This window comes from Amaranthus tricolor, chromosome 7 (assembly GCF_026212465.1).
Source record: "Amaranthus tricolor cultivar Red isolate AtriRed21 chromosome 7, ASM2621246v1, whole genome shotgun sequence".
NCBI classification, from domain to species: Eukaryota; Viridiplantae; Streptophyta; class Magnoliopsida; order Caryophyllales; family Amaranthaceae; genus Amaranthus; species Amaranthus tricolor.
The window spans coordinates 12,604,656-12,676,744 of NC_080053.1; the positions used below are offsets into that span (position 1 = coordinate 12,604,656).

General features: G+C 32.0%; 5 protein-coding genes across 5 annotated transcripts; 3 read left to right on the forward strand and 2 right to left on the reverse strand.

The window, feature by feature from the left end:
• Positions 1–2,497: 2,497 nt before the first annotated feature.
• Positions 2,498–14,620, forward strand: LOC130818770 (UNC93-like protein 3). Its single transcript, XM_057684970.1, has 10 exons — positions 2,498–2,842; positions 2,917–3,080; positions 5,809–5,872; positions 5,994–6,107; positions 6,217–6,261; positions 10,011–10,270; positions 10,373–10,463; positions 11,024–11,136; positions 11,215–11,338; positions 14,281–14,620. The coding sequence occupies exons 1-10, from the start codon at positions 2,675–2,677 to the stop codon at positions 14,470–14,472; spliced, it is 1,335 nt and encodes a 444-aa protein (XP_057540953.1). The 5' UTR covers positions 2,498–2,674; the 3' UTR covers positions 14,473–14,620.
• A 206-nt stretch (positions 14,621–14,826) lies between these two features.
• LOC130818771 (short-chain dehydrogenase TIC 32 B, chloroplastic) lies at positions 14,827–24,554 on the reverse strand. Its single transcript, XM_057684971.1, has 8 exons — positions 24,110–24,554; positions 17,937–18,168; positions 17,474–17,553; positions 16,802–16,955; positions 16,315–16,393; positions 15,845–15,929; positions 15,690–15,739; positions 14,827–15,193 (listed from the first exon to the last, which is right to left on the reverse strand). The coding sequence occupies exons 1-8, from the start codon at positions 24,228–24,230 to the stop codon at positions 15,008–15,010; spliced, it is 987 nt and encodes a 328-aa protein (XP_057540954.1). The 5' UTR covers positions 24,231–24,554; the 3' UTR covers positions 14,827–15,007.
• A 10,502-nt stretch (positions 24,555–35,056) lies between these two features.
• Positions 35,057–37,150, forward strand: LOC130818503 (uncharacterized). Its single transcript, XM_057684675.1, has 4 exons — positions 35,057–35,173; positions 36,184–36,265; positions 36,469–36,693; positions 36,777–37,150. The coding sequence occupies exons 1-4, from the start codon at positions 35,057–35,059 to the stop codon at positions 37,148–37,150; spliced, it is 798 nt and encodes a 265-aa protein (XP_057540658.1).
• Positions 37,151–42,766: 5,616 nt separating this feature from the next.
• On the forward strand, positions 42,767–49,608 carry LOC130818773 (ADP-ribosylation factor GTPase-activating protein AGD7-like). The gene is made up of 3 exons (XM_057684973.1): positions 42,767–43,955; positions 44,039–44,116; positions 48,798–49,608. Exons 1-3 carry the CDS (start codon positions 43,155–43,157, stop codon positions 49,299–49,301), a joined length of 1,383 nt encoding a protein of 460 aa, XP_057540956.1. The 5' UTR covers positions 42,767–43,154; the 3' UTR covers positions 49,302–49,608.
• Positions 49,609–49,763: 155 nt separating this feature from the next.
• On the reverse strand, positions 49,764–57,883 carry LOC130818772 (cation/H(+) antiporter 20). Its single transcript, XM_057684972.1, has 6 exons — positions 57,627–57,883; positions 56,338–56,797; positions 54,915–55,292; positions 54,278–54,462; positions 50,453–51,400; positions 49,764–50,363 (listed from the first exon to the last, which is right to left on the reverse strand). Exons 1-6 carry the CDS (start codon positions 57,810–57,812, stop codon positions 50,004–50,006), a joined length of 2,517 nt encoding a protein of 838 aa, XP_057540955.1. The 5' UTR covers positions 57,813–57,883; the 3' UTR covers positions 49,764–50,003.
• Between the last annotated feature and the right edge of the window lie 14,206 nt (positions 57,884–72,089).

Here is a 72,089-nt window from a genome sequence, read left to right on the forward strand (position 1 = left end):
ATTGGGGGGTCAAAATTTCGGATATCGGTTGTGGCGACGGAAAGGCGAGGGCAAAAAATCGTCGCCAAATGGAAAAGCAAATTAGCGACGAATTAGCGACGGGAAATATGGTCGCCAATCCGTCGCTAAAAGCTTTTATTTTTTAAAATTTTTTTTTAAATGTTTAGCGACGGGAAGTATGGTCGCCAAGTGGTCGCCAATTGGTCGCTAAAGTAATTTTTTTTTTTTAAAGCTCATTTATTTTTTTCAGATTGGGGGGTCCACTGCCCCCCCTTGACCCTAGCTGGGTCCGCCACTGGCTCATCGGACATATCCCTCAGTCCGATGATGGACTCCACCGGTCTCTTCCTAATACGGCAATCCAGAATCGGAGGCGTACGCTCGGAGCCGTCATAAATAAGTTTAGCTATGTGCCTGCCATAGCTAGGGATCAGTCGCGTATCTGTCGGCCCCCCGGGCTGGGGTGATGTCACTAACCAGTCCGTGTTAGTGGACTGTGAGGGCCTGCCCCGTGGCGGCTCATTATCGACAAAACTTCCTCCTGCACGCTCAGATGCGGCGGAAGAACTCGGGCCGCCACGGGCAAATCTGCCGTCGAGGCCACGAACTATAGTCCAGTCCAATGGGGCAGGCTCAGGAGCTTGGAACTGAACATCATCAGCATCATTATCATCATCACTATAAACCCCCCAACTACTCTGGAGGCTATCAGCCTGGTCATCAAAATGAGTACGCACTTGGTTCAGCGTACTCGACCTTTGGGCCACACTGTGTCTGGCCGCCTCTTCCTGCCTAGCCCTCCTAGCAGAACCCGTGACCCCCCCTCTCATGTGGGTCCCCTCTGAGTAAGGTAGGCCTAGAACTATTACCTCTCAACAATTGCCTAAAAAAACCCTTTCCTTTTCCTTGATTACCAGCCATTTTCTACAATTTTTTACGGTTTCATTCAATATTATAAATAATAATATTTCTAAAAACATAATAATCATAAATAAAATATGGAAAAAAATAACATAAAAAACAAAATAATTAATTAATAATACAAACATAAACAATTATATAACAACAAAAAATTAAATTATTATTAAATATCACAATAACAGTAATAACATAAAAAAAATTATATTTATAATAATAATCACCTTTTTTTAAAAAAAAACAAAAAAATTATTAATAATAATCACCTTTTTTTTTCCAAAATTAAGTACAATATTAACATTTTATTAAAAAAAATATATAAAATTATTAATAATAATCATGTTTTTTTTTTATATTTCAAAATTTAAAATTATTATTCCTAAATAAACGGAAAAAAAAACAAATTTAAAATAAATAAATAAATAAATTATTTACAATATTAACATTTTATTAAAAAAAATATATAAATTTATTAATAAAAATCAGGTTTTTTTTTTAAATTTCAAACTTTAAATATATTTTTCCTAATAAGGAAAAAATAAAATAAAAAATATATATATATATATATATATATATATATATATATATATATATATATATATATATATATATATATATATATATATATATATATATATATATATATATATATATATATATATATATATATATATATATATATATATATATATATATATATATATATATATATATATATATATATATAATAATCAGTTTTTTTTTTTAAATTTCAATTTTTAAATTTATTACTCCAAAATATAGAAAAAATAAAAAAAAAAAAATGAGTCGCCCAAATCCGGGCGGCTGGTTTAGGCGACTGAACCGGGGTTCAGCCGCCCGGATCTGGGCGACTCATTTTCTTTTTTTTTTTTTTTTTCCGTGAAATATAAATAACATATATATACACTTACTAAAATAAAAATAAATAAACATTACAACATACAAATTTAAACTAATAATTTATAAAACAAAACATAAACATATATTTAATAATAAATAAAAATAACAATAACAATAATAATAATAAAATTAATAATAACAACATTAATATATATTTAATAATACAAAATTAACAATCACAATAATAATAATAAAATTAATAATAATAACATTAACATATATTTAATATTAACAAAAATAACAATACAATAATAATAATAATTAAATTAATAATAATAAAATTAACAAAATACATACGGAAAAAAAAAAATAAAATAAAATAAAAAAAATTGGAGTCGCCCAGATCTGGGCGACTCCTATTTTTTTTTTTTTTTTTAAATTTAATTACAAATAACTTACCTCGATTGATAAATTCCGGATTGAACTTAATTTTTGCTCCCAAATTTTGCTTTTGTATGTTGGTTTTTTGTTGTGGTGAGAGTTTTTTTAGTGTGAGTGTGGTTTATATAGAAAATTTTAGCTTTAATGGCATAATTGTAATTTTTTAAAATACCAAGGGCAATATGGTAATTTACTAGGGGTGGCGAAAAAATGAAAAGGGTGGCGAATTATAAGAATTGGGATCGACAATTGCTGAACATTCCAAGATATTTGTAATTTTTAAATGGTTTGTTCGTTACCAAAAACAATCATCTGAAGACTGAAGCTATCATAGCTATGTCAGTTGTCAATGTTGTTGGCAATTCGCAAAGCTTGTAAATTTTGAACTCAAGCATAGTGTTGCTTGATTAGCTTAAATTCTAGGTCTCGTCGATTTGCCGATTGGAAAATTGAAATGGGGATTTCAGATTCTCTTGAGGAAACCTCGCCTTTGGTTGATCTTAATGTTTCGTCTGATCGCGCAAAAAGTCAAACGAGAGATGTTCATATATTGAGCTTAGCTTTCTTGCTTGTTTTTTCTGCTTATGGCGCTGTTCAAAATTTGGAAAGTACGGTCAATGATGTAAGTATCCATTTTACAAATTTGGATACTAATTTTGTCGGGCAATTTCTAACAAATAATGTAAATTTATACAGGAAGGTGATCTGGGAACTATATCACTGGGGATTTTGTATGTATCGTTCATGGTATTTTCATTTTTTGCATCGTTGGTTGTCCGGAAATTAGGGTCAAAGTATTCTCTGCTACTCGGAACTACTGGCTATTGGTTGTTTACAGCTGCAAATTTGAAGCCTAATTGGTAATTTTCAATCAGCAATTTAATCAAGTTTGAATTATGTTTTTTTTTTGTCTTCTTTTCAATCTGTCTTATAATAACTAGTATGGAGTACATGTGATAGGATTCATGTGCACGACAACGGAGCCTGATGTATGGTTCTAGGGTCTTTTGGGATTATGGCTTTGCCATTATTGTTAACATGTATGGTTTTGTGATGAATACTGTTTTTTGTTGTACGCAATACATTTGTTACATTCTGTTTATTTGCTCATCAGTTTGAGCATTTGGCATGTTCAAAACAGACTTGATCTGAATGAATTCAAATTTACATGACCTTTTAACCAATCCCGACTTGACCCGAGTTCAAAATGACTTCAAATTTATATAAAAACCAATATGGACACAACACAACACCTTGTCCGAAATCGACTCGATGACCTGAATGAACACTCCTAGTTGGACAATTGAGAAGGTGATCGAAATTTGTTTTATAAGTGAGGCATGCACTGTCTATTGTATTCTCAAGGAGTCTGGGCCCTATGGTCTCATATTCGTGCTGACCTTTTTTAGCTGGTTTTTGACCATTAGGGTGCTTTGGTAACTGGCTATATTAACATAAGTAAAGCATAACTAAATGAGCTCCTTGTTCGTTGAATGGTTAATGGAAATCCTTGGTATGTGAAAGTAAGCATATTGTGGCTGATTTTTAATACAAGAATTGACGGGCTTTTCCATGAATGAAATCCTCATTGTTTATCAATGAAAACTAGTAAATTATTTACTCTATAATCATATAATATAAGAACACCTTAAAACAATATTAACTTCCATTCATAAAAAAAAATCACTACTAAATTAGACTTTTAGTCAATCCTAATCGATTTTTTTTTCTAGTTAATGGAATATTAAACGTTGAATGGTTAATCTGGTAACAAGAAAAAATTTCCAATGTTTAAATCTTTTAGCCTTTTATTCAACCGCTCAAGATCAACAATTCCATGAGCTTGGGCTTCTGTTCCTAACATAAAACATCCCTAGTCAATTCTTCCGTTCGATTCTCAGAAAAAGAGCTCGTGGGTTAATGAATCATACCCTGATGATATATTCCATAAAGAGTTCTTCTATCTCACTAATGTGTTGAATAGAAGAAATATAACATTAAGAATAAAATAGATAGAATTGAACAAAGAGAAAATATAGAATTGATCAGATCCAGATTAGTAAATTATCAAATTACCACCCTTCTTTTCGTAGGAGCTAAAATACTATGATGGCTTCGTTGCTTTATATACTATTTCATCTCCAGTTAAGCAATCCCAAAGTTTCGTTTTGGTTCAAAAATAAGAAATAATTTTTATATTGATATTAGAATTATTAATTAAAGTAAAAAAGTACGTGATAGCAATAACTTAATGCTAATCACACGACGATGAATCAACCAAGAGCATAGTATAAATTATAATCAATTTCAATACAACAACAACAACAATGCCAAAGTCTTGATTTCAAAAGATAGGGGTCGGCTAAGTGAACCAATTCAATCAATTTCTATGAGCTATTAATATAATATTTCACATTGATTTTTGTTTAAATTGCAACTTTTAGATAAAATTTATGTTTTTTTTTAATTGAATTCTACAAAAATAAATTTGAGGGTGGCAAAATTGGGCGTGGTATCCTCAGACGTCAAGGGCATGGATATTAGGGAGTACAACTTACTAGTGCAACGGTTTGTTCTTAGGAAATGAGAATGAAGATTTTATATTTAGATTTTTTGTTGTGAAAAGAAGAACTTATTAATATCCGACAAAGAGAATGTAATTAAACACATCCATCAAGCTTAGACGGTAATGGGTGGTGCGCGTCAAAACCTAGTGATTTGGGGTTTAATTCCCTTTAGAGGTAAAACTTCTACTTTGAAAAAAAAAAAAAACGACATGCCCTCACTTGCGAGCACATGAGGGCATGTGGATCTGCTGAGCATATGTCCTAAGTCCTTCCAAAAGTGGGGTTTGTGTTAGCAACATGTTGTGCGACCATTCTATCTTGTATGTACTTTTTAGTATAATTAAGAACATATACATGGTTTACGTGCTATTAATTGACTTAAGTCCCATAAACATAATTCTGACTGCATTTCACCGAGGTAGTTTTTTTAGGTGCAGTGTGTGTCTTAGTGTCAGGTTCGACAACCATTCTGTCAAGTAGTTACCTTTTTGTATAATTAAGAACATATACACCTTTATGCAGGGCAAATCTAGAATAAAATCAAATGATGTCGATAATATTTTAAAATATACATTCATCAATGTTTTGAAATTGCAAAACGTTTTAAAATGAGAACACCAACGAGTATCCTTAGGGCTTTGAAGAACAACTTCTTGATTTGCTTTATTTCCGATCAAAAGCTCACTTTCATATATTGTTTTTGGAATATTTGTCTTCTCACTTCTGAAAAGACTAAAATGTTGATTAAAATGCAAAAAATGGTTAAGTATTCTTTCCATATTTTAAATTAAATTGCTTGATAAGGTTTGAATCCAAGTCAATGCTGTAATATAGCAAAGCTTATACCCACTTAACCCGGCACACATATTAGTATCTTTAGGTATATAATTTTATACATAAGTTGAAAAATATCAGTTAACATCGTTGACTAGGATTGGGTTCGCGTTTTTTCTTTGTGCTGTTAAATCTTATCCAAATAATTCAACTTGTTGGATAAACTTTTCAATGATTACCTCGGCAGGTACACAATGATTCCCGCCTCTGTTTATATGGGATTTTGTGCTTCGATAATATGGGTTGGGCAGGTATCATTCATGTCCTACAGTTTTTTGTTTCTCAATGTTTTTTTGTCTTTGAACTGTTTATTTGACTGATTGATAACTGAAACTTTCAGATTATTCTCTGATATTATTCTTGGGCTTCTAGGGAACATATTTAACTTCCACCGCACGAAGTCATGCCAGAGATTGCAACATACATGAAGGAACTGTAATTGGTAACTTTAATGGAGAGTTTTGGGGGATATATGCAACTCATCAGGTGGTTGTTGCTTTCTTCTTGAATGAGATTGTCAATATCTATTCTATTATTAAAGTTTTTTAGAAAATTGATGATTTTCTTGTTATTATTATGTTTGCTTATTTTTCAGATCATTGGAAATCTTTTGGCACTCTTTCTCTTGAAAGATGGTAAAGTAAGTATTACTTCTAGTAATTTTTATGATATCGTGCATTTTATCTTATCACTGTGTATATTACTCCTTCTGCTCCTCTAAATTCGCGCCATTACTACTTTTGGATATAACCTCACTTATAATACTAAAACCTTATAATTTGTTTCTATTTCTTGCATTATTACCTGTAATTAGCCTATTAAAGGACATGACTCCAGCTAGAATACCCCACTGAGATACTCACTCATTCACATTTCTTGAATCTTGTGCCATTCCATGAGGAGCAATCTCACAAGGACAAAGGTGTATTTCGTATGAAAAATTAAAGACTCCATATTGCAACCCCTTCTAGAAAGGAATATGTTCTCTCTATGGTCTTCTTTCATCTTTCTCAGTTTTCTTAAACTATCTTCTTTCTTCATATTAACTGTATCGTCGTTCGTTATTTTTGGGGGTCTACTTCTTGGACTTCCTTCTTCTTTCTTTATCTTTTTGGGTCTTCTTTTTCAATTCCCTTTTTTATGTCTTCTCTCTGCATCTTTTTGGGTCTTCTTCAACTCCCTTTCTTTCTTGTCTTTCTTGAATACTTTCTTTTTTTTTTTTCCGACTTCTACCTCTCTTTAACTTCCTGTCTTCTACCTTCAAATATTCCTTCTTTCTTTTTCGAATCCCTTCTTTTATTGTTTTTATTGTTTTTTCTTTATTAATTTTGAATGAAAATATTATTTTTATTCTTTTTCTTCTAAAAAATTTCCGTTCCTATTTTATATTTATTTGTACTAAATAATAGCAATTAGGCTTGAATATTTCTCTTTGTCAATCATTCTTTTAAATCAATATTTAAAAATAATTTCTTATGACATTTTGCGTTGTGTAAGTGGCTTATCGCAATGATAACAATTTTTTTTATCTTTCATACAATTATAATAAAATAATTATGTTACTTTAAGTATCAAATCTGTTTTAAATTTATTTTAAAGATTTTGAGGAACAAAGTTCGCAACACCCTTGGAAGATCCAACAAATTTTAAATTAAAGTTACACTTGCTTGTGTTTATTGATAGAAATTTCAATTTAAAACCATTAATATTTCTTTATTACTTAATAAGTTATCTTTTTATTCTTTTCTTAATTGACAATATATATAGAATATGTACCAGTTATTTATTAATCATAATTGGGCATAAACATGCAAAATCTTTAATAAAGATTAATCAAACATATATTAATTAGTTATTTATTAATCATAATTAGGCATAATCTAGTTTGTCAAACACCTCTTTCTCGCAAACTATTGCTTTTGTTTTGGTTTTAAAACCCATATACTTGGCTAAGTATTCTTCATTCATGCATTTTCCTAATGCAAGATAACATCTTTTGTTTTCCTTGATAACTCTCTTGACCTCCTCAATGACCCTCACATCAATGAAAATATGTTTTCGTCATAGGTATTAAAGTGTGAAAAATGAATGCCTAGATGTATGGATTCAAGACCAAAGTACTCCAACAACTTTCAAGAGGATCAATAGCCTTGTAATTTGAAATTAGGACTAAATATAGTCTCTTTCACTCTAGAACAAGGTTAAAGTTATTTGATGATGTATGAGAAGGTTATTTAAGGGGAAGAATGCTTGTTTTAATAAAAAATGTAACTTGACGAGTAACAAGTTAGAAGGGCCTTTGTGAGTGGATTATCATCTAGTCCTTTTCATGGGTGCATCATGCACCTACTTTCTTCTTTGCACCTTCAAAAATATATTGGACTTCTAATTTGTTAGGCCTGTTGTGATTGTACAAATATTCACCTATTAGTGTTTTTTCTCGACAAAGATATATTGTTCTTTGGTTTCGCATTATAATGGATTATAGTGCACTGCGTACTTTATTTGAAGTTGTAGATGATTTCTGGGAAACAATCTCTTTGTGTTTACAAGGGTAAGCTTGTGTACATCTAGAGCCCAAAACCCGCTCAAGTAGGATCTACTTAATGACATGGGGTAATGGAATAGTGTTGTTGGAGATTTACTAATTTAATTTTAAGGCTATTGTCAATCACTGGCAAAAGCCCTTCATAAAACAAATAGTTTTTTTGGGTATCAGTATCGTTTATATAAGGCTTTTAAAATATTAAATCCCCTGTTTTGTAATGTTTCGTAAGGCTGAAGCTGAATAGACATGCTAAAGTATAGATGTAGACATATCGCTGATGTTTGCTTTTGTCTTTGTGATTGTGAGATATGAGCTTGTGTTTTTGTCTTTTCTTGCAGCATCTGGTATGAAATTATGATATGAAATTAACCTTACTCATTTCCTCTTCCATGCCTAGTTCAAATGTAGCAAACGCATCACCACATTTCCACCACATTGTAAAAGTTTTTGAGGCTAACCACAAAACCTTCCACATTGACCATTAAAGTGGTTTAGCCGACCGTTACTGCAACTGCAATTGTTATTGCAATGGAAACCACATTTGAGATTTTGCAGTGGGATATGAGCATTTCTAGGTCTCCTTTCTTAGGCTTCGGATAATTAAGGAGAGAAATTTGGCAAGATTTTTGTTTCGTTGTCTGCTCTTTGGATTTTGTGGTTTAAGAAATTAATTAAATTGTTTGAGTTAAGGATCCAGAAAGATTATATGGGATCTTGCATGCTGTATCCCTCAATTCCTTGGTTTTTCTTTAGTTGTTTGTACGGAAATGTCTTTTTTGTGTTGAATAGTTCGAGTCTCTTTCCCCAATAACTTTGACAAAATATTTTTCTTTCTTTTTTTTGAAGTGGGAGATTCTTATGCCAGATTTAGCATTTAGCTGGTTTCATAGCTCCATCCTATTATGTTGTGTAGAAAGATATTTGAATGGAATATGCTGCTCAATATCAGGAAGTTGGGTGTTATGCTTTAGCAAGAAGATAAGTAACTCTGGTTCAAAATTGATTTAGGGAATTCAGCTCCCTGACAATGTCAAAGAAGAAAATAATATTCTGTTCTGCGGAGATCGTACAATTTGCAGGATAGGCAACCTATTTGGAAGTTTCTCAATATTTAACTCTTTTACTGTCAAAGTTCTTGATAGTAGTGATTGCCTTCTAATTTTGTAAGCCTTTTCTTTTTATGGATGAAAATTTTCTTTATGTGTGAGTGTGTGTTGAACCAATCCTTACAGCAGCAGATTTGTAGTACAGAGATAAGAAGAGAAAAGGGAAGAATAGAGACAGACAGAAAGAGAAGAGAGGGGAGAGAGAAAAGAGAAAGAGAAGAGTACAGAAATAGAGAGAATGAGGAGGGAATGTTTGTATATTATTTTTCAGTGCCCAAACCAATTATTACATCACAGTATATATATAGCTAAACAAGCCTAATAAACTTGCTGCTACAAGTTGGTTACTAAAGATTCTTTTCTAGACAATTCCCTATTCCTCAACCGAATTTCAGTTATGGCTAATGCCAGCTCATTTGTTCCTTCTATGATAAATGATTGTATTTCTGCCCTTCAGCCGCGACAGAGTATGCCATGTATGGAAACTTTTAAGGTGTTATCATATGTCCCTATCCATTACAAATTTTAGTAGCCATGTTATTGATAATTTAGCTTCCGAGAGGTTGATTATAACTAAACTATTGTTCTGTTACTATTGATACCCAGACTCAGTCAGTGGGCTGCATCTGATTTTGAATTGTTGTTACTTCTCCAAAATATTAGTAATTCGTATCTTTTTCGCTTATAGACTATGGAAAATTTTTATGGATTTCTAATATTTATATTTTTTTTCAGGAGGGGGATTCGGCTGGCAGCAGTGGTGCTACTGTTCTCTTCTTTGTGTTCCTTTGCATTTTGACCATTGGTTGCATATTAATGTGCTTTTTGCATAAAAGAGATGGCAGAGTTGAAGACCAGCCTAAAGAGGCTTCCATCAGCTGCTTCTCTTATGCAGTCTCTCTGGCAAGATCAGTTGTGACGCCTTTGCTTGATGTTCGCATTTTGTTGATTATTCCCCTTTTTGCATATTCTGGATTACAACAAGCATTTGTCTGGTAAGGACAATGCAATTGTGATATATCGGCATTCAAAAATACTTCAGTTTAGGAAAATATAAGGATAGTAATTGTTTGTATGTTAACAATTGGAATTTTCAGGTCGGAGTTCACAAAGAAAATTGTAAAGCCAGCGATGGGAGAGTCTGGTATTGGTGGTTCGATGGCAATCTATGGGGCCGCAGATGCTATTGTAAGTTTTTTCATTCTTCATCGACTATATGTTTTGACTGCAACATTTGTCATATCTTGTGTACAATTTTGATACATGGAAAAGACCCTTTGTAGTTTAGCAGCAATCTTTTTCTCTGTTCTGTTTACTTTCCATGTTATAAGTGTCATAGTTAATTTCCAGAAATCACAGAGCTTTTTGGAATGTCATGTGTAACACATGAAGCACGAAACCTTGAACCTTGTTCTTTCTCTGCTGGTGCCCTTGTATTGTTTGGGTGTGTTGCCATAAACATGCAAGCAAGAAATTGAAACTCATCCTCATTTAGAACATTTGAATGGTTTGAGCAATTTATAATCTTGTAGAACTTGCTGAATGTGTAAATATGGTATTCAACTGCTTAACATTTCCTACTGCATATGTATTGGGAGCTTGTATCTAGATATTTATTGATTAATATCTATTGTTAAAGTTTATGCGCACAACTACAACCTGGAGAATGCTTTCTTAGAAAAAGGTAACTATTTGTAGTAGATCACTGAACCGCCAGTAAAAGTTTATTCCCTTCAATAAATCTACAGTGTTCTCTGGTTGCTGGTCGACTCACTTCCAGTGTCTCATCAGTTACGTGGATTATTGTGGGTGGATCTTCAGCTCATGCCATTATACTACTATGGATTCTGCTTACATACAGGTAATTGTCCAACTTGCATGGATATCCTTCTGGAAATCTAATCTGATTATTGAAATTCTGTTATATACTGTAATGAAGCACGGCTAGTGGAGTTCTTGGAACGGTCTATCCGCTCTTAATGGCTGCAGCACTGGGAATCGGTGACGGAGTGTTGATGACGCAGATCAACGCTTTATTGGGGATGCTATTCAAACATGACATGGTATGTTTTGATTTCTTTTATTGAATTATGATTTCTGATGCAATTGGAATTATACGGCTCTGTCTAGCTTATCTGGTAATTGCTTTGCTTAATTTAGACGAGTGTAAACAATAATATCTCAGGATCTTATCCACTACACGCTGCAATATTAGGTTCGAAATAAGGAACTATATCCTGCTGTGCTGCCTAATTACAATATGCGAGTTTGTATTGTTAGATTGTTCCAAAACTATCAATTGCGCTTGCCAAATTGCATATTAGAATCACAATCACTGTGGGATAGCAAACTAGGTGACACTTCTCTCTATTGTGTTTCACAAGTTTGAGCGCAACCAAATGATGTGGTGGGTTCATTAGTGATCTTTTGGTCACTCTTTGATGTAGTTTTTCATCTGTTGAGACCTGCTGTTGTGACTTGAGCATTACGTTTTTCCATCTTGAAACAAGATAATGGTTGATGTAGCATAATTATAAGTAATGCTATATGCACTATTGTGGTTGATGCTGTTAAAGCTTGGCTGAAACACAACTCCAAGTGGGCTTGACTTAATCTTGAGCTGAATCAGCAAAAGGAGCCTTGAACGAGTACCCATTGGTAAAAAAAGAACAATGTTAGGAAAATTAATGGTAAACTAATTCTTTAAAGCACCAACACCAAATAATTACTGCTGTTGAACACCTAACTTTTACACAAACAATTATAGAGATTAATGGTAATATTGAAGACTTTGTGGCTACTTAGGCCAAACTTGATATAAGATAGAGGCGTTGCGGAAAACTTTCCTAAATTAATATTTCCCCCACAATGCTGATTTAAGATCAATTAAGGATGAATAAATAAATATAAGGGAAATTCCACATGATAGCATCCAGTTTTCATGAAATGCCAATGGTACCACTTTTTTAAGAAAATTCCACATGGTAGCATCCAGTTTATGCACAAACTAATTGCCATAGCATTTTCCGTTAAGTTCTTGTTAAATTCCGTTTAATTCATCATTTTGTAAGTTTTTTCCACATGGTAGCATCCAATTTTTGTTTAATTCACAATTTTAACTTTAAATTCACCAATTTAATATTTAAATAATCCCAACATTTTGAATGAAAACAAAATTATTACAACATTGATGGGCGTTAATGAATAAAACGGTGAATTAAACATTAAATTGGTGAATTTAAAGTTAAAATTGTAAATTAAATAAAAACTGGATGCTACCATGTTGAAAAAACTTACAAAATGATGAATTAAACGGAATTTAACAAGAACTTAACAGAAAATGCTACGACAATTAGTTTGTGCATAAACTGGATGCTACCATGTGGAATTTTCTTAAAAAAGTGCTATCACTGGCATTTCATAAAAGCTGGATGCTACCATGTGGAATTTCCCTAAAAATATTTGAGATATAACTATCTACAAAAGAATAACAAAACACTTGTATTTTTTGTAGTTAAACAATATGAACAATGATAAGATAATACAAAATTTAGTTCATAAAAGGAGTAGCTAATTATTTTTCTAGGTTTTTAGCTACCAATGTGCCCATCACCCTCTATTTTCAGAAGTGAAGCCTCAGGATATCTCATGAAGTCCAAAGTTCAAAGCATGTGTTGCTTACATGAGCCCACACATTATTTCATCATCAAACAAATGCATTCAAAAAGAATATTTGCGTACGTAAGCCTAGATTGCTTGAGTGAGCATTTAGTATCCACAACTTTGGAAAAGTTTTGCAAAACATGACCGACTTGGTCCAAAGAATTCGCTTTGTTGTACTAATCTCTTGGTCGAGCGTGTAGGACAGGTATGGATTTTCTGAATATTACATAACAAACGTTCGCAAACAACTCAATCAAGTGCTCGGTTTATTAAGCTCACTCGATCGAGCACAAGACTTGTCTGTTTTTGCATTCTAAACTTTATTTTGTTTGCTTGTTTTGATGAAGCACTTGCATATACAAATTATCATTCTATTATGATATTTGGCATAAGCTTGGTTGGTCGTTTTGTTTGCCAATGTAAAATATGTACAAATCCATATCTATCCATGTTCAGTAACGAGATGGTCTTTTTTTTTATTTATATTTTTTTTTGTTTGGCATAAGCTTGGTTGGTTTGTCCAGGTGGGAGTATTAGTTGTTTTGTTAGCCGTTAAAACTTGTTTGAGCCACCTTTAATGAGTGTTGGTTGTGTATTAGAGAAAATTGTGTCAATAAGACAAAATTCAATGAAAAAGTTACTCATAGTAGCTTTTTGGATTTGCCTTAAGAGACATGTCAAATATTCTTTTAGCTGTTTAACCAACCGAAGTGCCAAAATCCAAAAGTCAAAAGTCAAAAGTTAATTTAAAAGTCATTTGTTAAACACACTCATAATTATAAAAAGCTCACAGACTAACTGATGAACTCTTGGTCAAAATCATGATAAGCTATCTAGTTTACAATTTTATTTATCATCCCTATTTTCAAGACTATATGATCTGTATTTGACTAGCAATGTAGAAAGCCTTTACATTGGGATTTTTAAAAGAAACTGCTATAATCGGCATTTGGATTTACGAAAGGGCAAAATAATTGTCACATTAGGGAAGACTTGAGGAATAAGTTAGTTTTAAGTGGTAGTTTTCTTATAAAATAGAGGAATTAGGGAGTCATTATCATCAACAATCTTGTTAAGCAAATTGTAGGAGAGTTTAATACTCGTTTTAGGAGATCTCAAGCTTCTCGAATTGCTTAATCTATCTTTTGTTATTTTGTAATCGTTCTTTAATCTTCAATTTGATAGTATAATTCATCTTTTGTCATTTTATTCTTACAATTCTCAATTTACTGTTTTCTTGAAATTATCAGTTCATAGCAGAAACATGGACATATAGTCTACTAATTGTATGTTCCATGTACAAATTTGATGCTAAACACAGCTCTATTTGAATTGATTGCAGGAAGGAGCATTTGCACAGTTGAAGGTTTGGCAGAGCCTTTCAATTGCAGTTATCTTCTTCTTGACACCTTATATATCACTGCATCTCATGGCTGCCATTATGCTTACTGCACTGTGTCTCGCGTTGGCTTCTTTTTTTATCCTCACCCTCAAAGTCGTAAAAGCGTCTTCTTCTCATCTTTCCGAAGCCTAAGCTTTCCTTCTTTAGCTAAGTTTTTCTCAAATTACAAGATGATGTATTTTGCCTTACTATTTTTATTTGTTCCATTTCATAGTTGTTTTGTAAATACAATACCATCAATCTAATGATTCTCAATGGATTTTAATATTGTTGTCTTTAATACTTCAAGTTGGTGTAATTAAGAACATCTTTTGAGAAAGGGTGAGATTACCCTAATATACTACTAGACTAGATGTATTTGATGTGAGTTTAACTCACCGAATGTATCCAACCTGACATGACATTAAATCGTACCTAATGATCACCGAAGATTGGATATCTAAATCGAAGGATACCCAAAATTTTGATCAATCTAATAAAGCACAATTAAAGTGAAATTTAAAGGCTTGTAATTAACAATAATAGTAAAAAAAAAGTAACATGGGACATAAAACATATGTCATTGTCACAATTACAGTCACAATCACCATAACAGACGGTTACGGTCACAGTAATACGGTAATATAGAAGTAAGTTTTAAACTCGATGTTCATGTAAAAGTAGAATTCTATCCAGTGTGTTTAAGGTCGGAAGCTGAGTTGATCAAATCCTCGCTGAAATCCCAAAGTTTTTTGGACAAGTCTTTGTCTTTAGCAAGATAATAAGGTTCTAACTCGTTGCAGTCCACATAATACTTGCCTGTTACTCCTTTTAAGCTTGGATGCAGGGCCACATAGCATGTTGTTGCTGCTCCCTGCAACTCAATTACCAATAATCAATTTCTAGTTATATTTAACGTCTATTTTTTTGAGAGACCATCACTCAGCTAGACGAATTCAAAACAAGAAGCTCATATTCTCATAATTGATATTACTTGGAATATCTAATCCATGTATGATATGCGTTTCACTATAAAACCGTCTCATATAACGATTTGTGTATATTTAAACATGGACAAGGGTCGTGTGTTAGATAGGTATTACCCACATCGATGAATTAAAGATGGTGTGCATACTTTATAATTCAGTAGAGTCCCTTTTATCCATTGTCACATGATTTTGGGATGGTATCTTCTTCGCTTATGAAGTGTGTATATTTCGTATTTATCTAATTATATGCTGATATTGACAATAAGTCCAGCTCAATTTAACACCGTGACATCTTGCCTATCCGGCAGGTGATGAGGTGCCCATGTTTACTAGTAATGTTCAATAAATTAAGCAAGCTAATATTTGATACAAAGTACAAACCTGTGGGACGGTTTTCCACAAAAAGAAGCCAGTGAGAAGGTTGAAAAAACCTGTACCAATTTCTTACATAATTAGTCCATTTTATTCATGTTTGGTGGATTAAATCAATAATAATAACAGTGTAGGTAGAGTTTAGAGGCATGAAGAAAGCATACGCATTAAAAAGTATGAATGTTTCATGAGATTTGTCATGATTAATCCTGGGTGTAAAGAATTCACGGTTATATTGGCACCCTCTTCCTGCAAAATCAATTGAATCAACTTAAGTTGGTTCATTACTTATAACCATTTGCATGGATATAAATGTTGTAACGGTCGCGATCTCGGTAACATAACAGAGATATGGTAATGCGAGTTATGCCGTTATCGTAATGCCTTAAATATCGATCAAATTATAAGATATTTCTCGATACAGTCAAAAATACAGTTTATTTACACCTTTACAATGCTGGAAACATCAATTGTTTCAAGGACGGCTAATGCGATGCGGCCTATGGCATGGATTAGAAGAGTTGGTGTGATATAATTCAAAAATATTAATGAATCGATCTGGTTGCGAATAAAAGAAAACAAATTATGTTACACTGACCGAGAAAATATTAAAGACCGAAAGTAGTAAGTATACCTTGAGTTGAGCAGCCAAGTGATTTGCATGGAGTACGTTTGCCAACTTAGATTGTCCATAAGCTCTTTTGTCAGAATAACTGATCATAGTATCAAAACAACATACAACCATGCACAAATCTAAGAACTAACAAGAGATTAAGTTGCAATTAAATGAAAGAAAAATTACCGTGAATAATATAACTTTTTGTTAATTTTCCCATAATAATACCAATTATTGATTAATCATGAATAATACCAACTTAGGGGTATTTTCCTAGAATAATATCAACTTTAGTTTATTAACTAATTTATTTTAAATTTTTTTGTCTTATAATTACCTATAGTTTAATTTTTAACATGTTATGGATTTTCTAGGAAAACACCTCTTTAAGTTGGTATTATACATGGTTAATTAAAAGTTAGTATTATTGTATAGAAATAAGCGAAAGATTGTATTATTCATGATAATTTTTTCAAATAATAAATTGCAAATTAAAGATACAAACCCAGATTTATCGTTGATATTATTGAATCTGATTCCTCCTGAATAAGTGTGAAGATGTGCGATTGACGATAAATTTACTATTCTTCCTTCAATCCCTGTTGTTTTTGCTGTTTGCTTCATTTTGTCAAGCAGCAACTTTGTTAATAGAAAGTGCCCTGTTTTTGTTTCACTTTTAGATGTTAAATATAGTAAATATAGTGGAACACCATTAACTTTCAAAGATCCTTTGTTAAAATTAAGCCTAAAAATATATTATATTAATTCTTTTTGATAGTAATTAATAATTATAGTGCTATTTGTTAGAGTATATAACATGTCAACTATTAGTAGCCAGCGTGATAAGAGGTTATGGTTCGAATCTTAACCACCACTCAAATTTAAGTGGAATATTTCGCACTAGATATGAGGAGATTTTGTGTCACATTCATACTTCTATCTCGAAGGGCTCTCGTGTGAGAAAGCGTGTTAGAGTATAAAACATATCCTGAAATCTTAACCACCAACTTAAGCTTTTGTTTGAGTTGGTTACTTGCACACTATTTCTTCTGATGTTGTGCATAATGTCTCGTTTACACCACAATATTTCTATTTCGAGTATATTAACTCTAAATTTTGATAAAGTCCATGTGCAAGTTTAATATGAAACAATGTTAAAATAAAAGTAAAAACTGACCAAGATGATTAGTAGCAAATTGTAACTCAATCCCATCCTCAGAAAGCTGGAATGGACAGAACATAATGCCAGCATTGTTTCTGCACAATTTATACACATAAATATAATCATCAAAATCTTATAATTATTATTATTTTAAAAAATGTAAATTTAATTTTAAAAATCCCATCTTTTTCTCGTTGTCTTGTAAAAATCCCACCTTTCGATTATTTTTTAAAAATCTGACCTTTATACTGCGTTTTTTTTTAAATCCGACCTTTTGGTTCTTAATTTGTTTACAGCTAAATTTTGCAAGTAACCTAATGAGGTCAATACTTTAAAAAAAAACGCAATATAAAAGTCGAATTTTTAAAAAATAAACGAAAAATAAGATTTTTATAAGACAATGAGCAACAGGTGTAATTTTTAAAATTAAATTTTCCATTTTAATAAATAAAAAAAATAAAAATAAAAAGGGGCATACATTAAAATATTGAGAGGTAGGTTGAGAGCAAGGAAATTATGGGCAAATTCTGTGACAGATTTGATTGAGGAGAGATCAAGCTTGAGAACATCCACTCGACCTGATTTGATTTCGTCCAAAATGCGTTGTTTTGCTTCATTTGCGGCGTTTATATTCCTGGCAGCAATTATTACATGTGCATTTCGAAGTGCCAACACCCTCGCTGTTTCCCATCCTATTCCACTCGCACCTCCTTCAATTTTTTTATTATCATTTCACCAACTGATTTTATTAACTCGTTTATTAACTATAAGTAACTTGTTCAAACACAACTTATTCATGAGAACTAATTAATTTACTAAAGACTAGCATTGACTGGTTTGATCACCCAACTCTCTGTTTATATCAAAGTAAGCTAATAAGTTATATTTTCAAACACCCCATCATATATTACTAACATAGTAACATTTCAAATCACTATCATGGGTATTTGGGTAGAAAAATTAAAGACACTACTTTTCATTAAAATTAAAGAAACAAGACCTGATTTTCAAGCAAGAGCCCTATTTACTTTTTTATATTTAGAAAATTAAGCCTTTTTGTCAACCATTAATGTTAAAATAGAGATCAAAATTTATTGTTAGTAGCTTTGCAATCCATAAACAACATTATTACATGAAAACACATCACCAACTAAGCTAGCTATATTGTCTGATGAACTATAAGGAATTTATTCAATATAAGAGATATTTGTTTTCTAGCGATCCTAGACGATCAGACACCTTAAATAGATCTAGAACCGCCTTTGAAATATTCTGAATTTCTAAAATAAAGGTGTTGGTGATAAACAAAAATTCTTAATCAATCACCGTGATTTGTAAATCATCATAAAAAGACAAAAAGAATAATAATAAAATGAACAAAATAAAAAAAGATAAATTAAAACAATAAAATTCTCACCCTATCATAATTTACCACATAAAGATGATTTATTAACCTCATTAATAGTCGTTATTTACTAAGACTTTTTCTGTCATAAAAATATAAGTTTGGTATTAAAATTTTTGATGTGATCATCGTACAAATTAACTCCCAACTCTCAAGTCATTTCAGGTAACCTCAAGTCAATTTAACATCAAAAATAATAAAAATACGAAAAGATATACATTAAATAAAAATAAATAAAGGAAAATAAATAAAATAGTAGAAATCATGACAGCTCCTCATATTAAAATTTATGATAATAAAGACTAATAATAAGCATAAAAGGAAGGGATCAATGCAGTTGGATCTCTGTAGTTGTAGTTATTATACTCACCTAATTTCCACTTTAGCAATTCCGTGAAAATGGGATCATTCAAGTATTACAATCATATTTATAAATATTTAGTGATTTTTTAATTTATTTGTTTGACCAGATGTAAGTGTTGGCTTTCTTTTTTTTTTTTTGTGTTTTAAAGCTAATTAAGTATTGTTATTGACTTTTTATTAGAGAAAAAATAAATTAATAAATCAAGTCATAAGTCAATTAAAAAATTAATTACCTAAAAGCTAATTTTCAAACACTTCCTATATATTTTCAGCTAAAAATGAAATTTAGAAAAGAAATAGTATTAAAAAAATTGATTTTATAAGTCTCAAATAATTTTAGAAATAAGTACTCCTTTCCTTTTTATTCCTTATTAGATACCATTAGAGATGAGTAAAATATATAAGAAAAATATATTTTTTATAGATTAAAGTGTAATTACAATAATGTCATTAGATTTTATTTAATGTGTATAAAGTTTATTACATAAAATAAAAATAAATTACGTTGAGAATTAAAATGTAAGTTAATTTCTATAGTTTATAAAATATACGTGGTATTATGGTGGAATGTGTTTTTGAATTCTATTGGTAATTAAAATAAAATTATTTTAATAAAAAATATTGTAAAATTACCTAGAACAATAATCACATATATTGATTAACTATGAATAATTCCAACTTTGAGGGGTATTATCCTAAAGTAAACCTGATAATCGGATTACTTGCTTATAACAAGTTTTCTTTTTTTAAAGAAAAGAAAAATTAAAATAAAATGTCGAAAAAATGTTAAAAAAATATTTTAAAAAATTATGATTTTCTTATTATTCATAATTTTTTATGTAAATTTTCAAAATTTTTCTCTAATTTTAAATTAATTTTCAGTTTACTATTTTGGTGAATTACCTACTATAGCAGGTCATCGGGCTATCCAAGTTACTCTAAGAAAATTTCACCCTAAATTTGAGATTATTCATGGTTAATCAATAGGTGAGATTATTAATGGTACTCCTGAGTTTTGACACTTTATTAATGGTACTCTTAAGTTTTTTTTATTATCAATGGTACTCTCATATTATTATTGAGTGTTTTACAAGTGTAGCCTCATTTAACTTTTTTCGTCCAAAATCGTCTAAAACCGTTAACTTTCTTTTATGTTTTAAATTGAAAAATAAATGAAAAAGAAAAAAAGTTAATGGTTTTTGACGTTTTTGGGCGGAAAAGTGAAAAAAAGTTACGGTTGTAAAACACTCAATAATACGAGGGTACAATTAATAATAAAAAAAACTTAAAAATACTATTAATAAAGTGTCAAAACTCAAGGATACTATTGATCATTTTCCTAAAATTTACAAATGAGAAATATAAGAAAAGCCAAAGAGAACGGAGAGTAATATATATGTATTTGTTGTGATTTTTAGATATACTTTTATACTTTTATAGTAACGAAAATTGATACATTTAATGGTTAAGGCGCATAAATTTATACTTCACATGAATTAAAGAAAATATTTGTGATGTATTCCATCCGTTTTATATATTTGCCATTTGGAATTTAAAAAGAACCAACACAAATATAAATTATACATTAGATACCATTAGAATTGAATAAGATATATAGTAGGAGTATATTAAAAATTGATGTTCTATTATTCTATAGATTAAAGCGTAAGTATAATAATAATAATTTTAAATTTCGTTTTGTGAATGAAAATTTTATTATATTTAATAAAAAAATACACTAATACTAAAATAAGTGTAATTTTTATAGATTAATGTGTAAAGTCTAATAATGACATTAAATTATAGTTCCTTTCATTCAACTCATTGTTTATTCAATGTAAACATTATTTATGTCACAATTTTAAACTTTAAATCGATTATTTTCATAAATTTCGTATTTAAAATAAAAAAATATATTTTTTAAAAAAGGATCAAATCGCACAAAATATGTGACTGTGCCTAATTGTTATTGCATAAGTATAGTCCAACATTTTGTGTGACTGTACCTAGGTACAATTGCACAAAATATACGACTTGACCATTTTCAAAAAAAAAATAATTGAAAATTCGATAAATTTACGATAATATTAATCAAAAATTTATAAATTATTTTTTACAATAACATAAATATTAATTAAATCAATGATAAATTTAAAATTTGATAATGTTCAAAATTTAAGACCCGGCAAATAAATATTTGTGATGTGGGTACTTATAGCTATAATCTATTCTAAAAAATAGAAATTTTCTTAAATTTTTCAAGAGCTGAGTGTAATTTTGTGAAAATAATTTTAGGAATTGCTACCACTCGTTTTTTGCCATAGTTAATGCTTACCATATAGAATATCTCTTTAATTATTGCACTAACCCTCTATAAATCTCTTAACAACATAGGAGTTAATAAAGTTTTGTCCAATCTTAGTCTACACCGAAATAGTGTGCACAAGCTTTACATTACCTCTTATTTTTATGAAATTACTTGATTTAATAATTAAATGGAAAGATGTAGCTACTTTAATGTGAATTAAATTCAAATAAAAATTTACAGGCTCATAGCATAAGTGTAAGGTCACGTGATCAAGAGTTGGTAGAGATGAAAAGCAATATTTCATTTTTTATGTTGTCCCAATAAGTTTTCCTCATTTGATAACTCCTTACTTTTTTTTTTATCTTACATTATACTCTTTCCACACCATTTTAATTGTCACAATTTCTTATTTGGCAAAACCATATTAATTGTCTCATTTCTATTTTTGTCAATCTTTTTTTTACCTAAATATCCTTAGTTCACACAAGTAATTACGAATATTCCCCCATATACCTTACTTACCCAACTACCCTTCACTACTTACCCTTCACTAATTACCCAACTACTACCTTTTTAATGGACTGCACACCATCCTTAATAACCTTGCCCAAACAAATGGGACAATTATATTGGTGTGGAGGAAGTATTTGTATATGAGGAAATAAAGGGAAAGGAAGTATAAGAAACAAAAAGATTGCATTTCCTTTATGTAGATACCAAGTGAAAAAGGAGGGCAATGGAGGATGGAGAATTGAATTTTGAAAAGACGCTAAGAGCACTTCACATTTTAGTCCAGCAACTTGTCTTGTATGAGACCGTTTTACGGTGAGATGATCTTAAAATAAAAAGTCCATAAGCTACATTTATTTATTATTAGGCTATTTAACCCAAATATGAGACATATCTCACGATAAGACTGTCTTATACAAGAATTTGTGTTAGTCAAAACATATTCTTTAAACATTGAAAATATTTGAACTTACCTTCATTTCCTTATACAAAAGTTATTCAAATATAGTGTTTAATCTATCCATACAATTTTCTTACTTTCCTTTTAGACACTACTTTTTTTTCTTTTTTTTTTCTTTTTTTTTTTTGGTTTTGTTTATCTACTATGACCAACAAAACTTTTATGTACGTAAATGTAAAGATTATGTGTCAACAATTAGTCTCTCGGTTTCCTATTTATTTTTAAGAAAAGTTGGCTATTTTAAATGATGGATATATTATTATATTGAATAATAAAGTTAATGGAGGAAAAATGAGAATAATAAATAATAATAAAATATTAAAATAAAATTAGTGGAAAAATTATGAAGATCATAATAATTAAAAATTGTTTAAACAAAGTTAATGAAAAACATATAAGAGCCATATGTATTAATAAATTAAAATAAAAATAAACAATGTTAATTTTGTCTAAAATTCATAATATAAATAGAAAATAAAATGATCTAAAATGACAATTTTTAAGAATGAAGAGAGTAAAAATGTATAATATTCCCTCAAATTCAATTTAGTTGTCCTATTTGTTTTGGATACAAATATTAAGAAAATGAGTGGACCACCTAAAATAGTAGACTCATATGCAATATTGGGTGTTTTTAATATTAAGAATTGAAGGGAACCACCTAATATAGTAAACCCATATGTAATATTAGGTATTTTTAATATTGAGAAAGGAGACCACCTATAAATATAAATCTAAAAATAGAAATGAGACAAATAAGATGAAGTTAACCAATAAAAAAAACTGGAACAAGTAAAAAGAATTGGATAGAGATATTATTTTCTTTTTCCAATCTCTCTTACAAACACCTAAAGAGAAACAAGTATTGTCACAAAGAAAATAGGAGAGCGTCCAAAACAAGTAAATGCCGAACGAAGTACTTCATGTTCTCTACATTATACTAATGTTTTCTTTAATATTGTTTCCATGCCTCTTTTGGATTTTTCTATTTTGTATTTTTGATTACAAGGTATGAATTAAATTTTTCTGAAATAAAGCGTTGCGTTTTCTGATTAAAGTAAAACTCAATTTTAAATTTTAAGGCCGGTGTTATTGTAAATGTCAATATATAATCGAAAAAATACGAGGTGCACATATTTCATAAATAAGATATTATCTCAAAATCATAAGGTCGTGAAGGAAAGGGCTCTAATTAGTTATAAAGAGTGCACACTATATATAATTGAGTAATGTGGGATAAATAATCTCAACTTTTTGTTAAGGAACCAATTCAACTAAAAATTTAAATTAATAATTAAGGTCCTAAAATATGTTACTTACTCTAATACCTCTCCTCGCACGAGAGTTGGACTAGAAGTGTGGATACAACACAGACCCTCCACATACTTGGTGCTAAATATTCTACTTTAAATGAGGAGTGGTTGAGATTCGAACTCGTGACCTCTTGTCACGTTGACTCTAATATCATGTCAAAGAACTAACTCAACCAAAAGTTTAAAGTTTAAGGTTATAGGTAACTCCAATAAGTGGTACAATGGATTATAGTGATAAAAAAAAGGAACATCTTAATGTGAAATTGGAAGATCAAAGAAAGAAAAGACAAACCAGTAATAATGGCAGTGAGGTTAGAAGCATCGATTCCATGGGTGACTTGTTCAGCAGTAGAAGAAGATCCGAATCCGCTTGGTCCTGGATATCCAGTTACCAATGTAAATAAATTCACCATTCTTATTTTTACCTCTGATTAATAATTGTTTATATTCTATTCAAATTAGAAAAGAATATAGAATACTTGAATGTGAAAATGAAGTAGGTGCAAGTTTGGATAAGAGTAAAAAAAGAAGAGAAGAGTTTATATAAACTACCAACCAACTACCAAATACCAACTTGTTCAGCTGGGTCTTAATGGGCATGGATGAGTCAGTTTGGCAATTAATTAGTTGAAAACCCCAAGGATTGTAGTTGGAGTGTAGGACTAAGGAATAAGGACTCCCAAGGATTGTAAGGCACTTGTGGCATTGCTCAACACAAGTGCAACCTTAAATTTTATTCCAAAAATTAGAAATGGATTGACTACATATAAATAGGGATGACAAAATGAACGGATAGGATGTGGTATATATGTTTTAACTGAAATTTTTATACTCACCATCTACCCACTACTCATAACGGGTTAAATTTTCATACTCACGTCTGCTATCTAGATAAACATTCAAACACATTTTCACCCACTATACCAACTGAGTATATACTCACTTTATATCCGCTTCACTATGTAATATCACATCGAAGTATTAGAGAGATGTTGAATACTCCGTATACAAGTAGAGATAACAAAATGGACGGGTGGATGCGATATGCCCTCACCTATACCTATATCCAACTAAAATAGTCATACCCACCACCCATGGCGGGTAAACTTTCATTCCGTGATGGGTATAACTACTTTATACCCACCCGCCTCACATTTACTCCAAATTTGCGTTATATACTCCATAAATCTTAAATTTAATTGTACATCGAATTTTGTTTAAATCATACAACCCACTACCCTAACTAGAGCAGATGAATTCCGTGATGGGTATAACTACTATAATTTTACCCACCTGTCATCCCTACATATAAATTTCATGGGTTTTTCGTTCTATTACCAATTGAGTTTAAGATGAAATCTCATCGGGATTGTATCTAGTTAACTTTCCTTTTATGCGGATCAGGCCCGACCCTGAGGGTAGGCCATAGGGGCCACCGCCCAGGGCCCAATCTTATTGAGAAGAAATACATTGTGTAAAGGGCCCCATAATAGTAAATATTGAAAAGGTAAAGGGCCTAGAAAACTAAAATAAGTAAATGACATACCATAGTCGAAGTTAGATAGATCAAATGAAACAATAACAATTGGTTTTCAATTTACATAGTTGGGCCCCATAATAGTAAATAGGGAATTTGATTTCATAGATGAATTACATAGTTGGGCCGATGAGATAGCAATAACAATTGGTTTTCAATTTACACGTGCTTCTTATAAACAAAAAGAAAGACGTTCTAGAATTAGTTTGTACTTAAGATGTCACCACTATGGTAGTATTAGGGGTGATTTGCATAACCTAGATAATGCTGCCCGACCTGGTTCTAAAAGTAAAACATGTCGGTGTAAATTTATGATTGTAGCAAGTAGTCGTAAACCAGGAGAAAGACCTTGGACGGTGAGGGTGTGTCCTGGGGAAAAAGGTAGACATAACCACCGATTTTTAGAGTACAGAGATGGTCATGTAAGGGCAAATAGGTTGAATGTAGATATTTGGCAGTGCATACGACAACTTAGTGTAACTGGCATGCAACTTGCCTTTATTATGACTTCAATAAGAGAAAATTTTCCTGGTTTTTTTACTAGTATGAATCAAATATACAATGTTAGACAGCCAATTAGAAGAGAAGAGATGGAGGGTAGGACTCCCCTTCAACACTGTCTTTATATGGCCACAGAGCATAATTACGTGGTTTGGACAGACTTGGATAGTGAAAGGGATTTGAGCAGATTATTAGTTGCAAATCCTACCTCCATCCAAATGATACGTGCGTGGCCGTATGTTGTGTTGATAGATACAACGTACAAAACAAACAAACAAATGATTGAGAGATATTCGTGGGTGTTACAGGGATTGAGAGATATTTTTGGCACCCTCAGACTCCTAGCGTCGTTGTCACTGATCGAGATAAGGGTTTATCTGCAGGTATTCGTGATGTCTTCCCAGGTAAAAAGGTTTTTTTTTTATTAATTATTGTCGTTCTCTTTATTGAATATGTCTTAATTATGTTCAATGTTGTGTTTAATGTAGATGTGCGGCATTTGTTATGCATAAGGCATATTGCCAACGACATTGAGAACATGGTTGACAAGTTGTGTGGCGGGAAAAGAAATCAACAAGGGCAGGTATTCAGGAAAAGTAGATGGAACCCCTTGGTTGAAAGTTCTACACTTGACGAATTTGAAGAGAGATGGAAATCGATTGTGACTACCTGGTCGGTTAGGAACAGAAAGGTCATTCGATATTTGGCTAGAATATGGATTCCACTTAAAGAGAAATTTGTGCGTGCATGGACGAATGATTGTTTACACATTGGTAACCACACTACCAGCAGAGTTGAAAGCCAACACTCGTCTTTCAAGTATTATCTTGGTAGCGGTAATAGCTTATTTGATACCATGTTTAAAAGGGCACACGCACAGATAAATTTTTTCCTTGGAGCAGTTGCGGCTTGAGCATAACCATATGTTAGATTTGGATGGTTATGTACTTAACAAATGCGGTTGTGTATTTCAACGCACCCATGTATTGCTGTGTGCTTGTTATTTATATCTGTCGATCTGTTCATAAGGTGCTTTGTATTTGGATGACATTCATCCATTCTGGTATACTTTGACGTACACAAAGGTAGGAGACGACACCAACGAAGGAGTACGGCACGCAAACAACAATGACAAAGAGTATTTTTAATTGTTGGACGATGAAGTCTTAAAAGCTGATCCGGCTGTTGTACGACGCTTGTCTCAGGTACTTGAACATGAATTACACCCAAATGGAGCCGATATATTTAAGCCTTACGCAAGTCCACCTAGAAAGGGAAGACCAACCACAAGCAAAACCCTTAGAAGAAATAAAACCGCATTTGAATATAATAGATCATCTTCTCGTGGTCGAGGGTCTAGATCTTCATCCCGCGGGAGATCCAGTGGTAGATCTAGTGGTCGGAAAACACAATCATCAGTTGGATTTAAGTTTAGTTTCAATTTATTTGGTACATAACTTTCCATGCCGTTATTTAAATTAGTTAGTTACAGCTTAATATTACTAACATTATTTTCAATAATTGCAAATGATCCAGTAGGTCGTGATTTTTCACTGTTTCCATGGCCCAATCACATCCCGCACATTCTCCCTCCTTACTTGTTTGATTGGATTGATGTTATAGGTGATGGTAACTGTGGTTTTAGAGCTATTGCCGTCATAGAGTTGGGAGGCGAGGAGGCTTGGCCTCTTTTAAGACGTGCAATGTGCATGGAAATGCAAATGAATAAAGACCAATACATAAGTGTGTATCTATCGGAGGAGGCGTTAGACAATGCTATATTCAGAATTGGTTCACACAGCAATGGACCTGCTCCTTATATTCATTGGATGGAAGCACCGATGGCATTGTACTCTGCAGCAACATTTCTAAACATTGGCATTGCTTATTATGGTTCTGCTGACGGTAATCCGATGTACAACTATTTGGTTCTTCCGTTAAGGAAAGAAACGGGTGTGCATAGTGTAAATAAAGTTATACATATATGTTAGGTGAATAGAAATCATTTTGTTCAACTATTAATGAATGACGATTCATCTTCACTGCCGCCATTCTAGCAATTATGGAGAGAAGCAGTTGACAATTCTTTCAGACATATAGAAACACATTTTAGTAGTAGGATTTTGCTTTGGAATATACTATACGGGACACGACCACCACAACGTGATAACACCGCTGAAGATGCTGTAAATTTAGATAGTCCATAGTGTAACACATTGTTTACATACATCATTATTTAGTTTAACTACACATGTAGATGGGATTAAATTTGTAGATAGTCCATAGTGATACTATTTTGTACATCATTATTTAGTTTAACTACACATGTAGATGAGATTATGTACGTGGATGGAATTCAATATGTATAGAATTGATGTAAATTAATAAAAATATTGATGTAAATTAATTTAACTATAATGTAAAAAGCATTGATGTAAATAAATATTAGCATTGATGTAAATTAGTTTTCAATTACAAAAACCAAATGAAGGGCCATGCCCCTTAAAAGCATGTCATTCAGCAAATAAATCTCTAACATCAGCAACGTATACATCTAAAGCATGTCTTTCCTGGGGGGTCATTTCCGCAAAAGGAGGCAGTCTCACCAATGGAGCGACTCGACTCGGCCATTCATTTAGAAACTGCGAAAAAAAAAGAATGTAAATAAGATATTAAACAACATCTAAATAACATAAACACATAATAGAAAACAAATAAATTAAAAAAATTAACGTAATCCGCTCTGCTTTTAACTGGACCAAAACCGGCACTCGGTCCTTCGCCGGGGAAGACGTATGGGTGGGAGGACATTCTAAACCAGTCAACGTAACTAGGATCAGCCTCTGATGGAACAGATGCCCGACGAAGTGCCTGATCACCAAGGCGGCCACAATAGAGGAACCTACTCCATGCCTTCGTGTAAATAGGCGGAGAAGCAAACGTCAAGGAATAGGTACCGTGTGCCGGTCGTAGAGCCTGGGTTGGTCTGATAGGAGGGGGGGAATAGCCTGCACTAAGTCGACCTGTCGCACTGTCCTCTCCGGCAAATACACCTCGACGATATCAAAGCTAGTGATACCCCCAACATAGGTGGTGCGTGGGTGCTCATTTAGAAATGCCCTTGGAGAAGTCATGTACGGAGTCCATTTACCTGCATACAAGCAAAATTAACATATAAAAATAATCTAAAATTAAAATAACATGAATAACAAAGTGCGATGTGATGTACAATACCTGAGTTTTCGTCATGGAGTCCAATATACTCCTGCAGTCCCTCAGCCTGTTAATCTCACGACTTGGCTTGGGCGTGGACCACATCTCCACCCTAGTCTTATTAGGGAAATCTGCTTGAAGAGGATGAGGGCGGAAGGCCGGAAAGTACTCACAAATCCATGTCCGAAGCAATGTCAGGCAACCAGTAATGGTCTTGCAACCAACCCTAGACGTCATTCCCAGTTGCCAATACATGTAGACCAGCGTCACCACAGCCTAGACGATCTCGTCCTGTTAGTATCGGGTGAGGTCGCATGCCGGTTCTAGTCTTATCCGCCAGCAGTGTAGAGCCGACAATAGCCACGTAATAGACTGTCGACTGGGTCTCCATAGCCTGGGACCGATGGCACAACTACATAACTTCAGCAACATTGACGCCACCGCTGGTGAATATCCCTTTTCGTCGTAGCTCGGACATGGGCTCCCCAAACAGACCAGCAATAGTGCCCTTCCACTCCCCCTCAGCAGGTTCAGCCAGTGGTGAACCTTCAACACCTATGCCCAATATGCGTTGCACGTCGTGCAACATAATCGTCATCTCCCCCCATGGCATGTGGAAGATGTTCGTATCTGGCTGCGACCTCTCCACGAAGGCCGATATCAAAGTACAGTCAATGTGCTGGTGCATAATGTAAGGTAGCCGGCCGAGGGGAGTGACAGGTAGAACATCATAAAGCGCATCAGACATATCCCGCAGTTCGATGATCGCCTCTAACGACTTCTTTCTACTACGGCACTCCAGAACCAGATATAGTCCGGCATGCTCATATGCGCCTACAGATTTACTGGCAGCACGTGTGAATTTATAGTCGATCCCGCGGACAACAGTCCAATCTACTGGGCGTTTAACAGCGCCTTGGTACTCAACATCATCATCATCATCATCAACATCATCATCATCATCATCATCACTAGAAACCCCCCCAACTACTCTGGACGCTAGCCTGGTCATCAAACCGAGTGCGCACTTGGTGCAGCGTACTCGACCGTTGGGCCTCACTGTGTCTGGCAGCCTCTTCCTGCCTAGCTCTCCTAGCAGAACCCGTTACCCCCCTCTCATGAGGGTCCCCTCTGAGTAGGGTAGGCCTAGAACTATTCCCGCTTAACAAGTGTCTAAAAAATCCTTTCCTTTCCCTTGACTACCAGCCATTTACTACAATTTTGATAATTTAATTAACTATTAATAATAAATAAAAATAATCAAACATTACATTAAATTAACCACATGAACAAAAGACAATAATGAATTAACATATTAAACTACTCATTATTAACAAATATAATTTAACAACAACAATTTTAACTAATTATTATCAACAAATATAATTTAACAAAATATTAGTTATTATTATTATTATTATTATTATTATTATTATTATTATTATTATTATTATTATTATTATTATTATTATTATTATTATTATTGTAATTAATTTTCTAAATTAACAATAATCATAATAGTATAGTAATAATAAAAATAATAACAATAATAATAATAATAATCACAACAATAATAACAAAAACAATAATAATAATCATAACACTAATGACAAAAACAATATTTAAAAATAACATTAAAGAAAAATTTACTAACAATAACAATAATAACAACAACATCACCAACAAAAATAATAAAAATAATATTTAAAGGAAAAATAAAAAGTTAATAATAATAATAATAATAATAATAATAATAATAATAATAATAATAATAATAATAATAATAATAATAGTATATAAAAAAATAAATTAAAAATTAATATTTAAAAGAAAAATAAAAATTTGATAATAATAATAATAATAATAATAAATATAATAAATTAATAATAATAATAATAATAATAATAATAATAATAATAATAATAATAATAATAATAATAATAATAATAATAGTAAGTATATTATTTCAAAAAAAAAAATTTTAATAAAAAATAAAATATTGGGTGAGTCGCGCGACTCACCAAATTTTTTATTTTTTCCTTTTTTTAATTTAAAATAATACGATTCGAATAAAGATTACCTCGATTATTTGTTTGCGGATTGAATATCTAAGCTTTTGCTCCAAAAATTTTATGTTGTAATTTTGTTTTTTAAGTGTGTTAAAGGTGTTAATTAGTAAGGTTAGAGTATATGTAAGAAAGTTTAAGTTCAGTGGCAAAATCGTAATTTCATTAGGGGGTGGCGATAAAATGAAAAGGGTAACGATGTTTAAGGATTGTGTTAGAAATTTAGTTAGCAAGGGGTCCATAATTATTATTTCGCCTAAGGATCCAAAAATCTCAGAGTCGATCCTGATGGGGATCCTGGTGTGTATAAATCCAATGACATGACATAGGTATTAAAGTACATTCAGATTGAAGGGAATCTATGCGGTCCATCATGCCATATCCCTCGACCAAATTGTATTGCCAATTGCATTGTTCCCTAAAATACTGCTCCTCCTAATTAAGTCCTACCAAGTAGGACTACCAAGGATGGGGCCTAGGGTGTATAATATGGGCAACACTTCAATGCTTTCTTTAGTTTATCGGCTTGCTTTAAATTATTATTTCTATATTCTTGGATTTCCTCACTTTTTGGGTAAGTTTGCTCCAAGGAATAAGGGCACAAGCTACTTATAACTTGTAGCAAAGGGTCTTAGAAAAGAATTCCAACCTGACTATCTAGTGAATCGATTACTTAATGATGCGTCAAAAAATAAAAATAAAAATAAAATTTTATATACACAATGTGTTATTATCGAGTCATACTATAACTTTTATTGTAAAATAAATGTTCTAGGTAATATTTGAAAAACAAACAATAATTTAGGTACTTTTTGATAAGGGAATGTTCCGCATTCTGCCTCGGAAGCTTATTTTTGATCGATCGTTGCCATTTTGGAAATACCATAACTTTTGTTAGAATTTTGAAATCGACGTGTGACCACTCGATTCAAAGCTAGCAAACCCAACTTTTAATATTTTTGCTTATGTTGGACTCTTTTTAATCTCACCCCTCATTTCTTCTTGGGCTTTGATCCATTCTTTCTCAAAACATCCGAAGATAAGAGAGCATCGTCTCAAATACGCCTTTGCTAAAAAAAAGTGGAAAACTTACAAAAACACGAACAGGCAAATCCTTCCCTCGAAAGGGGTGTAAACCCAAGAAAAAAAATAAAATATAACAAAAACCGCAAAGAATTATAATAAAATATCACGCATAAAAGGAATCAAAATAGAGTTTATCAATTATTCGAGTAACCAAATATCGAGTATCCAAATAATTTGGGACGGACCACTAAGTAACCGGTTGTTTATAACGAAATAAGAAAAAGTAAAAAAATACAATTAATTGAAAAGTACACATAGGATTGCTCAAGAAGTAAATTAAGTGAAAAAGATCTCTAGAAGATGCGATTTTTAAAATTTTTAATACAATATACATTATGAAATTAATTAGATTTTTTGTACATGTAATCACCAATCACCATGAAATTAATCCTCACATTGATTACACTTTTGATCAACAAATTCCCCTTTTCATACTGCATTAGCAATCCCAGCATTCAGAATTTTATGCAGCATTATCTACATAATCAAACAATCACTTAATCACACAACATATTTAGCAAGAAATTCCAAATCATTATATTTTATTATATTTGTACTACATTGATTGATTGATAAAAATAAATTGGTTGATTGTTATATTTATTAAATTAAATAAAGTAAAATTTATTCAATTTTATTTCATCATATTATATTATATTATATTTCTACTACAATGATTGATTGATTAAAATAAGGGAAATTTGCAAAGAAACACCTTTTAAAACCCCTTTTTTGTTTTAAAAGACTTTTTTAAAAAAAAACACTTTAAATCAGTTTCCGGTGACTTTTGTCAACTTTCCGGCGTTGACTATGCCATTTGTCAACTTTCCGGCGTTGACTTTGGTTTTTATTTTTTATTTTTATTTTTATTTTTATTTTTATTATTAATATTATTTTTTTAAAAAAAATTTATTTTTATTATTATTAAAAAAAATAAATAATAAATAAATAAATAATAATAATAATAATAATAATAATAATAATAATAAAAATAAAAACAAAAATAAAAAAAATAATAATTTTTAAAAAAAAATTTTTTTAATTTTTTTTAGTATAATTTTTTTATTATTATTTTTTTCCTTTTGTTTTTATTTTTATTTTATTTTTAATTTTTATTATTATTATTTTTTTTATTTTTGTTTTTATTTTTATTATTATTATTATTATTATTATTATTATTATTATTATTATTATTATTATTATTAATTTTTTTTTAAAAAATTTTTAAAAATAATAATAAAAAATAAAATTAAAAATAAAAATTAATATTAATAATAAAAATAAAAATAAAAATAAAAACAAAAATAAAAAAAATTTTAAAAAATTTTTAAAAAATTAATAATAATAATAAAAATAAAAAGTATAAAAATATAAAATAACAATAATAATAATAATAAAATAATAATAATAATAATAATAATAATAATAATAATAATAATAATAATAATAAAATTAAAATTAAAAAAAAATAATAAAAATAAAAATAAAAATAAAAGTCACCGCCGGAAAGTTGATAAATGGCATAGTCAACGCCGGAAAGTTGACAAAAGTCACCGGAAACTGATTTAAGGTGTTTGTTTTAAAAAAAGTCTTTTAAAAGGTTTTTTTACAAAAAAAATTATAAAAGGTGTTTCTTTACAAAAAAGGGGTTTTAAAAGGTGTTTCTTTGCAACTAATCTTTAAAATAATATACTAAACTTTAATTTAACTAGTAAGTTAGAAAATACACACAGCAACTTCCCAATTTTTGTTATGAAAAAAATTTTAGCTGAATACTAAAGCAATGCTAAAAAAAAACTAAAAAAGTAAAAATTAAAACATAATATTAACTAAATAAAATGAAAATTTTCATGTGGTATCCTTACAAAGATTTTCCATATAAAATAATTAAATTGATTGATTGCTATATTTATTGAACTAAATAAGGTAAAATTAATTTTATTATATTACTATTGCGATAATTGATTGATGGAAATAAAACAATAAAATTTTGTTCAACTAAATAAGGTAAAAAAAATAAACAAAAAATCTCCCCGATATTTGCAAAGAAAGTTTTTTGACATAAAAAACTAGTGCAACGCAAATAGAACTAAAAAAGTCAAAATTAAATTGTAATTAATTGATTTACCTATTATGTATATTGAAACAATAATAGATTATTTGTATAAATATCTTAATATAAAACTTACAAAATGAGACATTAGAAAATGTAAAAAATATTACTTAGAAAGAGGTATATGTAAAACAAATAGAATTAAACGTGATAGTAAACGTGATAAGCAAATAACAAATTCTTACTTATTATATTATATATGTTGAGGATTAAGTGAGAACGCTTTAACTTGGTAAAAGAATCAGCTATAGGTCAGATTGGTCATGAGTTGGATGTAACTAGACTCAAACATGACCCATTAACTTTATAAGGACTTATACAAAATTCAATCTCTTAGATTAAAAAGTTTTTAGACCCGAACTCATACCCGTTGAGTTTGATTGTTTTAGGGTTTTATATGAGTTCTTAATGAGTCGCAAATGATGTTAATATCCTTGTTCATACTTTATCATTTTCAACTATTTTTATAAGAGACCATATCGCAGAAAGACGACTTCAATTAAAGACCACATATTCTCGATATTTTTATTAGTTGAATTATTTAACATGGACCACATTTACGATGAGACAACCTCATAAAACAAATTGTATATCATTTTTTACACTTAAAAAGGTTTAATTAGGTCTAAAATAAGGTTATAGAGTTGTATATAAGTCTAAAATTTCTCCAAATAAATTAGGGCAAGAGTGGGTTCATCAAGGGTGGACATATATGGGTCTTAAATGGGTCTAGAAAGTGGACCTATGTTTAAAGATCATGAACTTAAATCCAATCCTATTTATGTATTTAAACCGAGGTCCAGATCCAGATCCAGATTCAGACCCATTAGGTCTCAAAAGGTTAACTCAAATCCATTTGGTCTGAATAATTAAGTACAAGTTTTAAAATAAGTGACAGATCCAATAGAGTATTCATAAATTCTTCTCAGAGACGGTATCTCAAAGATGCGTTAATTATAGACTAACCTAATTTTTTTAAAATAATTAAATTTATTATTTTTCAAAATACGAGTTTTCGTTAAACATTATAGTACTGTCAGTCTTTCTTAATTTCCTCCTTTCCTTTTAAATTAACACAAATTCCTCCAAATTCTTGAAATATTATTTGTAAAGAAATTGCAGGTTAGTGTGATAAGTTGTCATGTTGTAAATAACACTCACTTATAACAAAAGTATTTTAGTATGCACAAGTTGGTATTTTATTATGTTGAAGTTGAAGTTTTTGTTAGCTGACGTTGGTGTTTTAGTGTACTAAAGAAGATATTTTAGTACTCCCTCCGTTTTCGAAAGTTCTTTCAATTTGGAATATGGGAAGGAACCAAGGGAAAGGGAATCTATAGTTAAAAGCTAATCATTGAACATTAGAGAAAGTAAGAAAATATAATTAAAAATAATAAAATCAAATAGTGGAATCATCGTGTACAAATCTGATTTTATTGAAGGTATACCCAAAGTTTTTTACACTTATGATTGCCAAAATAAAACAAAATAAATTAAAGCTCTTAATCTTTAGCTAAATAAAACAGGCTATTACAATGAGAGTAAACTAACACATCAACCTATAGATGAACATGTACATGTACATGGATTAAGCTTAAATTAAATATCAACCCCAATTTACACTATAAATACAATCAAAATCAGAAGCAAAATTATCCCCAAATACATTAACAGTAACTTAAACCTTAACAAAATCAGAATCTGAAACTTGAAATAGTCTCGTGAACCTTTTACAATATCAGCAGCAACAGAGTACTTAGAGCAATAATCAGCAGCAATACTCGATCAACATAGGCTTTAATTTTGGCTTTTTACTCATTTATTTCATAATGGATGATTTTTTAGATTAGGAATCTGAAAACAGTGCAGCATTATATGGTGATTTTGACGGGGAAGATGATATCTTAATGGAAGTAGATGCTTTACAAAAAAGTAATAGGGGACTTAGAGCCTCTTTTAGACCTCAACGGTCCCCCACCTTTGTCACCCATTGCAAATGATCCAATTCAAAACGAAATTGTAAGAATCAATCATAATGAACCAGATGAAAATCAGCCAAATCATCACAAGCTGAGATTGAACAATCAAATGCGACAAGAAATTCTTACTATACTTGCACAACATATCTGTTGCAGGAAATCTTCCTCATGGTTCAATTAAGAAGACGACAGAGAAATTTGGTTATTCCCAAAGGACCATAAGCTATTTATGGAACAAGGTCGAGAAACAAAAACAAACATCCCAAAAGTATGATTTAGATCATAGCTATCACAAATGTGGAAGAAAAAGAATTACAGTCCCATATAAAAGTATCGTAAGCATTCAAATGGGTGATAGAACGTGCATAAGAGACTTGGCAAGTAAACTCAACTTAGCACTATCCACTGTATTGAAGATGATCAAAAGAGAGGAATTAATCCTCACACTAATGCAATGCATCTAGAAATTTCAGAGGATAATAAGCTGGTAAGAATTCATTGGATGATTAGTTTACTTGTACAAGATTCGATTCCAATTCAACCACAATACAAATGTCTATATGACTTTGTTCATATCGATGAAAAATGGTTTTACTTGTCGAGAAAATCACAGCGACTTTATCTTGCAAAAAATAAACCTAAACCTTACAGAAGTTGTAAATCATCCAAATTCATTCCGAAAATTATGTTTATGTGTTGTGTGGCAAGACCTAGATGGAACCAACAGGGTGAATGTACTTTCGACGGTAAGATAAGAATTTTTCCATTCACCGAAGAAGTACTTATGAAAAGGGCTTCAAAGAATAGACCAATGGGGTGTTTGAAACAAAAACCATAGAATCGGTCAACAAGCAAGCAACAAGGCAAATGATAATCAACAAAATACTTCCAGCAATCAAGTCAAAGTGGCCTAGTGAAGAAGAGAAAATCATTTTCATTCAACAAGATAATTGCAAGGCACACATTACTCAAGACGATGTTGAATGGCAAGCACATTATAAAAAAGATGGTTTTACATTTATTTTAACTTAACAACCACCAAACAGTCCAGATTACAACATATTGGATTTGGGTTTTTTTAGAAGCATACAATCATTAATGCATAAAAAGATGCCAAAGTGTATTAAGAAGTTAGTAGAAGCAGTTCAGGAAGCCTTTGTTGCATTACATCAAAAAATACTTAGCAATATGTGGATGTCCTTACAATATGTGATGAATGAGATACTCAAGGCAAAAGGGTCAAATAATTGTGACGTTCCTCACAACAAAAAAAAACAGCTTGAAGATAATAGCATCCTACCAGAACAAGTACAAGCACCCAGATGGGCTATTAAGCATTGCATTGCAATGGCATATGGAGAGGAATATATGAACCAATTGTTTGAAATCAATTTATAATCATGTACAAGTTACGAGCTACCCGAAAGTGTTAAGCTCATACTTAAACACAATGGCAACAATTCGTAATTAGTCTCATTTGTCTATCTTCTCATTATTAAAGACTCTTCATTGACATTTTCATGTATCATAAAATCCAAGATCGACATTCACTTATCAAAAAAAAACTGATTAACATATCCAACACAAAACCAACAATACTAAATTTGTCGAAGAATCAAGATACCAAAAACCTAAAATTAAGAATCAATTCATACATGCACAATGGTACTGCATTTTATAAACACCAAAAAAAAATCAACATCAACTTACAGTTTAAATATCACAACACAACAGTACTCCATTTTAAATATCACAACAGTATTCTATATTTACAAACACCAAAAAATCAACCAACCGAATATCATAACAGTACTCCATATTTACAGTACTCCATTTTAAAAATCAACATTAATAGTTAATATTTACAGACGTTTAAATAAATCAGCCAACCTCACCTTGGGTTTAATTATATTTGATTTAGGTTTTAGATTTACCTCATTTTCATGTTTGCTAGAAGAAGCAATACTTTTTATGCAAATTTGTCTAGAAGACTTATTCTTCTTAGGATCTTGTGGTGTTTCAGGAACAACTAAAGTAATAGGGGTCTTTTTTGAATGAAGATCTTCTTCTACTTCAACAAGGGTAGAAGTAGCATTATCTTCAATTTCTTTTAAAACTTTTGTTTCCATTTCAATAGAAGATACAGTTTTTCTAAGAAGATCAATGAAATAAGAATGTCACCTACCATTCAAAGAACATGAACACTGAGAAACCCATTCATATTTACCATCCGCTATTAAAGGATGATCTCTATAATAAGAAGCCATAAAATAGACCAAAGGATGTTTCGAATTTTCTGGGCAAAAAATCTGAAATTTATCTCGTTTTAAAGGGAATAAAATGAAAGGAATTAAATTTGAAGAATTAAACCACAATAGATGAAGGTAATTCAACAGATCTGAGTTTTATGAGTAGAGAGAAAATAAAAAATGAAAGGGAGCAGTGAGAAAGAAGATAGAGTGGCATGAAGGAATCATGAAACTAGCATTTATGATCACATGGAGTAATATATAGGAAGGTTCTAGATTTGGATATTTTAATGCCCAAAATTAGAAAAAATGAGGGCATATTGGTAAAATACGTGGCACAATATGTAATTTCAGAATTTTGTATGAGGGTATTTCCTCAAAAAATTATCCCAAAATAAAAAGATTCTAGATAAGAAGAACTTTTATAAATTTCCAAATGGGCAAAGTGAGGACTTTCGAAAACGAAGGGAGTATGGTAAAGTTGGTGTTTTAGTATGCTAAAATTATTGTACTAGTATGTTAAAGTTGGTGTATTAATGTGTTGAAGTTACAGTTTTTGCATGCTGAAGTTGCTATTTTGATATGTTAAAGTTGGTGTTTTAATAGGCTAAAGTTTTCATTTTAACTATTTTAAGTTTATTTCTATAATATGATTAAGTTGGTATTTTATACACTTAAAGTTGATATTTTAGTATGCTGAATTTGATTTTTAGTATGCTAAAGTTGGTGTTTTAGTATACTGTAGTAGATATTTCAACTTAATTAAGTTGGTAATTTTAGCATAACAAAGTTGACATTTTAAACAATATAAGTTGTGTTTACTTCCGTATAAGCAAATGCTATTGGTGTTTTCATCAACAATCCTATTCTCTTTATCAAACTCTATCATCAATTGTTCTATTGAATGAACCTACATATAAAACAAGTAGGCATTATTACCATATGTATTTAGTCTTTAAACATATTAAAGTTGGTATTTTGATGATCAAAATCAAGTTCTTATCAATTAATCATCATCATAATCATCATACCTAGTGTATCCCGCCCATAAAAAACTATGGTCAGGGTCTGGGGAGGGAAAGAAGGCGGCAATTCATACCCATAAAGGAGAACGCGGCAAAAGAGTCCCTCGACTTAAAAAGATCAAGAGATGTTCCTGCAATGAAAAGAATTGAGTGAAGCTGAAGCTAGCTCCGCAAGTCTGTATCTTATTACACAAAATTAACCCTTGAACATAAAATAAAATAAAGGGAGCATATAAATAAAATAAATATAAAAAGGTACTAATAATAATATTAATAAAAACGTATAAAAGCCAAAGAACAAAACACAATAACAGGTAAGCGAAATAGAATCAGAAGTCTAAGACATAATAAGGCGCCTCCCACTACCCCTATCCCTGGTCAGGTCCTTAGAGAGGTGTAACTCGTGCAAGTCAATTTTTAGCTGTTCCTCCCGAGTTCTTCTAGGTCTTCCTCGACCCCTCTTACCCTCTACTATGATGCTTTCTATCCTCTTCACGGAAGCGTCAAAAGTCTTCCTCTGCACATGTCCAAACTATCCACCTCATCCATGCATGACATAAGATCCTTAAATCTCTTGTTTTTGTCCTTTATCTTCTCCTTCAGCTCCTCGTTCCACCACGACGACTCTCTATACGCTCTTGGTTTCCCCGAAGACAGCCCTAAGGTTTCTTTTCCCACTTTTCGAATGGTTTCTGCCATAGTCACCCACATTTGGTTTGCATCATTAGACTGACTTGGATAACCCAACTACTTTATCTTTCTTGAAAGGGTTGAGACCACATTTCCTTTAAGTCTCCCCCACATGATCTTTCCCCAGAACTCTATTTTCTTCTCGACAATTTTCTTCCTCATCCGAAACCCCAGTATTAATAATCTATGGGCATCTCTGTTCCCAGCACCACCTTACAATCTAAGCACGAGGTTCGATCCCTCTTGCGTACTAAAAAATAGTCGACTTGGGTTGCATGTCCACCACTCTTATATGTAATCAAATGCTCATCTTTTTTTTTTTAAAGATCGAGTTTGCTATAACCAAGTCTTTTGATAGCGCAAACTCAAGCAAATTCTCCCCTCTATCGTTTCTTGCACCGAAACCAAACCCTCCATGAACAGAGTTATAGTTGTTTGCCTCTTTACTTATAGGTCCATTAAAGTCTCATCCTAAGAAAACTTTTTCATTTTTTGGGATCGTCCTCATAAGATCTCCAAAGTTATCCAAAAACTCGTGCTTCACCTGCTCATCGAGCCTAACTTGGGGCCCACAAGCACTAACGATTGATATGACCTATTCCCCCACTACTATTCTAACTAGCATAATCATGTCGGTACACCGCCTTACTTCAACCAATTGCTTTACAATATCATTTGACACAAGAATACCGACACCACTATGCTTGTCATCCAAACCTGTATACCACAACTTATATCCCTTTACATCTATTGCTTTCCGCCCTTTCCACTTAGTTTCTTGAACGCATGCCACATGACACAAGAAAGCTCAATCGCCAACTCCAACGACTTGGCTTCTAGGGTACCTATGTTCCAAGTCCCCACTCTCAATTCTAGATCCTGCTTACACTAGCCCCCTGACCCCCTTTCTTGGACCTGACCTCAGGTAACCATAATTTCTCTCTAACTCTATTTATAGATTTTATTATCAAATTTTCATTATTAATTTTCCAATATTTCACTTATTTTATTGATTATTTTATCAATCAATAGATTTTATTTGTTGATAATTGCATTGAATTTTGATGATTTAGAGAATAAATATATGCATGAATGACTAAAGAATGTTGTTTTTGAATTTTAAATTCAACGCAATGTGTACGAGGGAGGATGAAAACGGTGATCTTAAACCGCATGATTAAGTTATAATTAGATGTCTATTTCATTTATTTAAAAAATAAAGTACATCGGACTAAACTTGAGCTAACCATGGACGGGCTACCCGCACGACTAAAAAAACGAGCGGGCTTAGACAACGTTTTTTTTTTAAAAAGATTTTAAATCTTGATAAGTAATACCCTGCCTCCAAGATAAATGGGCGAGTAGCGATACCAAATGAATACGCGCGAGTATACCCGTCCGCCCGCTTAGTTTAATATATTAATTAATAAATAATAATGCTATTATTTTTTTAAAGTTGTTCTAGTCTACACATCTACTGTCTACATTATCCTTTAAATAATAATTACCTAGCTTAGTTTAATACTTCTATTAATATTCTAGTCTATTTATACTCGAAAAACGGGCGGGCATGAACAACGTTTTTCAAAAAAAATTTAAAATTTGGACGGGTAATATCCGCCAGCCAAGATAAATGGGCGAGTAGCGACACCAAAAAAATACCCTCACGCCCATTTAGTTTAATATATTATTTATTAAATAATTAATTCTATTAATTATTAAACTAGTATTACTACACGACCCATACCCAACTTTAGTTATTAGTACCCATATCCATCTTTAGTTCATTAGTACTAGTCCTAGGTTTGCTTCTTTTAGACTTTAAGGTTTTTAATTTTACCGTCTATATTCAATATTTTTAACCCTAATAGCATTCAAGCAGTCGACTATCAAAGTTCAAACAAGTAGCCGACTCCATCGTCTATATTCAATATTCATGTAATTTGAGTATTTTGAGATTTTATATATTTTAGACAATGTATTGTATTTTAAATTGTTATTAAAACTTAACTTTATAATATAATTTATATTTTTAATTTTTATATAAGAAATACCTGCTTACCTGGGGTCCCACCCGCTTTAAAAATAGGCGGGTAGCGACAAAAAAATATGCCTGTAAATGCAGGGCGGGTTTTTGAATATTTGAGCCCGCGGATAGGATTTTTAGGTACTACCCGGTTCGCTACCCGTCCAAGCCCGCCCATGAACAGCTCTACTTCGTACCAAGATAATGATAATCAATGATAAGTAATGTTTATATTTATGTAATTTGAGACTTTTAATGTATTTAGAGTATTTTAAATAATATATTTTATTATTTTAATTGTTATTAAGGTTTAACTTTATTTTATATATCGTATGTTTATTTTTTATATGAGAAATGGCCACTTAACTAGGAGTCCGCCCACTAAAAAAATAGATAAAAAATAAGTTTGCAAATGCGGGTGGACTTTTAATATATGAGCCCATGACTGAGTAGATTGGGATTTACCCAAATCCATTAGGCGCTCAAAGCTCTTATAAATAGTTGTGAATTAAGCCTCCAAAAAAGTATATATTTCTGTATGAAACCATGTCATCACAATCTCAAAGTGTTTGACAGGTCAATTCGGTTTGGAATTTGGCTGAGTCGTCTCAAATACACGTAAAATTGCACTCTTCTCTTTCTTCATCCTCTCCCCTTTTTGGATCTACGGTGTCGGTGATCTCATCTCTACCAATTCTCACCCCCTCCTTTCTCTCTCCTTCCATATCCCCAAGATCTCTCCTTCCCCTTCTCTTCCTTCTTCCCCTCAATTACCGTTGCCCTAAATCCAGGAAGAAGGAAGCGTTGAAGGAAGGAGACCATAATTCAATTACCCTAAACCTAAAAAACCTTATGGCAGGTGCATCAAGGCGATTAAGGGACTTACAATCGCAATCAGGAAACAAGATCTGTGTTGATTGTTCTCAGAAAAACCCACAATGGGCCTCCGTTTCTTATGGTATCTTCATGTGTTTGGAGTGTTCTGGAAAACACCGTGGTCTTGGTGTTCACATTAGTTTCGTTAGATCTGTTACCATGGATTCATGGTCCGAGATCCAGCTTAAAAAAATGGAGTCTGGTGGTAACGATAAGCTTAACGCCTTTTTATCCCAGTACGGTATCCCTAAAGAAACTGATATCGTCGCCAAATACAATTCTAATGCAGCCTCTGTTTACCGGGAAAGAATCTCTGCCCTTGCTGAGGGCCGTTCTTGGAGAGATCCACCTGTTGTCAAGGAATCTTTGGTTGGGAACACCCAGAGAAAACCTCCTTTGGGTGGCGGTAGGAGTAGTAATAATGGGGGTTGGGATAGCTGGGATAATGATGATTCCTTTCGATCATCGACTGATGATTTGAGAAGGAATCAATCTACTGGGAATTTTAAGAACAATAGTGGGATTGGGAATGGGAATCATGGCCCTGTGAAATCTAGATCCTCGTCTGATATTTATACGCGAGCAGAATTGGAAGCTTCAGCAGCCAATAAAGACAGCTTTTTTGCTAGGAAATTGGCGGAGAATGAATCAAGGCCAGATGGAGTCCCTCCATCTCAGGGAGGCAAGTATGTCGGGTTTGGGTCGAGTCCGAATCCAGTACCTCGGAATAATTATAATAATAATCCACAGGGTGATGTTTTTTCTGTTGTTTCTCAGGTGGGTTACATTTTTTAAATAAAGTTTCTTTACATTCATAATTTTGTTTATTTGATTCTGGTCGTTTGTTTTGGGTAATGCAGGGAATCGGCAAATTGTCATTGGTTGCTCAATCAGCTGCTAGTGTTGTTCAAGCAGGCACAAAAGAAATTACTTCAAAGGTATAATAATTTTTAGATTTGTTCTCTTGCTGCCAAATGATATTGATAATTGGTTTATAATGTATTCTTTTTGTGCTTCTTATTGGATGGTGTGAATCTCTGATAGTGTTAGTTTTGCTTTTCTTTTCCCGGGTTATATTACATTCCATTGCTCGGATGAATGGTCGTATGTACGCAACCTTACCCCTTAGTGATCTTGGTGATAACAAATAGGTTGTTTTTAATTGTTCTTTGTTAGAAAAGAAAACTTCGCTTGCATTTGCTTACATCTTTTGCAACTTTACATAGTTAAAAAGTGCATACAACTTAGTGAGCCATTTAATATAGTCCCTTGTATTTCAAAATCAAACATTACATGTCATTGGCCCGTCGAAGTAAGGTACAGATTTGTTGTATTACATATGGGCTATAATTTTCTCTGCATAATTTAATCATCAATTGATGTGCTGATGCTTCTATTCCTTCTTGCATATCAATGATTTCATGTGCTTCATATGTGCTGTGCGAGTACTTGTTGCTTTTCTTCTAAACTAAAATGAAAGCCTAAAAGAGGTTATACTAAAGATTAAACAATGAGAATTAACGAACAAAAGCAAGAGAATGGATGCAATGTGTTTATGAGGTATCTAAAATGTGGTTTTATTTGTAATTGGATTCAACAATACAAGTATAAATAAAACTCCCTTATCTTGAGAACAATCCTCTCAAGATCACACATAAAAAAAATCAATGAAGAACACCCTCAAATTTCTACAAAAAATAAGCCCTCTCACAATATGTGTGTTTTTGTGGTGATTTGTTTTATGAATGATGCATCCTTTTATAGATGAAGGAGAGCATCACTCTTGAACCACACATTAATCACCATTAAACCACATTTATCATCAACAATTAACCATTACAATTAGTATGACAATATACAACACAATAAACATAGCATTTAACCAAGAAATACTATGGTCTACAATGCCATACTGTAGCTAAAACGTCCAAAAAGGAACCTTAGGCAAAGTGCTTGAACGAGCCATAACCTTGCTCGAACGAGCACTCCTCACAGAGCCTATTGACCTGCTGCTGATGCACTGCTCGAACGAGCAGTTCTTGGCTGCCAGCTTCTGACTTCAATTTCTTTGTTTCCTTGTTCAAGCAACGACATCCCATGCCATGACTCGTTCAAGGCATGGTTCCTCACATCAATGGAACCTCAAACGCTCCATGTTAAACACCTCGTTAATCGTTTCAAATCTTAAACCATCGCAATACGAAACATCTTTATCACCCTTCTCCAAAGTGCAAGACAAAGAATGTTCGATTAAGTGTTCAAAGTTAACGTCATTGTTAACTTGACAATGTTAACATGGTTTAATAGACATCGCTTTCCATAGCTTATTTGATACTGGCATTTGCTTCATTAGTTACCTTGTAGCTTAATGTTGTTGAAGAAATTTTGAAGGCAAGGACTCAAGAAGAAGATGCCAATCATGTTAATGCTTACATTATTAACTTCCTCCCTTTATACTCTTATATTTCTTAGGTTTCATTCATATCATGTCATAATGGGAAGAGCAATTCTCTCTCTCTTTCTCTCTACCATCTTCCTGCTCTTAAGACAACATTCCTTAGAGCCGCTTTGAAGTGTCTGCAAATATCAATTGATGAATACTAAAACTGATTAAGAAATTTTGCTTCTTTGAAGATGTAAGGTTAAGATTATATTGAATTGAACTTCCAATGTTTAAGGCTTTGGGCATTTTGTTGAACTTCCAATGCTGAAGTGTTGCTCTGATTGCCGCTGGATGATGAATCAGACTGGAATAATATCTTACTTAGTCACAACTTTATCCTTTTGAAATGTTCAGAAGTTGCAATCATAGTTTACCACTGTTGAGTTGGAGTTTTTGAGCCTTTGGAATACTTTGGACTAAAAATGAGTACATGAATGAGCAAAAAGAATGTATGGGACACTTATAATTGATAAATAAAATTCAGAATGGGACTTAAGACTTAGGATTATTCATATTTTGTTGCTATACTAGAAAAGTCTTTGGATTGTTGATGTTCTGTTATACTATATTTAGAGAAGCATTTGTATTGTGTGGGTGAACATGATTAATTTGAAATTTTAAACTACATTTGTATTTGTACAAGTTGCTCATTATTTAGCTTGCTTTTTTATAAATAAAATCAAAATCATAATTTGCTTGGGCAGATTTTGGAAACCATTATAGTGGTAAATTTTCCTTCCAAATCTTTAGCAGGATTTGTTTAGGACAAATAGTAAATATTTTTTTCATTTCAATTCCTTTCCTCTCTCCTCTCTAGTGGCAGATTTTGGAAAACTTTATAATTTTCAATATTTTCACTTCTCTTTTGCATGTCTCATCCACTATATTGAAGTCTGAATGATATGCATATGCTTTACAGTTTTATATTTGAGTAATGTAAAATTTAAAGGTATGGATTATATCATTGAAGGAAATTTTTTGAGTTTTGTTCGATTGACTTTCCCGAGAGGGATCAATTTGGTCATTCAATCAACTACTGTATAAGCACCTCAAGCAACATGCAATAGTCTATCCTGTGTTCACTTTCCTAAGAAAAGAATTTACTGTCATCAAGTACTTCTCACAGAAGAATTCTAAGAATGATGAGAATGTGCGAGCACTAGGGGTTGACAAGATGCTTTTTTCTAATGACCTTCCCCGACTGTGAACCAAGAACCTGACGACATTTTCTTTGAAGAAGTAATTTTTTTCTCACCAATAATCACAGTTTATCTAATAAATCAAATACCATAATAGTAATTATGCGTTTTTAGAAACCTTTATACATTGTGAACCAAAAATATGACAAGTTTTGGATAAATTTAATTTGATGTCATTCTTGATTATATAAATATATTTTTTACTTTTTCATCATATAGAAATACTCAATAAAAACTTTAATTTTTCTTATTAAAAAAAAAAATCTAATAAAGCAAATTTCATGAACAAAAATAAGGTCTAAAGAGTGTTTCTATGAACAGATCAAAAGAACTACTTTTAAAATGCAAAAGTTGTTTACGTCCATGTATATATCCCCCTTTTTGTTATTTTTTTTTACATGACCATAGGCATCATGCTATGGAAGGGTATGCTACTTTTGAATGGCAAAATCATGTTATGTACCGTGATCTTTGTTTTTTCATTCATGCATGCAACATGTGCACCTAGCATTTAATGATTATGATTACTTTTTATTCAGAATCTTGATTCTAGATCTATGTGTTGTGGTCTTTTTTCTGTAATTCATTACGATGATTATGTTGATATTTGTTGAGTACCTTGGTAGTTCAATGTCTCGTTTTCAATTTTTATTGATGGTGTTACTGTTTTACGTATTAGCCTTTTATCTCTCTCTGCTATTTTCGTGGAACATTTAGCCTCTTTTTGGCAAGTTTTATACACCACAACCATCTAAATTTTTTGATATTTATTTGCTTTTGCCATTTATATTGGTTTTGATGATTTAGTTTTGTATAGCTATACTTTTATGTTCTATATCCTTTTTTTTCCTTGGTGGTGCATGAGTAGCCGGAAACTCTGCCAACAGACTGCAGTCTGCCCTGTGTTTTTGCCGACTTGCCTCTTAAATAGACCACTCCTGAAATTACCATAATGGTCACCTTTTAATGAAACCCTTCGTTCTTTCTTTGCTTCTTTTCTTTCAGAGTCTTATTTTAGAAGTTCTTTACCATTACAAAATGTGTCCATTTCGCCATAACAAGATCACATCATATTTGATTGGTCGAGGTGTAAAAATTTTGGAAATCGACCTGACCAATACTACTTGTATAGTAAAATTGTAATAAACATGAATTGAGCTGTTTCAAGGTATATTTCATAGTCTTGGCCAATTTTTGGAGGTACGATAACCACATCACCCCGTCACCGTTGATCGAAACCGCATTTTTGCACTATGGTGTGTTCTATAGCAGTCAATGGAATTTTTATTATATTAATTATTACCTTCCTTACCATCTGTCTCTTAGTCTTGTGCTTTTGAAACCCCCATTTATTTATTGACATAAATAAATTGTCGGTACTTTAGACTTCAGTCATTTTATATAAACTTGATCTTCCATAATAGTTTAACAAAACAAATGGACTTGAGACTCTTCTGGGGTCTGCAAATTTCATTTGTAAATGAGAGCTTTTAGGTTATTTTCTTGTGGTGGCAGATGCTCTTCTAAATTATAAACAATCAGTTTAGGCCTGTCCTTTGTCAATATATTTTAAGGCTTGTTTGAATCTGAAAGTCACTTAGAACATACTAGTCTGGTAGTATATGATTTTAGAGCAGATAAATTTTGGCTGACATTTTCTTTGTAATACTGATGTCATACATTGATTTTGGTCTAGGTCAACCTTGGCCAACCATATCCGTGATGTTCTTATGATTTCTGGTTGCCCATGGTATCTGCTTTTGCTATTTTGTTTGTGCAACCTGGATTTAGCTCAAGGTTTCTTTGTAAACGATTAGCAAGTTGAAAGTGATGTTCTCTTTCTAATATGCACTTGTGGATGCTTGTAAAATGTCTCTACAACAGCGCATACTTAGGGTAATCTTATTGATAGATGCTTGTTTCCTGATTCAAATATGATTAAATTTGACTTATGTCGTATATGATGTATGTTTTCAGGTTCGTGAAGGTGGCTATGATCACAAGGTCAATGAAACAGTTAATGTTGTTACTGCTAAGACTTCGGAGATTGGTCAGAAGACGTGGGGCTTAATGAGAGGGGTCATGGCAATGGCTACACAGAAGGTTGAGGAGTACACTAGGGAGACAGGAGTGAACTGGAATAGTGAGAACCCACATCAGACAGAAAACGAAAGCAACGGATATTATCAGAACTTCAAGCATGAATCTCAAGGTCATGGATGGAACGGCACTTCAGGTAACGGGCAATCTTCATCTGGCAGGAATAATTCGTCTTCATCTTGGGATGATTGGGACCAAAAGGATGACTGGAAAGATAACTCTTCAAAAAAGGAAGGATCATCTCATAGTAATGATGGTTGGGCTGGTTGGGATGACCCCAAAGATGATGGATTTGACGATTTCTACCACACTGCACCTAAACAAAGTTCGGGTCAAAATGGGAGATCAGAAGCCAGATGGGGTGAGGGCGGCTTCCTCTGAGGTTTTGTCTAAAGTCGGAGCGCATTCTCATTACTCACATTGTTAAAAAGGTATTTGTTATGTTTGCATGTGTACAATGTTCATCCCCGAAAGAATTCTCTTGGGTAGAGACACATTTTACTCATATTTTTCAATTTATGTCTATCGTTGACACTGCTTTTTCCAAAGATTTCTGTTAACGATTAAGTTTTACACCCTCTTCCCTTCCCTTTTCTCCACTCGTTTCTGGTTTGCTACTTGCATCTTGTATCATAGGATTTTTTTCTTGTTTAGTTGTCAATGAATCATAACTCATTTATTCTTTGTATTTTTGCTCCGAGTTATATTATGTCGTCTGCTCCGAGTTAATAGTATACATTCTACGGCATGCACTATTTATAATGGTTTAGCTTAGGAGTCATTGAGCCGATTTTCCTTATTGTAGAATTATAATAGAAACGATATATTGCTTAAAATAACCATCAATAATATCAATTATTCAATTTATTAGAATGGGTATTTTTTAAGACCAACCGCTAAATAGTTGTCATTTGTTCGATTGAGAGATTTGACTATAGAAGCTTTTACATTAAAAGGGACAGAGGATGAGAAGTTGCCTAACATCTTCATGGCTGTAACCAAATATCTTTTAAGGATAATTACATAAACATATTTTTAGACATTGTAGACTGTACAAGGTAGTTATACACCCATTACAGATGGTTAAACTTGGGAGCTACCATCATTTTCAGTCTCGCAGCCCACCACCTTATAAACAGGAACTTCCTCAACATATGCCGTATCATGCTGTTGAACGACTAGCACTGACGATACTATTGCGTTGTTGCTCGATGATAAGATGTCCCCTATAGGCCCTAGCTCTGCATGCTCCGCTTGTCGATCTGCTAGCTCTGCCACCATTGTTGATGGGAAACGACCTTTTCCTACCACTATCAGCTCGTAATCGGCACTTCTTCCTAGCATTACCACTGCTTCCTCTATGTTCTTCCCCTTCCTTTCCATGTACTCTACTGTTCCATCCCATTTGCTTAGGAATTCTTGCACCATGGTATCGTCTACTGCCTGAATTGAGTATAAAAATTAATCGGGATTAATAAACTAGTACGTTTTTTCATTTATTTCTTTTACAAGAATAGACCGACAAAGTTTACCTTCTCTTCATTGCGATTGATGGCAGCGACGGAGAACGTATAATTGCTGTCACTACACTTTTCAGGCGATGGCATCAACTTAACATTGTTAGTTGCATCGATTTCTTGATTTTCGATGAACCTAATAATCGTAACTTTAACAACAGGATGTTCAGCCATTCGCGCCCCAAGTTCTAAAGCTTCTCGATCATCAGGACCACCAAAGAACACAACACACACCCGCTGTCTACTACCTATCTGCCTTTCATCTTTAGCAGATCCCAACCGAAACCCACGATCCAAAAACACTGCAACCGAACAAGGAGCATTCTTAAGCACCCTTTGGTTCACTCCCCTCCATCCATGCCCCAAATTCTCTACCACTTTCATTTCACCCCCTTCCTCCTTCCTCCACAACTTATGAAAAGGCAGTATGATCATCATCACCCTCTTCCGCTCTGCAACGTGTTTGACATCCTGGTGCATTGTCGAAAGTGAGGAAATGGATGTCATGGGACGGACCATAACCTGCCCTAATTGACCATATGTCTCGAACGCTGAGGCAACCACGTCGTGGATTTCAACCCGACTACTGTGTGGAGTTGGGTCAATGAACGGGAAGCCATTACGACGTAGACGTTGGACCATGATGATAGAGGAGGAACGCTCAGTGAGCTCAACAAGGTGCATCACATACAGCTTTGTAGCCGTGCTTCGAGTTGACTCAATGAGGTTGATAAGGCCAGGTACGTTAATGGGGCCATGTGCACAAGCTAATATTCTAAATTGTATGGAAGAACTTGGTGTTGAACCAGAATCCTTCACGGATAGATCTGGTTGAAGCTTTCGCTTTTGGGACTGTTTACCATCGCTTACTGGCTTGTAGATTGCCATCACAATCGGTGTGGTTATGAAGGTGGTGAAGAGTGCCATTAGTACTAAAATTGCGAACATTGCGTCATTAAGCACCTGAAAATTAAGAGGGGCACAACTCAAAAAAAAAAAAAAAAAACAATAAAACCTTAGAAATGTTCTGGCCAAACATTTATATTTCTTTCATTTCATATCATAATGACTATTATTTCAATCTCTTTTAATTTGCCAAATTTTCTATTTTGAGTAACGTCCTCGTTATTTTTATTTTTGGAAATAGACTTACCCCTTTCATTCTCTTTAAATTTCATCAATACAATTTAATTTATTTCTTTATAATCTATGTTTTCCTTAAAAAACAGTCAATTTTATCTTTGATGCTAATTCATAGAGACAGTATTGTATATTAAAGCGTCTCATTAAATTGATTGTAATTTTTTTTAGGAAAAATTACCTATAGTAATTCAATTTTTTCATGATGTTCCTACAATAATCTCATTAAATCAATTTCTGTTTTTTTTTACTTATTTAGAATTTTCATGTAAATTTTTAAAATTTTTCTCTAATTTCACATTAATTTTCAGTTTACTTTATTGGTGAATTACCTAGTAGAGCAGGTCATCAGGTTACTCAAGTTTACTCTAGGCAAATATCTCTTTAAGTTGAAATTGATTAATTAATAGGTGAGGTTATTATAGGAAAATTATGAAAAAATTAAATTATTTTAGGTAATTTTTTTTTTTGAGAAGTTTTATACATCCAACTTCCAAACTTCTAAGCCTCAAAAATTTGAATAAAATAAGATGTTTTAACAATTTAATTTCAAAAATAAGTTTCGTGAAAACTTAATTCCCAAAATAAGCGTCTGTACATTCAAATCTAATCTTGGAGTAAGTCGCTGTTACTAACAGCGACTTTAAAAAAAATATATTTTTTTTTGTTTTTTTTAAGTCGATGTTAGTAACTGCGACTTAATGCGTTTTAAGTTTCCAGTTCTCAGTTACTTCCTCATTCCAACCTACGAGATTAAGGAGTTGACTAGTTAACCTTAAAATCGCTGTTACTAACAGCGACTTAAGGAGTTGACTGGTCAACTCCCTATGTAGTTGTTAGTAACAGCGATTTACTCCAAAGCTAGATTTGAATGTACGGAAGTTTATTTTGAAAATTAAGTTTTCACGAAGCTTATTTTTGAAATTAAATTGTTAAATGATCTTATTTTATTCAAATTTTCTCTAAGCCTCCCATGGAAATGGATAATTAAATGAATGAATAATAGTGTCATCATTGCAATACTATAAACTACTTACCCTTTATTTTTCTTTCATTCGTCTTTGAATGAACTTACTCCTTTTAATTTATTTATTATTGTTCACTTTGTTTTTTTACTAAAATTATTGATTACTCTTTGTTTATATTTTATTTTTAATTTAATTTTGTTTGATTTTCTCATTGTAAATTTTGCTAATGTCTACTTTCTAATATATTCGATTTTACATATTTGAATATAATTACAATTAAATTAGTGTATTGATAAGTGTATAAAAATAATTGAGACAATAATAGTGAATTGAAGAAAGTATTATAAGGCAATCCAATTTTTACAACTTAATTTAGGTATAATCTCATATAAGCAACATTTAAAATATATGTTAACAAAATAATTTGAAAGAAATCATCATTGTCATTATTAGCCAGTGTAAAATTAATTGATACAATGATACTGAAGTCATTCTTAAATTCATAACTTCAACTATTTTTAAAATAATGATGAAATTAATTCAAATTTAAAATTAAATTTTATTAATTTATCAAACTTTAAATTTAAATCAATTTTAAATTTTCTAAAAAAATCATCGTTTCCAAATATTCCAGGAAAATAAAAGACAAGCAACTTGTAAAAATTGAAGGTGGGTAAATGAAAAATGTATTTGGACAGAAAATGGTTAGATGGGGGCTAATTAGAGCTTATCCTTCATTTATTTATAATATTGCTTAGATTATTCTTCAAAAGTCAATGATGCACATTTTTTCTTAAATTATTTTATTATTTTAGTAGTGTTGTTCGTAATTGTAAAAGTCAACCAAGCAAAATTTCGAAAATGACTACGTTACTGTCGGATGATTGTAAAGTGTTAGCTTCAATAATGAATTCTTAAAATTCCTGGTTCTACATGTCTTATTATTAATCGAAGCTATTTAGAAATAAGGCCATTAAATTACAACAAGTCATCGTCTTATCATAAGATAATCACATATGATTATTTTATTTTTTCAATAGATTGTTTTAAAATTTGTAAATAATTGTTTTAAGATTATAAATAATCATTTTAAAATAAAAATTATCACTTGAAAATTATAAACAATAATTCTAATATTATAAGTGATCATTTTAAAAGAATGTATATATTAGATCACTCCAAAAGCAATGGCTAAACCTTAAAACCGTCTCGTGATTAAATTATTGAGTATCTTGATTGATATCTAAGTTGTAACTTATAATACATGTAGATATAGTCAACTCCAAATTAATATTGAGATTACTTTGCTTTGGAAAAAAAAGGGAGTTTGGTACCTTTAATTATACTTTATATTTATTAAGGACCAACTCAATCAAAAGCTTAAGCTGATGGTTGAAGCTTTATAATATGTTATATACTCTAATACGCCCCTCATACGAGAGCCCATTGGGCTAAAAGTGTGGATGCGCATAAGCGTAGAATATTCCACTTTAAGGAGAGACGGTTGAAATTCGAACCCGTGACCTCTTGTCATGTTGGCTCCGATACCATGTCAAGGACCAACTCAACCAAAAGCTTAAGCTGATGGTTGAGGCCTCATGATATATTATATTATATACTTTAACAATATTCCTTCATGAGATAATTGAAACCCAAATAGATGATCAGAAATAATTTATTTTAATTTAAAAGAAAAATTTAAAGGAAAAAGAAAAGAAAGAAAAGAAAAGACCTTTTTTTCTTTGCCAATGTTAAGCACAATGAGCTCCACCAAACCCTTGGTATTCATCAAGACGCCTAGCGCCAATGCTTCCCTAGATTTCATCCGACAGAACTTGGCCACCGTAAACGTACCAAATATCTTTCCGAAGCAGGCCGTCGCAATCACCAAAACCAGTAGACCCCATGCCTTTGCCCCTATTACATTCAATATTAGTTCTAAATATCATCCTTTCACGTAATAAGTTTTACTTATTTGGGTATAGTAAATAGATGATTGAATGGTCAAAATCAGAATCAACTCTGAAATTTATGAGATTCGAAGCAAAATATTTAATTATAAGTTCCTAACAATTAGATATATATTATGACTTCTAACTATTAACTAATAAAGAGTGGGTTTTCTAATATTTTTAAAAGGGTCCAAGGCATAGGTTTCTCTTGCCCCCTATAGGGCCGACCCTAGTCAAACCAACTTTATGTTCGATAGATGTGTTGGTTAAAACAACTTTTGTTATTAATCAACTAATTTTAAAATAAACTATTTTTATTAACGTACGTGTTTAAAATTAGCTGGTCAAATCAGTTATATATGATTTACCAAAGACGGGAAAATCTATTCAAAGAATTGATAATTTGAATAGGCGCACCGTGTATCTTTGTGACGTCGGTCTTAAGCCCACTGGATGCAAAATATAGAGGCAGCAATAACCCTGATACAAAATCTTCTATTCTTTCTAACAATTTCTCAGAAAAATTCCCTTCTTTTGGAATTATTAAACCAAATATAAAAGCACCAAATATAGAATGAATCCCTATAAAATCAGTCATAAAGCCAGCCACAAGTACACTGCCTAGGGTTAAGGTGATATAGACCTCATCCACCACATCGGAGCAACGTTTAGCCATCCAGACCATCACAGGCTTCACAGCCACAAACATGATTATCACAAACCCGACTCCAGCTAATAAGACCCACAACGATACCAATGGGCTGCTCTTGTGGTGTGTCCCTTCATTCGCGTTACCTGCAACCGTAGTTTGATAGAATAAATTAAATATTATTGTAAAATATTTTATTTGTTCTTTTAAATAATTTTATAGATCCTTTCGTAAAGTTATTATGACAAACTGTTGGTAGCGAGTAGCTGATAACTGATTTGACACAGTTAATTTTATTGACCAATTTGACCAGCTGGTTTTAAACATACTACTATGAGCAATTTGTTAACCAGACTAAACAATCAACTAGGACTATTTGGTAAATGATTATTAGTTTGTTGTTTGTGGTTTTTATGATTGACGTATTTGATCAATTAAATAAGTGGATAATGTTTAATTTTATAGCATTCTATTTATTTATTATTTTTTTGAAAGATTGTAACCTTTAATTCTAAGCTTATACATAAGAAAATGATAGTACAATCAAATATTAGTAAGCAATTTATATATTAGAGAAAAAGCAACAAAACAAACAAAATGCCTATGAAAAATGTCAATTAGACTATCTTATTCATTTGGCTTTTAAGGTAAATTATTCTAAGAGACCGTCTCTCCGAAAGACGCACTAGATATATGGGTTAAATAGTCTAATTTGTACAAATTAATAAGAAAATAAATAAGAATATGAGTTCCTTGTTTTAGGTCTTCGATCTTTAAAAGACAGTCTCTCACAAAAGTGTCTATCTCTTTAAAGAAAGCAAGTTCAAAAGTTTTAGTTGTTTAGTAACTATAAAGTCAAAAATTAAAAGTGAAAATACAATTAAAAAGCCTAAACAAAATTCAATTATTAAAATTTTTTAATGCCATGTTTGCGAATGATGATTTTCTTTGGAAATTTAGAATTGGCTTAAATTTATTGTTTGGCAAATTAAAAAATTTTAAATTTGAATTTGGATCAAATTCCACCATTATTTTTAAAGTAGTTAAAGTTGAGAATTTGAAAATAACTAGCCAAACTTTATTATTCTCAAATTCTTCATTTATGATATCATAATTAAAATTTATAATTTGAAATAATAAAATACTTGTTTCTAAACACTACGTAAATGTATCTTTAGATAAGCCACTAACCTGCAAGTGCTACAGCAAGGGCAAGGAGAATCCATGCAGCGACATCGTTAAATGCTGCAGCAGCCATGGCCGTCTCACCAACTTTTGTGGTCAGGAGTTTGAGTTCCGCTAAGATACGGGCCAACACCGGGAAAGCAGTGATGGAGAGTGACACCCCCATGAAGACGAGGAAGGGGCCATACCCTGCCTCGTCGGCGCCTTCGATGGACTGACGGAGAACGACGGCAACTGCAGCACCACCTACAAAGGGGAGACTTATACCAGCTAATGCAATAAAAAAAGCCTCCTTACCACTACGGCGTATTGAGGCTAGGTCAAGCTCAAGACCAACTAAAAACAAGAAGAAAAGAAGGCCAATGCTGGCTACTGATTCAAGAATTGGTGTACTCCAACGTGGGAAGATTGCTTGCATGTATTCATTGTTCCTTCCTAATACTGATGGTCCCAGTAATATTCCTCCCTGGCAAGTAACAGTGTAATCCCATCCGGTCAATCGGAAATCATATTATAAGTCGTATTAGTATAATAAATCAAACAGGTACCATTTTTCATTTCAATTAGTGGTAGTATTTGTTGGAGTGTGATAATTTGTCACACTCATGGGTTCATTTTTGTGGACTCATCCACGGGTCACCTGTGATCACGAGTAATGAGGGTTGACTTACATATAACACATGGTGAGTTTTACTCTAGCCTAAAACCATATGGTATTAGGAGGATTATTCACCAAGTATTATATACTAATTCACACCCTAATATTTTATTAGCGATATGGGATCTTCAAATGTGAAGTATTTCCAACATTTTAACCATAATTAAAAATAAGGTTATTTTTGCATGGCATTATAAATCGTGTTGTAAAGGTGTTAAATTGCTTTTTAGGTTGTATTAAAGGATACCTTATGATTTGACCAATATATAAGTGTTATAGTGTAAAAAAGCGGTAACGGTTGCGATCTCGGTTGTTATCTAAATATTGGTCGAAACCATAAGATATCTCTTAATGCGGCTCAAAACGCGGTTTTGATTTTTTACACCTTTACAACGCGAGAAATATCGGTACGTTTGTTTTGAAAGCCTTTATAACGCGGCTGATGCGATGCGATGCGACCTTATTTTTAGTCACGGTAAGGGGACTCGTAGGAAAGCGATGTATGGTTACTCTTGTTACCATATCATCGTTTTGTAACCGCTATAGCGATCATTACCGCATTTTTACACTATGTTTGGAATAAATAGCAAAAGTAAAAAGATAAATAAAAAATAATAAAGCTAGGGGGAGTACTTACGACGATCTCAGCAATAACTTTGGGTTGACGAAGAGGTTTGAAGGCAAAGGCAAGAAGACGGGTGACAACTAATATTAAGGTGGTTTGAATAATAAGTAATGGAAAGGCTGTATGTAGAGCGTTGTCACCTTGTAGGATTCCATCTGAGGCTGTTTTTATGCCCGTTATGTTCACTCTACCTCCCATTTTCTATCACTTTTTTTCGACTCCCTTATTATAATTATAAGCAAGATCACTAATGAATTCTAAACTTGGCTTATTTTTCCAAGTACACACTTAATAGGAAAGAAATACCCAATCAATATATATAGTGCGCTAGATTACGTGTCCGTACGTAAAAATATATTTACATATGGCCATATACTATGTGCCAGAGATTACTATTATTAAAAGAACAAGGTACCTGAAAAATATAAATAAATGGAAAATAATAAAATTGTAGACTGATTGATAAATCAATTTAAGATGAATTAATATATAGCAGATTCTCAGTGACATTAACGGCCCGTTTGGTAGACAGTAATAAATCGCGATAATGGGAATGAAAATTAGTGTAATTTTAGTTGAAAAATCTTTTAACTACCTTGATGGTCATACTTGACAACCTTCAATCATCTAGTAAAAAACTTTTTAAGTTTCATTACCATGGGAATGACATGGAACTTTTGATAAACTTTTACACTATAAATTATTCCCATTACCGTCATTTAGTACCACTAACCAAACGGGCCGTAAAAGTGTGAACAGAACTATATGGATGACTCACATACAAATGTTAGTTTAAGTTTAATTTATGTATTATGAGAGGTCTTTGGTTGCCTCCTATTCTCTTAAATTTTCTATATCTTTAAAATTATTTATTTTATATATAGTTGTTTGGTTGACTTTTTTTAAGCAAACATAGAAATTTTCTTGTTTCCTTCTACAAAGCTTAAGAATTTAATTGCCTAGGATTACTGTGTTGGTAATTTCAAAATCATGTGTCAATTTGTTAGTTTTGATGTTCAAATAAACAAGAAAAACTTTTTTAAAGAACTTGACAAATAAAGTAATTTTTGAAATTTAAAGAATTGTGTTACTTTTAGGCAAAAAATTTTTTTTTTTGATAAAAAAGATGATACTTCTAGGTAAAAAAGTGTTATTTTAAGAAAAATATTTTGAAAAAAACTCACAAAAAGGTGTTAATTTTCGGAAAAAACGTGTTACTTTATATTATGTTTATTTTTTTGAAACTAACACTTTTTTCTAAAAAGTATCAACTTTTTTTTTTAAACAAAAGTAACATTTTTTTGTTTAAAAGTAACCCTTTTATATAAAAAAAAGTAGATTTTTATCAAACAGATTGGTTCTCACGGTTCTCATACATAGGGTCAAGTTCCACTGGAAACCAAGTTTATATGAGAACCGTGAAAACCAATTTGACTGATAAAAAGGTGTAACTTTTGGGCAAAAATATATATTTTTTTAAAAAAAGAGTTGGTACTTTTTAGCGAAAAGTGTTACGTTCAGAAAAAAAATTTATTTTTCAAAAAAAAAAATTACAAAGTACCACGTTTTTTTTCGAAAAGTAACACCTATAATGTAAAATGTAGTACCTTTTTGTGAGTTTCATTCAAAATGTTTTGTGAAATTAACAATTTTTTACTCAAAAGTAATACCTATTTAGTAAAAAAGTAATACTTTTTTGTCAGACAGATTGATTCTCACGATTCTCATATAAGAATGATTCTCATTTGAACTACTTTATATATATATATATATATATATATATATATATATATATATATATATATATATATATATATATATATATATATATATATATATATATATATATATATATATATATATATATATATATATACATACATACATACATACATACATACATACATACATACATACATATATATATACATATATATATATATATATATATATATATATATATATATATATATATATATATATATATATATATATATATATATATATATATATATATATATATATATATGGGAGGGATCCAATGAGAAGGAGTTGAAAATGAGAAGGGTAAGAAGGACTCTATACTCTTGATTTCAATAAAATAAAAAAAATCTATGGTTACGATTAAGTCAAAAACACATAATTGTAAAAGTAACTATCTTACACAGAAAAGTAACTATAAAATAATTTTTAAAATGTTCTTAATTTATAACATAATATTCTTTTTTATATATATAATATCAAAAATCCTTCTCATCCTTCTCATTTTAAAATCCTTTTTATTTAATCATATATATATATATATATATATATATATATATATATATATATATATATATATATATATATATATATATTTTTGATGTCTTCTATCTAGTCTAGGTTATGAAGTTAAATATTGCAGAATTGAAAGACTTCCCAGTCCTATGTGCGTGCGAGGAAGAGGAATCATCTACCATCCATAAGATGGGTGATAATTTGTTGATTACTTGTCACATCTATATCAATTTTTTGAACATTTGATTCGAAAAAAAATTGGTCAATTCTATGCGAGTTTACATCTTAAAAGTTGATGACTTGATTCTAAATTGATGAGCTCGTTTATAAGTGGTTTGATTATCTAAGAGCAAAAACATAGTTATAATTTTTGTGTAAAATAGTTTGTAATCTTAGTTCGATGATGTTGTAATTTATGTAGTTGTTAGTGATTTAAACACGCTGTCTTAAAAATATTATTGTTCAGTAAATTAGCATTTGAACAACATTCAATACTATACATATATGTTTTAAAAATGTACGCAATAGCTTATAGTTTATCGAAAGCAAAAATAGTGACTTAAATTTTTTTTTTTCTCTATATTTTTCTCAACAATTATATTCCACGGCTATCGTAACCGCTACTTCTACTTCACAATCAAATTTGCCACCCAATGACCCACCCACTGTCCACCACCAACATCCTATCTTAAACATCTTAGATTGAGCACCCAACCGACCCATGACCCAGATTGGTAGATGTGGTGGTTTAATGGGTTACTTCGTGCATGAGAGGAGGGTAGAGAAGGGGTGGGGGGGCTCACACGTGGCTGGGGAAAGGTGCTTTCGGATTGGAGTTGATGGTTTATGGGTCGTGTAGGGGTTGGTGGAAGAGGAGGAGAGGTTCGCCAAGGTTGGGGTACGGGGAAGGAGCCATTGGAGGTTGGGGGACTAGTGAGGAGGGGAAAGGGAGGTGGATAGTGGGGTGGTTAGGGTTTTTGGAATTTTTTTAAATTTCATTTTTTAAATGTATTTTAGGTAAAAACATTAAAAAATTTGTATTGTAACATGTATAAGAGGTTGCAAGTCATTTAACTATTTATTTGCATCATGCGTTATTGAAAGTTGGATTTTCACGGAATAAATAAAATGCTGGATTTTATCTGCTGGCTAGAGAAAGATTGGCTTGTTAATAACAATTTTTCTTTTTATTTATTGTTTCAATTATCACAAACAAATATATATTATTTTACATGAGAGTAATCAAGTAATAATGAGTTAAATATTATAAGTTGTTTCAAAATCTGCAAATCAAGAAAGATATGTTTATATTATTTTAATATTTTATATTTATATTTATATTTAAAGAAAAAAGAGCTGAACCGAGGGTCCATCTCGCCCAACTCGAGAGTTGAGCTGCCAAGAATCGACTGCTAAGGACACTTTTTGAATTGGCAAAACAAGAATCCTATAACAAAAACACTTTTTGAATTGGCAAATTACGATAAAACCGGCCTAGCACGCATTGTGGATACTTCTTGAATTGGCAATCAACTTCAAATAAAAAAGAAAAACAAAGAAAGATAAGGGAACATCTATCAAAAAATGTTTATAAATTCCTCGACCTGTTCGTTGGCAGATCACTATATGTCACACTTGGTTATCAACGTAAAAATTAATATTATCTTATATAAAGAATAATATATAATGTACCTATAATTGTGACTTATAAATACTAACTTTGAATATTCCATTCATCTGTCCAAACAACCATCATGCTGAAATGGAATATACTATAGGGGACCCCTCCATTCATGATCATGTGGCGCTTCCTGCCACACTTTATACTTATGTTTACTTGGCAACAATATCAACAATAATGAATTAAATCCCTATTGAAAATCGGATATTGTATCAGTTAGAGTATATATTATTTTTCGTATAACCCTTTTTCTTCTTTCGGACTCAAAAAATAATAATTAAAGCTTCATCTAATTGATAATATATTTTTGTTTACCCTAAGAGGAATGGACCATTAACTACTAAAGCTTTTCACGGCCTGAAAAAGGTTGATGGAGAAGTTTAGCAGGAAAAGAAAAGATAAATTTGGTGAAGGCTTATGATAGTATGGCAGACCATTTTGTAGGATAACCTCGAGGCTAAGGGAAAGCCATTAAGGTATATTAAACGCAATAAAAGACATGAACGATAAAGTAATGATTGGCATTTAGTAACTTGTCATGTAGTTGAGATAGCTGAGATGTTTCTAGCAGAACTGGGATTGCTTTAAAGATCGGCCTTAAGCTTTCTCTTGATTATTTTAATAATTGATAAGTTTATAAAACTTAATTGTAAGAGTGTTCCTTGATGCATATTGTTTGTTGATGATATTGTACTTGTGGCTAAAATTAGTGACGAAGTTAATGTGAGACTAAATGATTAAGGGTAACTATAGCTAAAAGGAGAAAACTTGCTAATAAGTTGCTCTAAAACAGAATACCTAAGATGCAATTTTATTGAGGAAGATCAAGGGGGAGAATCTTAAATGACTATTAGACAATATATTGTGGTGTAAATGATTAAGTTTAATTATTTTTAGATCAATAGTTTAGAGTAATTGACAGATTGATGAAGATGTAATGCATCGAGTTAAGCTGAATAATTGAATAGAGAGCATAACCTGAGTTTTTGTGTGATATATATGTTCTCGACTATATTAAAACGTAAATGCTACCGAATTGCAGCGCGTCCAATCTTGTTACATGGAATAATGTGTTGGCCAATTAAGAAGATATATGAGCATATGATGAAAGTATTAGAGTGAATGGATAATCTTGAGAAGTAGGTTTTGAGAAAAAGGTTAGGGGTTGCATCTATTTTTTCAAAGATGCGTGATAGTATATTGGAATGGTTTAGACATGTGCAAGATTAACCAAAAAAAAATCGTGGTATACCTAAAAACTATGGGAAGAGCAAATTAAGAATAACATAAGTCAGTTGCACCTTTTTAATGATTTGACTAGGAATAAAACAAATATACTAGGTATGAAGAAGGTGATGATGATAGTTACTTGGGTACTTTTTGCAAACACCCCCTATAATTGAAAATGTTCGTTGAAAATACCGTTACAAATTAGTAAAATTTGAATTTACACTAGCAACTTTTCTATAAAATAAAGGATTATGATTATAATTAAGATGATTTGTCACTAAAAGTACATCATGTTACTTTCATTATATATTATGACTATGAAATGATTTTATAAAAAAAACCGATGACACACTACCTCTATCTCACTTATTTAGTATTATTTGTTATTTTGATTCGTCTCATTTAATTTGTATTATTTTTATTTTTAGACAATGATCTACTATTTTCTTTTAATTTCATACACACTTTTTACCTTTACTTTAATTTCATCTACATAATCAAATATTCACATATTCATAAAAAAAAAGCATTTCATTTCTTTTTGATGTTAATTCAAAAGGATAAAGTAATACTTTTAATTATTACTTCTATTATTATTATTATTATTATTATTATTATTATTATTATTATTATTATTATTATTATTACAACGTTACAGTAAATGAGACGTTAAAAATCATGTCATTACAATGAGAGTATTACGCAAGTAAATTGGGTAGAATTTTACAATCCCCATAAATAAATATAAATCCAGTTTTAATTACATTATCAACTGTTTAATTTATAAGTCGTACATAAATAGTTTCGACGGGTCAAAACATCTGTATCTAATTGAATTATTGATGATATAATATGAAATTAATAAAACAAGATGTAGGATACACGTATTTATTTTTATCGCCCATGTCTCTTTATTAGTTGACCTTTCTTAAATAATGCAACAAAAATAAGAAATTATAATGCAATTCTTGTACTTTTTTATAAAATCATCTTGTAGTTGACAAATTCAGCTTCTACAATTCCTATCAAATGTGTTGGCAATTTACAACTACAATAAGATGATACCTCATTTCATTTCTTTGGATGCAACAATAACGTATTTAGAAAATAGTAAATTATGTGTAAAGGTAGTTGATTGGAGAATAAGACATAAATAAGCAGATGAGAAAAATGAGTGGTTAAAATGGAGAGAGATAATAAGTTTGTGAATGAGATTAAAAGAAAGAAAGTGAGACTATTGGCAAAAAGAGAAAGAGTGGAAAATGAGTAGAACAGACTAAAATGGAAAGAAATGCAATTTAAGAGGGACATAAGGAGTCACTAGTGGAAAAAACCTCATTTGCTGCGGTTTTTTTGCCATTATTTGCTGCAGTTTTGGCCCCAAGCAATAGTGATAGCAGCAAATGACCTACTTTAAATGTTGCGGTTAAAAACCGCAGCAAAAAAGGGCATTATTTACAGCGATCAACAAATAACCGCATCAAATAAAGAGGATTATTTGCTACGGTCAGACACAAAACCGCAGCAAATACTCCTCTTTATTTGCTGCGGTTTTTTGTTGACCGCAGCAAATACTTGGTATTTTTTTTTCTTTTTTTGTTTTATATTAATAATAATCCAATAATAATGTACAATGTAATAACAATGATTAATCCAATAATAATCCAATGATAATCACAAATAATCACCAATAATCTCTTTGTAATAATAAACTCTCGATTGTATATATAATATAATATTATGTACGTACATATATATATAATATACATTAAAGTACTAAAAAATCTATACTAATTACAATTTATCAAGGACAAAAATTAGAAAGATACGCAGCAATCTTGTCTTTTAATTCGCGTATCTCTCCACTTATCAGCGGACGTGTTTCCCTCGGAATGTTGTATAAAACCTATAATATAATATAAAATTAAAAGATTAATAAACAGATTTTACCAATAATAATAATTTAAGAACGTAACAAATACTTACGGCATCTATGTTTTCGACTCTAACCTCCTTCACGAATTTTAAGATATCGTCCATGTATTTGAGAGCGTAGTAGCCGCAATCAACGGAATTAGAAGGTTGTCGAAAGCACTAAGAGAAAATAGATGTCAGTGCACAAAAAGCATAAAAACGCATAAAATCGAAACTTAATACGTAATTTCTAGCATATGAATATGATTTTCAATTCTAACTACTTTAACAATATATACCATATAGTGTTGTGTGCCAAGTTTCGTGCAAAACAAACCAAGTTTGAGTTACTTTATGTGCAAAAGTGCCAAAAACGGTTAAAAACCCTTAAAATCGCAACTTAACACGTAATTTCTAGCATATGACTATGATTTTAAATTCTAACCACTTCAACACAATAATATATACCAAATAGTGTTGTAGGCCAAGTTTCGTGCAAAACAAACCAAGTTTGAGCTACTTTATGCGCAAAAGTGCCAAAAACGGTTAAAAACCCTTAAAATCGCAACTTAACACGTAATTTCTAGCATATGACTATGATTTTAAATTCTAACCACTTCAACACAATAATATATACCAAATAGTGTTGTAGGCCAAGTTTCGTGCAAAACAAACCAAGTTTGAGCTACTTTATGCGCAAAAGTACCTAAAACGCTTAAAAACGCATAAAATCGCAACTTAATACGTAATTTATAGCATATGACTATGATTTTCAATTCTAACCACTTCAACACAATAATATATACCAAATAATCTTGTGTGCCAAGTTTCGTGCAAAACAAACCAAGTCTGAGCTACTTTATGCGCAAAAGTGCCAAAAACGCTTTAAAGCCCTTAAAATCGCAACTTAACACGTAATTTCTAGCATATATACGACAATGATTTTCAATTCTAACCACTTCAACACAATAATATATACCAAATAATGTTGTGTGCCAAGTTTCGTGCAATTCTGATACAAATGTGGTTGTATCAAATGAAGATACCAAAGGAGCCCACACAAGGTTGCATAGGCTGCATACAGACCTCACGGAACAGGTCATGGCTTCAGAACAGCACAACAGCAAACTAGCGACTAGACCACCTTGCACGACACGTGGAGACAAAACCTATTCATCCAGGACCTAGGCTAAAGTGGAAATGGAATCTTGATACTTGGATCTAGCTATTAAGGTCCTAAAACCATTCTAACAATCCCCGTGGACTCCTAGAAGCTGAGCTGAAGGAGGGCTGCTGATAGTTTGCTAGATCAGAATCGTCTAAGTGTTTTTGTGTTTTCTGTTTCTGTTTTAAGTGCCCATGTAATAACACGTGCGTTTTAATTAGGCGTGTGCTAATATTGCCGTTATGTTAGTTAAGATAAGGAGAGCCTCACTTGTGTAATAAACGTTGAACAATAAGATGGACAATAAGATGAACCATTATGTCAAAAAAAGAAGGTGGAAAATACATCTCAAACTTGCATAAAGTTACAATCACGTCGAGTTGAAGTGCATCAAGTTTAAAGGGATCAAGAACTTTACTACAAATTGTGTTGAAGAACGAACATAGCTCGGTAATAGCATATCTCACATGTTTTGGCAGTATTCCACGGATTGCAATTGGTAAGAACACTTGCATCATTACATGGGAATCGTGAGGTTTCATGTTTCCCAACTTCAGCTCACCATTTAGGCTCACAAATCTCTTCATGTTGGATGAGTACCCAGACGGAACCTTAATGCCATACAAACACTCACAAAATGTTCGCTTCTCTGCTTTGGACAATGTGTAGCAAGCTGGAGGCAAATAAACTTTGTCATTACTCATCTTCCTCTTACTGCCACCAACTTCATCAGCTCTATTTCTTTTCTTACTCACCTTAACATGTGCCCACAACTCCGAACAAAGACCCTTACATTCAAACCAATCTTGCACGGCCCTAATATCCTTTGTTTTACCCGGAATGTTCATGAGAGTCCCGAGTATGGCATCGCATACATTTTTCTCTATATGCATAACGTCAAGACAATGTCTAACCTTTAGATCTCTCCAATATGAAAGCTTCCAAAAGTATAATTCTTTTTCCATAATCGGTCTTCACCCCCTTGCACTTGCCCCGTTTTACCAAATACAGTCTCAACTCCTTTAACTGGTCAACGGTCGACGAGCTACACGGTCCTCAACCTCCCCGTTGAACAAGTTCTTCTTCTTACAATATTGGTGGTCTCGTGGGAGGAACTTTCGATGGTGCATGAATACGTGTTTACACTTAGGAATCCACGTGGATTCCATGTCATCGATACATATTGGGCATGCTTTCTTCCCTTTGTTCTTATACCCCAATAAGTTGCCATATGCCGGAAAATCATTAACGGTGCATAAAAGCATTGCACACAAGGTGAACTCCTCATTAGCATATGCATCAAACACTGAAACGCCTTCATCCCACATCTTTCTCAAATCCTCAACGAGAGGTGCAAGATATCATCTATGTCATTGCCAAGTTGTTTAGGACCCGAGATAAGAAACGAAAGAATAATGTACTTACGCTTCATACACAACCAAGGTGGAAAATTATAGATCACTAAAAATACCGGCCAAGTACTATGTTGAGAACTAAGATTGCCGAATGGGTTCATTCCATCCGTACACTGTCCGAGCCTTAAATTACGAACGTCATCCCCAAAAGTCTTATGCAACCTATCAATACTCTTCCACTCCGGAGAATCGAATGGATGTGTGAGCAAGTGACCTTTCTTCACCCTATCTGCATGACACCTCAAATTTAACGCATCTTTCTTTATAGAAAACAAGCGCTTGAATCTAGGTATTATTGGAAGATACCACAATACCTTAGCCGGGGGTCCTTTAGCATCCCGAGCCCCTTTACGCTTGTAGCGTGATAACCCACACCTAGGACACTCTTCTAAGTTCTCGTTTTCATTCCGATACAATATACAATCATTCGGACACGCATGAATCTTCTTGTACTCTAAGCCGAAAGGACACATGAGCTTTTTGGCATAATATGTCGACTTTGGAAGTTCATTTCCCTCAGGAAGCATCTCACCTAACGCTTCTAATAACATTGTAAAACTAGCGCCACTCCAATTGAACTTTGACTTAATGTTGAAAATTGTCAACACTGCTGTTAGTTTGGTGAACTTTGTACATCCAGGGTACAAAGGCTTTTGAGAAGCCTCTGTCAACAAGTCAAAAACACGAGGACGTTTTTCTAACTCATCCTCGACTCCCTCTATCATCTCATCAACACGATCCACATCCTCATCGACATTCTCTTCATCTGTCTCATACCCATCAACATGATCTACTACATCCTCATTGACATCGGCCACATTATTGACGTCTTCAACAACACTTTTCTCTTTGTAAACTCCCTCCTCACCATGCCAAACCCAAACATGATATTGAGGATTAAACCCACGTCGAAGTATGTGCTCCCTAAGGATATCAACACTATGTACCTTTGATACATTGCCTCAACTGACACATGGGCAATAAAAACCAACTCCCCCCGTCCTAACTTGATGTTCAACCGCAATACTACAAAATTCTAATACGCCATCAATAAATTCCGACGATTCAATGCTTCCATACATCCAAGAACGATCTTTTGTCATCCTAATTAGTGTAATTAATTGATTCAAAACAAAATTAATACACAACTATTAAACATATATACTTATTTCTAATAAACATATTTAACCCTAAAAAAATATACTTTGAATAATTAACATTGTATACTTCATACTTCATACTTCATATACTTCACATTCTAATTCTATATAACCAAACATATTCTAATTCTATATAACAAAACATATTCTAATTATATACTTTATACTTCAATATTAAGCACTACATTGTAAATAAAATCATATTCAAAATATAAATAATAAAATTAAATCATTTAACCTTAGAAATATAAGTATTCTAATTCTAATAATTAAAGACAAGTATAATAACAAACCACATTTTTAACAAAATATGCAAATAATTAACAAACCACACAAACAACATTCACAAATAATTACTAAATATGAAAATAATTAACAAACTGCATTTTTAACTAAATTACTAAATTACAAGTGAAACAATAAAAATATAAACTTGCAAATTTACAAAACAAATAGAAATTACCTTGATTTCGTGGGCTATGTAATAATCTACAAAGAAAAACAAAAAAAAATTAGCCCTAATTTTTGTATGTTATGAACTTGCAAAAAACTTAAAGGTTTGAGAATTTAAAAAGACGAATAATACCTTAATTCGTGAGTTTTGAAGATGAACAAGACCAAATGCCTTTGGTTTCAAACGGTTTTGAAGAATGATGAACGGTAGAGGTCGTGGGAGAAGAAGAATAGTCGAGCAGATGATGAACAAGTAGGGGGTTTATGAAAATTCGAAGTTTGAAGTTTGATGATGAATAAGAACAGTAGAAGTTTGAAGTTTGAAGTATGGAGAAGATGAACCGCTGTGTTCGTGCGTGTGTTTGTTTGTGGTATAATGAAACAGAATTACTGTGGTTTCGTCTTATGAAAATATAAACGTTAAAAAGACGCCATTTTAATACAGTTAATTGTTGCGGTCATAGCAAGAACCGTAGCATTTGATTTCTTCGTGGACTATTTGCTGCAGGCATATCATCAACCGCAGCATTTGAGTGTGTTATTTGCTGCGGTCACAAGCAAAACCCCAGCAATTATTATTGCAACTGAGTATTTGTTGCGGTCAAACGTAAAACTGCAACAATTAGTTGATTTTTTTCTTTCTAAATTCTTTTTGCTATTTATTGCTGCGTATAAGGAAAACCGCAGCAAATAAGGTTTTTTCCACTAGTGAGTAGTGATTACTTATGACAACTTATCATTTGGTAGACAATGTTAGACACAATTTCGAGTCATTTTCATCATCATTTGTGTATCTCGTTCATAGAACGTAAGGAAGCACACACACGAATGAAAAGTTTCAAAAGATGAGTGTTTAAAGTTACAAGCAATGATCTAAACCAAAATGCAAGGATATAATGAATAGCAAAGTAACAAAGTATAAACATCAATAACATAAATTTTAAGGTGGTTCACTAAATTTAGGCTCGCTACATCCATCATCCTCACTAAAATTGTATTCATAATATTGGTTTTATTACAGCTTGAGAATCATAAAGGCCTCCAAACAAAATTAAGTATCATGAAAAGAAAGTCAGAAAAAACTAAGCATGTCTACGAGCTTCATACTGGTAAGCAGCAAAGTATTAATTGAGTCGTACGTGCCCTTACTTGTTCATACCCAACGTCAAAATTTCTCTAGCCAGTCGTAACAAAACAACATCGTTGCGAGTCTATGAACAACAAGGAAAAGGCATTTAAAGGTACACATCAGAGACATAAATTATAGTATATTCAACTAAAAGTATAATATCACAACCAATCTAACATACGAAGGCTCTACGTTCAAATTCCCTTTTTTAAATTTATCACTTGAGCATAAACTCATTTTTATTCCCAAAAAATCTCTCGGCTTAATCATTATCCAGCCTGTACAAGTCAATTCAATAATCTATCGGAATGAATACATTTGTGAGAGCTAATCTCAAGGCAACCTTTGGCCTGAGATATTGTCCAACTTGTACATCCTATTAAGATAAAGTATGCATATCTTTATAGTGGTCTTTATTAATACCATGCCATAGGAACAAAAAAAAAATAGTATAACCCTATTGGGTGTATCACTAATACTTCTCCTTATTAGGAGTATACTTTCTCAACCGTATTGGATATCCCATCAATACTTCTCCTAATTAGGATACCCATTACTATCTAACATTTTATTCAGGTGTCTACATCCTTATGTGAATTTAACTAGCTATAACCAATCTCAAATCATCCTCATCATGCATTAGCAATTCAAAATAAAACATCATAATCATGTCCAAGCGTGTACGTACCTTTAACCACAACAATAATATATATTCACACAGCAACTTTGCGGGACAATTAGTGTCCTCTCACAGATTTTAGTCCTAATACACTAACATCCAAACCACATATAACAACGTGCGTGAACAATAAATCCGGATCATTCCCAACACATAACCCACATGTACCAAAATTTAATCACACTACAAACCATTCCAAAGACACTTAAACATACAAATAATTCCAAATTACGGTTAATGGTCTGGTCTCGATTTTTTATTTTTTAGACCTGATCAAACCGCAAACCGAACTATGATAAAAAATAATAATTTTTTTTAAAAAAATATACTGCAACCTAGATATTTCGAGATGTAGTCACTATTTGTTATCCCCATTAAGATTGGCTATGGAATTCCTTTTGTAACCGGCCCGAATCATGAAGGCAAACACTAACTGGAATTTAGTACTAATCAAGCGGAAGCTTATTTTTGCCAACACAATTAAGGGCTTACTTAAAGGTTAAACCAGTGTCCAAGAAAAATACTTGAACCAAAACCAAAGCAATATAACGGAAGTCTTAGCTGTCCAAAATAATGGAAAATTACAACCAAATCGAAATAAGTCCAAAGTTCAAATTACATTTTTAAAATAGTCCAAACCTAAACAACTGAACTGATAGTCTCTCAAATACAGTAAAACAAAAGGGAGTCATATTCCAACTCGAGTTTATCTTCCACTTGCATATCAATTCACCGTCAAGGTGCCATGGGGGTTTACTCTAAAAACAAAACCTACCATTGGAAAACATACAAAGCATTGTATCAGCAAAAAGGTTTAGTATAAACACACTAATGTCCGTCAACCAAGTTATTAAAACTTTTTAATTTGAGTAAATTCATTTTGAAAGATATTTTTTCATTTGATAAATCATATTATCATTCAAACTCAGTTCAATGGTTATATAGTACTTCTAAGTTTTTTACTTTTCATCATAAAACATAAGATCTTAATGGATCCAAATCAATTTCAAACTCTTATCATAAGTTTGCATGGGTACTTCTGTGAGTCATGCTGTGACTCGTTTGGTAATCGGTCTACCGTCAGCGACATGTCAGGCAAGTGTAATACAATGGTATTATATACAATACGCGCTCAGCATTGGTGAATCGTTTAATCATACACACAACATTTGTTGTGGCATATTTACCTACCATTTAGGCTAAAATATTTTTGTATATAATATATTTCTTAGAATTCCAATAGCATTTGAAAAGTCTTAAATATCAACTTTTCCCATATGATAAATATATTTTATTTGCAACACAATAAAACATACTTTATTTACAACATAGCAAAATCAAATCATAATCTTTCCTACATGGGTAAAACATG

Excerpts from the sequence above, each read along its gene's own strand:
- LOC130818771 (XM_057684971.1), bottom strand. The coding sequence starts at position 24,230 with ATGGTGAATTTATTTACATTGGTAACTGGATATCCAGGACCAAGCGGA. Across the intron at positions 15,930-16,314 it reads ACTTGGCTGCTCAACTCAAG|GAAGAGGGTGCCAATATAAC; the intron begins GTATACTTACTA and ends TTGATTTTGCAG. Across the intron at positions 15,194-15,689 it reads TGTGGAAAACCGTCCCACAG|GGAGCAGCAACAACATGCTA; the intron begins GTTTGTACTTTG and ends ATTGAGTTGCAG.
- LOC130818770 (XM_057684970.1), top strand. The coding sequence starts at position 2,675 with ATGGGGATTTCAGATTCTCTTGAGGAAACCTCGCCTTTGGTTGATCTT. Across the intron at positions 2,843-2,916 it reads TGGAAAGTACGGTCAATGAT|GAAGGTGATCTGGGAACTAT; the intron begins GTAAGTATCCAT and ends AAATTTATACAG. Across the intron at positions 10,464-11,023 it reads ATGGGGCCGCAGATGCTATT|TGTTCTCTGGTTGCTGGTCG; the intron begins GTAAGTTTTTTC and ends ATAAATCTACAG.
- LOC130818773 (XM_057684973.1), top strand. The coding sequence starts at position 43,155 with ATGGCAGGTGCATCAAGGCGATTAAGGGACTTACAATCGCAATCAGGA. Across the intron at positions 43,956-44,038 it reads TTTTTTCTGTTGTTTCTCAG|GGAATCGGCAAATTGTCATT; the intron begins GTGGGTTACATT and ends TGGGTAATGCAG. Across the intron at positions 44,117-48,797 it reads CAAAAGAAATTACTTCAAAG|GTTCGTGAAGGTGGCTATGA; the intron begins GTATAATAATTT and ends GTATGTTTTCAG.
- LOC130818503 (XM_057684675.1), top strand. The coding sequence starts at position 35,057 with ATGGGTCTAGAAAGTGGACCTATGTTTAAAGATCATGAACTTAAATCC. Across the intron at positions 35,174-36,183 it reads GACCCATTAGGTCTCAAAAG|GAATCTGAAAACAGTGCAGC; the intron begins GTTAACTCAAAT and ends TTTTTAGATTAG. Across the intron at positions 36,694-36,776 it reads GTGCATAAGAGACTTGGCAA|AAATTTCAGAGGATAATAAG; the intron begins GTAAACTCAACT and ends CAATGCATCTAG.
- LOC130818772 (XM_057684972.1), bottom strand. The coding sequence starts at position 57,812 with ATGGGAGGTAGAGTGAACATAACGGGCATAAAAACAGCCTCAGATGGA. Across the intron at positions 56,798-57,626 it reads AAGTTATTGCTGAGATCGTC|GGAGGAATATTACTGGGACC; the intron begins GTAAGTACTCCC and ends GTTACTTGCCAG. Across the intron at positions 54,463-54,914 it reads CGACGTCACAAAGATACACG|GGGCAAAGGCATGGGGTCTA; the intron begins GTGCGCCTATTC and ends TGAATGTAATAG.